This window comes from Pseudophryne corroboree, chromosome 11 (genome assembly GCF_028390025.1).
Source record: "Pseudophryne corroboree isolate aPseCor3 chromosome 11, aPseCor3.hap2, whole genome shotgun sequence".
Taxonomy (NCBI): domain Eukaryota; kingdom Metazoa; phylum Chordata; class Amphibia; order Anura; family Myobatrachidae; genus Pseudophryne; species Pseudophryne corroboree.
Window position 1 is genome coordinate 213039612 of NC_086454.1, and position 72089 is coordinate 213111700.

The 72089-nt window shown below is 39.0% G+C and overlaps 4 non-coding genes across 4 annotated transcripts; all 4 read right to left on the bottom strand.

The window, feature by feature from the left end:
- Positions 1–29103: 29103 nt before the first annotated feature.
- TRNAN-AUU (transfer RNA asparagine (anticodon AUU)) lies at positions 29104–29177 on the bottom strand. Its single transcript has one exon. It is a non-coding gene; the product is annotated as a tRNA-Asn (tRNA).
- Positions 29178–34943: 5766 nt separating this feature from the next.
- Positions 34944–35017, bottom strand: TRNAS-ACU (transfer RNA serine (anticodon ACU)). Its single transcript has one exon. It is a non-coding gene; the product is annotated as a tRNA-Ser (tRNA).
- A 5758-nt stretch (positions 35018–40775) lies between these two features.
- TRNAN-AUU (transfer RNA asparagine (anticodon AUU)) lies at positions 40776–40849 on the bottom strand. Its single transcript has one exon. It is a non-coding gene; the product is annotated as a tRNA-Asn (tRNA).
- Positions 40850–58456: 17607 nt separating this feature from the next.
- TRNAN-AUU (transfer RNA asparagine (anticodon AUU)) lies at positions 58457–58530 on the bottom strand. Its single transcript has one exon. It is a non-coding gene; the product is annotated as a tRNA-Asn (tRNA).
- Positions 58531–72089: the final 13559 nt, after the last annotated feature.

Here is a 72089-nt window from a genome sequence, read left to right on the forward strand (position 1 = left end):
TCTGACTTGCCTTTCCTATTGCTTTGTTACATTGCTCACCTGAAATAGTAATACTTAGATAGCTTTCCTCTTGCCATTATAATGCCCTTAATATTATAGTTAGCCTTTGCATTTTTGAGACGTGTATGATTTTGCATTTTTTGGCATTAAATGTTGCCATGTTCTTGACCATTCCTCTAGTCCAGGGGCAGAACTGCCAGAGACAACGGAGTCAGTTGCCGCCGGGCTCCAGCCCTGAAGGGGCTCCAGCCCTAAAGGGGCTTCCTCCATTGCCCCCCGGCTGTTACGTGCCCTTCCTACTAAATAGACAAAGGCGCTACCAGCAGGGTCTCGCAGTTTGTACATTCCATGCCGTAACACCCTTCTTTCCACCTTTTTCAAGACCCAGCCCAGCAGCCTCGCCGCTGCCACCACCGCTAGCTGCAGCACTGCCAGCGGTGGGGTGCCCCTGCTTCTTCTCACACCACAGATAGCTGGGCAGCACTGCAACTGCCTGCCTGATTGCTCCGCCCCCTTCCGGCTCCCAAGCACCTCTGCTGCCCAGTGATCCAGGAGCCTGCTGCTAGGAAGAAGTGGCCGAGCTTCAGCAAGCGAGTCTGGACACTGGCGGAGGAAGCCATGATAACCAGATAATGGGGAGTGGAGAGCCAGTTCCAAGGTAATACTTTATACAGCTGGTTGAGATCCTGGTCGGTGGATATGGATTCCAAGAAAACCCTGGAGGTGCTTCCTTTCAAGGGAGACACTCTCTTTGGAGAAGACCTCAATAAGATTGTAGCTGATCTGGCTACTGCTAAAACAGCTTGCCTACCTCGTATGACTCCTACCACGCAGAAGGCTAAAAGTACTTTCCCTTGGCCCTTTCATCCCTCAGGTAAAGCGTACCCAAGGTCAGGCATACCCAAAGCAAGCTCATGCTTCCAGACCTGCCAAGCCCAGACTGAAGCAAGCCTGGGCTGCCCATCAGCCTGCTTCCAAAACGGACAAGCCTGCCGCATGACGGTGCAGGCCTCCCTCTGGGGGATCCCATGGTGGGGGGCCCGACTTCTAGGTTTGGCATAGAAAGGTATAATTCTAAGCTAGAGAATTCTGTTTGGAGCTCACCTTGTACTTTGTGAAGAAATAATCAGCATTGTGGCTGAGCAGATACATGTAGTGTGTGGCTGCAAACTGCATGGATCTGCTGCGTTGTAATGCTGATACTTTTTTTTTGCAAAGTACCAATAGCTTCATATAATGTTCACAATTTTTATGCAGGATCAAATAGCTCAATAGGTAGGGTGTTTGATTAGAATTCAACAGGTTATAGGTTTGAATCCTGGGTATGGTAGTTTGAGATGTGTTATTTAATAAAGTATGTTGTTCTGACTGCTGGGATATCATACTAAATAAATGGAGTTGATCAATTTTTTTTTATTTTTTTTTTAAACTTGGGACAATTTCCAGATACTTTTCTTTATAACTGAGATTGCCCCCTGGAACTTCACATCAGTTGACAACTATGCATGAGTGGGCAGTGCTTGCTCTGGATCTGCCCACCCATTTATGTGCCGTCATAAAAGAAAGCACAACTGACAGTTATCCTGGGCGTACACTACACAATTATCTGTCAGGCTATCTATCCAGTCTGGATGGATGGAATGAAAATCTGATCTGGTAATGTATAGTAGCAAATGTCAATTAACCATTTGCTCCCAAACACTAGAAAAGTGGTCAAAAATGGTCATTACACAAATTGGTTAAACCCAAAATTTAACCAATTTGTTTAGGGGACCATGTTTGTCCATTTTCTAGTGTTTGAGAGTAAATCGTTGATGGTCATTTGCTCACATAGATAACCGGATTTCTATTCCAACCAGCCAGTGTTGGAGATATGGTCTGCCAGATTACATAATGCATACCAGAGCCATAACTAGACTTTTTGGTGCCCTGTGACAGAGAATTATATGCCCCCCCCCCTCCCCTCCCCATTTTTGCAATATGGACAAAAGGCGCATGCCTTGTGGGGAAGGGGCATAACAAGATTGGTCTCAGAGAAAGCACATGAGATATGAAGATATATCTAGTATACTTGACACTCAATGGTTTGTGGTATTGCCGGGGTGCCCTCCTTAAATGCATATACAGTCACACATGGCGTGTTTGTGCAAATGGCATATCAGCAGTCAGCACTAACTGGTGACATGCCATTTGTACAAGTAAGCCATGTGTGACTAATATATAAACATACTTTATTAAATAACACCTCAAACTATCATACCCAGGATTCAAATCTATAACCTGTTGAATTCTAATCAAACACCCTACCCATTGAGCTACTTGATCCTGCATCTATTCTAACCTCCAAAAACAGATTCAGTTGCATTTTCCAGCGTGTTTTGTTTGCGCCTTTGCAAATGTCTTACATCGACAAACTTATTTAGTACTATTTTGCAAATAGGGTTACATTGTCGCAACATTGTGTTCCCTAATTGCTTGATTTTTTAAATGCAACAATTGATAAAGACACCTGATAATTGCTCTGTGGAGTGTTATTTTGTGTCTACTTCTTATCTACATTTAATTACCTACCTCTAATCAAGGCATTTTTAAATGCTGGGGGCTGCCAGGACGTGAGGCCTACCTAGACTTTAGATCGGAATTTGAATGTACTTGTGAACTAACTTAATTTCCTACTTCTAAATTCATTCCTAAATTCACTACTTACATTAATCCTGTAGTTGAGCATTTTGAGCCTTCAATTGTGGGTATTGTTTTGTGTCCAGACCAGCAGCTGGTGGTGTGCATTTGCTGGAAAGGCATCGAAGACCTCCGATATGCTGCATCTCCTGATGTGTGTCTCCCTCAAGTGGCTGTCAGCAAATGCATGCTAGACACCCCATTCCAAGCTGATTGTGACATCACGGAACATGCATCATAGAACAGGCATGCCAGAATATGGGTCTTCAACCTGCGACCCTCCAGCTGCTGTGGAACTACATATACCAGCATGCCCTGCCTCAGTTTTAGCATACCTTAATAGCAAAACTGTGGCAGGGCATGCTGGGATGTGTAGTTTCACAGCAGCTGGAGGGCCACAGGATGAAGACCCATGTGCTAGAGCCAAGCCGCAGGTACATTGAATGCTAGCAAGCTGAATGTTTAAATCCTTTTTGTTCCGCAGCATTCCAATGCGGAAGATTCCATGGAACCAGAGATTATTCCATTGAGAAGGACATGCTGCCTGGATGACTGCACTGTGCAAATTAAATCACGGAGCCAGTTGGCTTGTGGGTGGCTCTGGTGACTGGGTGGTTGGGTGGGCGGTGTGTCAGAGGTGGAGCACATGCAAATGAATGTGTATCATCCTGCTAGTGAGAGTGAAAACTCATGCAGGAGTGTGCCTGCTTGTCAGTGGGTTATGCACCTTGCCAGGCGTCAAATCTACATGGAGCAGCTGGAGGGGACAAGAGCAGGTTTGCAAAATATAGATAGAAGAGCATATATGCTGGCGCATTCTCCATGATTGTGTCAGCTTATGTTTTGGTGCACTGCACTTTCCTCCACTAAGTTTTAGCCATTTTGGTTAAACGCAAGTGTAGTTGCTTCTCGCCCTTTTGGCTGTGATCTTGTATCGTGGTTGAAGAGTCTGCTGGAGGGATTGTTTTCTTCATTGACGAGAGACTGAAGATATTACAGGATGGAAGGCTTGGGAACACTATCTGTTTTTCAGTTGTGGAAGAGTTGAAAGACAGCTTTTACTTGCCAATATCTCTCTTTTGCAAAGAGCTACGCATTGGACAATTCAGGGCTATACTGTGTAGATGAAGCACTAACAGGAGGCTTTAAAATTTTCATTCTAGTTTCCTTCGTTTGGGAGAAAAATGCAAAGGTACAAGACAGCTTTTCCTTGCCAATATCTCTCTTTTGCAAAGAGCTGCACATTGGAAAATTCAGGGCTATGCCGTGTAGATGATGGCCTAACAGGAGGCTTTAAAATTTTCTTTCTAGTGTCCTTCGTTTGGGAGAAAAATGCAAAGGTACAAGACAGCTTTTCCTTGCCAATATCTCTCTTTTGCAAAGAGCTACGCATTGGAAAATTCAGGGCTAAGCCGTGTAGATGATGGCCTAACAGGAGGCTTTAAAATTTTCTTTCTAGTGTCCTTCGTTTGGGAGAAAAATGCAAAGGTACAAGACAGCTTTTCCTTGCCAATATCTCTCTTTTGCAAAGAGCTACGCATTGGAAAATTCAGGGCTATACCGTGTAGATGAAGCACTAACAGGAGGCTTTAAAATTTTCATTCTAGTGTCCTTCGTTTGGGAGAAAAATGCAAAGGTAGCTTGTGCCATCGCCACTCTGCTCCTTGTGCCGCCTTGGCGGTTTACATGAGCCACTGCGGTGACGTTGTCTGACTGGATCAGAACCGGTTGGTCGCAAAGTAAGGTCTCCGCTTGACGTAGGGCATTGTATTTGGCCCCTAGTTTCAGGATGTTGATGTGAAGACAAGTCTCTTGACTTGACCAAAGACCTTGGGAATTTCTTCCCTGTGTGACTGCTCCCCAACCTTGGAGGCTTGCATCTGTGGTCACCAGGATCCAGTCCTGAATGCCGAATCTGCGTCACTCGAGAAGGTGAGCACTCTGCAGCCACCACAGGAGTGATACCCTGACCCTGGGGGACAGGGTGATCAACCAATGCATCTGTAAATGTGACCCAGACCACTTGTCCAGTAGGTCCCATTGGAAAGTATTCGCATGGAACCTGCCGAATGGAGTGGCTTTGTATGATGCCACCATCTTTCCCAGGACTCGAGTGCAGTGATGCACTGACACAAGTTTTGGTTTCAATAGGTTCCTGACAAGAGTCATGAGTTCCTGGGCCTTTTCTATCAGGAGATAAACCCTCTTCTGGTCTGTGTCCAGAATCATGCCCAAGAAAGACAGACGAGTCGTAGGAACCAACTGCGACTTTGGGATATTGAAAATCCAGCCGTGTTGCTGTAACACTTTCAGTGAAAGTGATACGCTGTTCAGCAACTGCTCTCTTGATCTCGCTTTTATGAGATCGCTCAAGTACGGGATAATTGTGACACCTTGCTTGCGCAGGAAAACCATCATTTCCACCATTACCTTGGTGAAAATTCTCTGGGCAGTGGAGAGACCAAACAGCAACGTCTGAAATTGGCAATGACAGTCCTGTACCGCAAATCTGAGGTACGACTGATGAGATGGATAAATTTGGACATGAAGGTATGCATCCTGTACACAAATGCGGACAACAGGTGTCAAGCCGTGTGTTGCCTTTGTCAAGCTGTAATAAGTAGGGGTAAGGACGTTAACCACCTCAGAACATCCTCCCTTATACGTCACCTGCAGCGCATTAATCATAAGTCAGTGACAAGTTCAAAAACTTTGGATGACAGCGGAAGCAGTCCACTGACCACTAAATCCCTTCCTCTTGTAACCAAGCTCCTGCAAACCACACCACCAACTCCCTCAGTGTCAATTTCCTCCTTAGACAGGAGAGCCAATAGTCCTGCAGGCCATGTCACTGGCAAGTCTGACGAGTCCTCTCCTGCCTGGGATTCCTCCGATGCATCCTTGAGTGTAACGCCTACTGCTGCTGGCGCTGCTGTTGTTGCTGCTGGGAGTCGATCGTCATCCCAGAGGGGAAGTCGGAAGACCACTTGTACTACTTCCAGTAGGCAATTGACTGTCCAACAGTCCTTTGCGAGGAAAATGAAATATCACAGCAGTCATCCTGCTGCAAAGCGGATAACTCAGGTCTTGTCAGCCTGGGTGGTGAGAAACGTGGTTCCGGTATCCATCGTTAATTCAGAGGCAACTAGAGACTTGATTGAGGTACTGTGTCCCCGGTACCAAATGCCATCTAGGTTCCATTTCTCTAGGCAGGCGATACCGAAAATGTACACAGACCTCAGAAAAAGAGTCACCAGTGTCCTAAAAAATGCAGTTGTACCCAATGTCCACTAGTCCACATGTCCGTGGTTAAGTGGAGCAGGGCAGACTCAGGACTATATGACTGTGACAGCCCACTGGGTAGATGTATTGCCTCCCGCAGCAAGGACAGCAGCGGCGGCACCAGTAGCAGCATCTCGCAAATGCCAACTCGTTCCTAGGCAGGCTACGCTTTGTATCACCGCTTTCCATAAGAGGCACACAGCTGACAACCTCTTACGGAAACTGAGGAACATCATCGCAGAATGGCTTACCCCAATTTGACTCTCCTGGGGATTTGTGACATCGGACAACGCCACCAATATTGTGCGTGCATTACATCTGGGCAAATTCCAGCACGTCCCATGTTTTGCACATACATTGAATTTGGTGGTGCAGAATTATTTAAAAAACGACAGGGGCATGCAAGAGATGCTGTCGGTGGCCCGAAGAATTGCGGGCCACTTTCTGCATTCAGCCACCGCGTGCCGAAGACTGGAGCACCACCAAACATTCCTGAACCTGCCCTGCCATCCTCTGAAGCAAGAGGTGGTAACGAGGTGGAATTCAACCCTCTATATGCTTCAGAAGATGGAGGAGCAGCAAAAGGCCATTCAAGCCTATACATCTACCCACGATATAGGCAAAGGAGGGGGAATGCACCTGACTCAAGCGCAGTGGAGAATGATTTCAACGTTGTGCAAGGTTCTGCAATCCTTTGAACTTGCCACACGTGAAGTCAGTTCAGACACTGCCAGCCTGAGTCAGGTCATTCCCCTCATCAGGCTTTTGCAGAAGAAGCTGGAGACATTGAAGGAGGAGCTAAAACAGAGCGATTCCGCTAGGCATGTGGGACTTGTGGATGGAGCCCTTAATTCGCTTAACCAGGATTCAATCTGTTGAAATCAGAGCAATAAATTTGGGCCACCGTGCTCGATCCTAGATTTAAAACCTACATTGTATCTCTCTTTCCTGCAGACACAAGTCTGCAGAGGTTCAAAGACCTGCTGGTGAGAAAATTGTCAAGTCAAGCGGAACGTGACCCGTCAACAGCTCCTCCTTCACATTCTCCCGCAACTGGGGGTGCGAGGAAAAGGCTAAGAATTCCGAGCCCGCCCGCTGGCGGTGATGCAGGGCAGTCTGGAGTGAGTGCTGACATCTGGTCCGGACTGAAGGACCTGGCAACGATTACTGACATGTCGTCTACTGTCACTGCATATGATTCTGTCACCTTTGAAAGAATGGTGGAGGATTATATGAGTGACCGCATCCAGGTAGGCACGTATGTATACTGGCAGGAAAAAGAGGCAATTTGGAGGCCCTTGCACAAACTGGCTTTATTCTACCTAAGTTGCCCTCCCTCCAGTGTGTACTCCAAAAGAGTGTTTAGTGCAGCCTCTCACCTTGTCAGCAATCGGCGTACGAGGTTACTTCCAGAAAATGTGGAGAAGATGATGATCATCAAAATGAATTATAATCAATTCCTCCGTGGAGACATTCACCAGCAATTGCCTCCAGAAAGTACACAGGGATCTGAGATGGTGGATTCCAGTGGGGACGAATTAATAATCTGTGAGGAGGGCGATGTACACAGTGAAAGGGGTGAGGAATCGGAGGATGATGAGGTGGACATCTTGCCTCTGTAGAGCCAGTTTGTGCAAGGAGAGATTGATTGCTTCTTTTTTGGTGGGGGTCCAAACCAACCAGTCATTTCAGTCAGCCGTGTGGCAGACCCTGTTGCTGAAATGATGGGTTCGTCAATGTTTTTCTTTTCAATCTAAGCCCCTGCAGTTTTCTGTAAGAATCTGCTTCGCTATGATGATCAACAAGTCACAAGGGCAAACACTCAGGGCTGGAGGCGTAGATCTTAGGACCAGCTGCTACAAGCATGGCAAAGGTGTCACTATCATTGGTGACACCCAGAGAGGCAGCGAGGGAGATTGTAATGCAGTGCACGCAGATAAGCAGCGCAATGGTAAAATGGAGGCATGGTCTCATAGGTAGGGGTGTGGCCTGTTGGCCTGAATCTCCATTTTGTTGCTCCGGGTATCCCGGGGGTTGAGTGCTGCACCCGGGGACTAGTGTGTGAGTGGTGCTGGCTCCTGCACAGTGACAGAAACTGGGTGTTGCACGTAATGTCACAGTGAAACACCCATATTCTGTCACTGAAGAGGAGCCGGCACTTTGGTGTCACCCCCCTTGGCGGGTGACACTCGGGTGTGGGCCGCAACCCCGTTGTGATGCCACTGACCAATGGGAAGCTTTACGTGGCTTACCCATGTGTTAGTAGCCCCAAGCATCTTTTGTGTTAGTCCCTGAAGAAAAACTTCAAATATTTACAAATAAATTTTGTAATCAATGGGCCTAATTCAGTAAGGATTGCAAATTCTGCTAAGTAACAGAATTTGCAATCCTTTGGTTCGCATGCTGGGGCCACCCAGCATGCCGCCTCCCTTCTTGACCACGCTGAAATTGCAGTCGCAGTGCAGTTCAGCGTGATCATAAAAAATGGGTTAGCCTCCTGTTGGTGCAGACTGTATGTGTGCGCAGGAAGCCGCCACCATTTTTGTGATCGCAGCTGCTGCATGTGATGTCATGCAACCGCTCTGACCACGCCTCCTGTTTCTCCGTTGCCGACCCCATTTTGAAGCCCTGCCCACGCACCGCTCCATCTCCGACTTGGAAATGGAGTGTTGCTGACCCCCCCCCCCCCCAGCACCGATTGACAGTCAGAGGCGATTGCATTAACTGCGGGGTGCCGCAGAAAATGCAGGCGCATGCGTATGCTCTTAGCAATTTTTGCAGTTGGACTGCTTATTGCGATTGCAATCCAACCTGAATCAGGCTCTATTACCTATCACAATGCACTGCGGGTAGTACAAAATGGGGTTAATATAAGAGAAAACCCCCCAGAGCTGTGCTCCTTAACTGTCCCTGGTGGCTAGTGGAGCGGCTGCCCAGTAATCAGTGTCCACGCCAGTGCGCACATGGCCCGCCCCCTACAGCCACGCTGGATCACGGTATAGTGTGGGCACAGAAGTCCCTTACCTCCCTTTCATCAGCGGCCTCGTGATCCCGGAGGGCGGTGTGTGTGTGACTGACCTTAGGAAGAAACCGGAGCCTCCGCTGCAGTGACCCAGCAACCAGGGCGCGGGAGTATACTGCGCCGCTGGGAGTGATGGAGCTGCAGTAAAGATGTCTATTAGACCTAGCCTGCTGCAGCCCTTGTAGATTCTTATAAAAAAAAGTTCTTCTTTTCTTGTCAAAATTAATAGCTAAGAATAGGCTGCCTGAGGCAGCCCCCTCTTAAGTGGCCTGCTACTGAAGGCACCAACTACAAACTGAGCTCCCTTGTTCATGGAAGCGAGGTTATAGAGGAGGGGGCGCTGAGCATCTTGGGAACAGTCAAAAGCTTTGAGCCTGTTGGTGCCTCAGATCAAGATCCTACTCTACACCCCAATGTGAATCCTTGTGGAGTCCAGTGTATCCCACAGAAGAAATTAATGTGTCACACCCATTGGCAGCAACATTAGAATAGCTGCTGATGGGCACAATTGAGAAAGGAAGGGGGGAAAACATTTGAATCCAGCACATATATGTAATTTGAATATGTAATTTGTACCTTCCTACTTTAAAATGTAATGGATGAACCTCACCCTGTGAGAACTATCTTCATGATCAAGAGATCTCATACGCAAGAAAAGCATGTGCTGGGATAGGGCTGTGGAGGGCGGCTGCTCGGGCACACACCCGTCAAGTTAAGGAGATTCAACTGAGGAAGCACAAGGGAACTGCAGGGAGACCACATATTTTCAGATGAACATGAGAGGGCGGAAGGCTGCCTAATACTGAAGCACCCTCAAACATCAAACCATATGCAACAACTAGTACAAGCATTCCTGGGGAAAGGTCTGCAGCAGACGGATTTGCATACGGTGATGTCATCCAAGCAATGGGCATAGTTGGCTGCAACCCTCGTCTGCATATGAAAAGAGAAAATGGTCACGCAGGGCATGGCGGCCTTTGTGGGGTTGCGCTTGGATGACCCCTAGATCGCTTTATACACCCCCATCAGTGTGGGGCTCATGTTGGCCATGCCCAAGCCCCTGAAGCATTCAAGCTGATTTCTTGCAGCAGCTGGACCCAGTAACAGCTCCAGAGTTGCTCTACAAGACAAGTAAAAGGGTGTGAGCCCTGCAGCACCACCTGTAGTTTGCATACACACATATATAGGACAGCATCTCTTATATGCCCCAGGGGCAATAAAATAGTAGCCTTATCTAGGGTATCCGTCCATGCCGCTACAGCACTACACACCCAGGCCGACGCAATTGCCGGTCTGAGTAAGGTACCTGAATGTGTATAAATGGACTTCAGGGTAATCTCCTGTTTGCGGTCAGCAGACTCTTTGAGGGTAGCCGTATCCTGGGATGGGAGGGCTACCTTCTTGGATAAGCGTGTTAATGCTTTGTCCACCCAAGGGGAGGATTCCCATCGTAACCTATCCGTTGATGGGAAAGGGGAATCCTTTTGGAAATCTGCAGGAGATTCCCAAGCTTTTTCACATAACTCGTTCAGCTCGTGTGAGGGGGGAAAGGTTACCTCAGGCTTCTTTCCCTTGTACATATGTACCCTCTTGTCAGGGATAGGGGGCTCCTCTGTGATGTGCAAAACATCTTTTATTGCCATAATCATATATCAAATGTATTTTGCCAATTTTGGCTGTAACTTTGCATCATCGTAATCGACACTGGAGTCAGAATCCGTGTCGGTATCTGTGTCAACAATCTGGATAGTGGGCGCTTATGAGACCCTGACAGTCCCTGCGACATAGGATTAGGCATTGGTTGAGACCCTGACTGTCCCAAAGCTTCTGCCTTGTCTAATCTTTTGTGCAATGAGTTTACACTAGCATTTAAAACATTCCACATATCCATCCAATCAGGTGTCGGCGGAGACACCACGTTCATTTGCTCCCGCTCCTCTCTAATATAGCCTTCTTCCTCAGACATGTCGACACACGCGTACCGACACACCACACACACAGGGAATACTTTTACTGAAGACATTTCCCCCACAAGGCCCTTTGGAGAGACAGAGAGAGAGTATGCCAGCACATACCCCAGCGCTATATAACCCAGGAATAGCACAGTAACTTAATGTTTGAACAATCGGTGAGGGGGAACATCTTGAAACCCCAGTTTGTACCCTTGGGACACTATTTGTAAAACACACGAGTCCATGTCCGAATGAATCCAGAACTGACTGAAGAGTTTTAGACGTGCCCCCACTGGTGCGGGCTCCTGCAAGAGAGCCCCAGCGTCATGCAGTGGATTTGGCAGAAGCAGAGGATGATCTCTGCTCCTGCGATCTTGAAGAGGATGCAGACCTCTTCTCTCTTCTCCTTCCTCTACCTGCAAAGAAAGGGGAATCTTAACTTCTTGCATATCTATTGGGCCGAAATGACTGCATCAGATAATGATGCGTCTTCATCCGTTGGGAGGGAACATAGGGCAAGAAGGTTGACTTACCTGCGGGAGCTGCCGAGATCAAATTAACTAGGCAGTCACCAAACAAGGCTTCACCTTCATAGGGAAGAGACTCCCTTTCTTCTTGGAGTCAGCATCAGCATTCTCTTGGTGAATCCACAATGCCCTCCTATCCGACACTGCCATGAAATTGGCCCGTGAACTCAAGAGTCCTATATCCCTTGCAGTCTCACGTAAGTATGCTGCAGTGTCCTTGATATGATACAACGTAAGGAGTATCCCATCTCTCCAGGGTATCTATATCGGATGACAAGGTATTCGACCAATTCTTGAATACTACTACTCACCCATGCACATGTAATGGCAGGTCTAAGTAATGTACCCGTGGTTACATAACTAGAAATAATGTAGCTTCCTGCATACGATCCGCTGGATTTGTGACAGGGCCCCGTGCAGAACAGGGGGTGACTCCCACTTTATTCTGTCCGCGGCGGGAAATGAATAAACAACCAGAATCCTTTTGGGGATTTGAAACCATCTTGTCGAGCTGGCCCAGACTTTCTCAAACAGAGATGGAGGAACGTTACATCAGCTTTCATTATATATCTATATATACATACATATAGACCCCTTTGTCAGGAACAGCAGGGTCTTCAGTGATTTTAATATGTCCTTAATATCCACAATCATGTACTGAATGCTCCTTGCCAATATTGGATCTAATCAGGAAACATTATGGTCGACATAAGTATCAGTATCCGTGTCAGTATCAGTGTGTAGTAACTGGGCAAAATAACATTTTTGCGACCCAGCGGGGCCTGAGGGAAAAGAAACATAGCCATGAATATCACATCTATTCTCTACGTCTGTGTCTGGGACACAGATTTATCCAACCTTACTCTGATATTACTGAAACATTTACCCAGTCAGTTATTGGTGGTGCCAACAGGGCCACCATCATATGTCTGCATTCCTAATATAGTTTCCTCTTGGGAAAAACATTCAGCCACCGACATGTTGACACACATATACCAAGTACCCACAGACACACCGGCTTATGGGGGACAGACCGTCAGTAAATCTGTCAGAGGGACACAGAGGATTTTTCAGCTCACAATCCAGCGCCAAAAGTACACAGTCTGGGAAATAATAAACTCTATAGTGATAGACTTGTAATGCTCTAAAGATGTTCTGGTGAGGTGAGGAAGAAGCCCCGCCGCTGTAATGGCGCATATCTGTCCCGCTCAGAAATAATTAATTACGCTAGCGGGGTAAGGACAGTGCCCAGGCACTAATGTCCACTTTTTCCAGCCTTTTGTGAGGAATTTATGCTGCCCAGGGTGCCCCCCCCCCCGTGCCCTGCACCCTGCAGTGCCTGTGTTTGTGTGTGAGCATGGCGCGCAGCGTTCCGCTCGCTGCTCGGTACCTCAGAATGCCGTCACTGAAGAAGAAGTCTTCTGTTCTTCTGCTACTCACCTGTCTTCTGGCTCTGTAAGGGGGTGACGGCAGGCTGCGGGAGTGTGCATCTAGGCGTACCCAGCGATCAGCACCCTCAGGAGCTAATGGTGTCCTGTCAGCCTGAAGCAGAGCCATTGAACTCACTAGAAGTTGGTCATACTTCTCTCCCCTAAGTCCCACGAAGCAGGGAGACTGTTGCCAGCAGCCTCCCTGAAAATAAAAAAAACTAACAAGTCTTTTCAGAGAAACTCAGTAGAGCTCCCCTGTAGTGCATCCAGTATCACTGCGCACAATACTAAAACTGGAGTCTGGAGGAGGGGCATAGAGGGAGGAGACAGTTCACACCCTTTGAAAGTCTTAAAGTGCCCATGTCTCCTGCGGATCCCGTCTATACCCCATGGTTCTTAATGTGACCCCAGCATCCTCTAGGACGTATGAGAAAACAAATAACGCACACACAAGGAGGAGAGAACTAAGTAAGCTATAAGGAGAAGAGGGGAGGGAGGGGGGGTTGAAAGGTAAGGTAGTAAAGGCATATTGGATAAACTACAACCTTATACATATTCATTAATGTACCAGTAGTTAGAAGCAGAAGAGCTCTAACAGAAACCACAAAGCTTATCTAAAGCCACACCACACTGGATATGCCCAATCTCATTTGATTTTTGAAGCAAAGCAGTATTGGACTTTGTTAATACATGGATGGGAGACTGCTTGGTAGTATCAGATTCTTTAGGTGTTTTTAAACTACCAACACCATTTTCTTGGTACATTTAATTTTTACATGTATTCTTTTATGTACCAGAAGTTAGAAGTAGAAGAGCTGTAACAGAAACCACCAGCTCATCTACAGCCACAGCACACTGGATTTGCCCAATCTCTCCTGATCATGGAAGCTGAGCAGTGTTGGTCCTGGTTTTAGTACTTGGATGGGAGACCAAAAGGAAATACCAGGAGCTGTGTGTATTTTTACAATACTAACACCGTTCTCTTGATGCATTCCATTTTGAAACATTGGGGCAGATCTATTAAGCCTGGTGAACTGATAAAGTGCAAGGTGATAAAGTACCAGCCAGACAGCTCCTAACTGTCATTTTTCAAACCCAGCCTGTGACATGGCAATTAGGAGCTGATTGGCTGGTACTTTATCACCATGCAAATTATCATTTCACCAGGTTTAATAAATCGGCTGCTTACTCATTTATGTTAGAGATGAGCGGGTTCGGTTTCTTTGAATCCGAACCCGCACGAACTTCACTTTTTTTTCCACGGGTCCGAGCGACTCGGATCTTCCCGCCTTGCTCGGTTAACCCGAGCGCGCCCGAACGTCATCATGACGCTGTCGGATTCTCGCGAGGCTCGGATTCTATCGCGAGACTCGGATTCTATATAAGGAGCCGCGCGTCGCCGCCATTTTCACTCGTGCATTGAGATTGATAGGGAGAGGACGTGTCTGGCGTCCTCTCCATTAGAATAGAGATAGATAGATTAGATAGAGAGAGATTGTGCAGAGTCGCAGACAGAGTTAGTTTACCACAGTCAGTGACCAGTGCAGTTGCTAGTTAACTTTTATTTAATATAATATATCCGTTCACTTCTCTCTGCTATATCCGTTCTCTGCCTGAAAAAAAAAACGATACACAGCACAGTCAGTCACACAGTGTGACTCAGTCTGTGTGCACTCAGCTCAGCCCAGTGTGCTGCACAGTCATCAATGTATAAATTAAAAGCTTATAATTAATTGTGGGGGAGACTGGGGAGCACTGCAGGTTGTTAGCAGGAGCCAGGAGTACAATTATATTAATTAACAGTGCACACTTTTGCTGCAGGAGTGGTGACCAGTGCCTGACCACCAGTATAGTATTGTTGTATACTACTAATATCTCTTTAAATATCAACCAGTCTATATTAGCAGCAGACACAGTACAGTGCGGTAGTTCACGGCTGTGGCTACCTCTGTGTCGGCACACGGCAGGCAGTCCGTCCGACCAGAATTGTATTATTTATTATTATATACCTACCACCTAACCGTGGTTTTTTTTTCATTCTTTATACCGTCATAGTGTCATCCTAATTGTTACGAGTATACTACTATCTCTTTATCAACCAGTGTACAGTGCGGTAGTTCACGGCTGTGGCTACCTCTGTGTCGGCACACGGCAGGCAGTCCGTCCGACCAGAATTGTATTATTTATTATTATATACCTACCACCTAACCGTGGTTTTTTTTTCATTCTTTATACCGTCATAGTGTCATCCTAATTGTTACGAGTATACTACTATCTCTTTATCAACCAGTGTACAGTGCGGTAGTTCACGGCTGTGGCTACCTCTGTGTCGGCACACGGCAGGCAGTCCGTCCGACCAGAATTGTATTATTTATTATTATATACCTACCACCTAACCGTGGTTTTTTTTTCATTCTTTATACCGTCATAGTGTCATCCTAATTGTTACGAGTATACTACTATCTCTTTATCAACCAGTGTACAGTGCGGTAGTTCACGGCTGTGGCTACCTCTGTGTCGGCACACGGCAGGCAGTCCGTCCGACCAGAATTGTATTATTTATTATTATATACCTACCACCTAACCGTGGTTTTTTTTTCATTCTTTATACCGTCATAGTGTCATCCTAATTGTTACGAGTATACTACTATCTCTTTATCAACCAGTGTACAGTGCGGTAGTTCACGGCTGTGGCTACCTCTGTGTCGGCACACGGCAGGCAGTCCGTCCGACCAGAATTGTATTATTTATTATTATATACCTACCACCTAACCGTGGTTTTTTTTTCATTCTTTATACCGTCATAGTGTCATCCTAATTGTTACGAGTATACTACTATCTCTTTATCAACCAGTGTACAGTGCGGTAGTTCACGGCTGTGGCTACCTCTGTGTCGGCACACGGCAGGCAGTCCGTCCGACCAGAATTGTATTATTTATTATTATATACCTACCACCTAACCGTGGTTTTTTTTTCATTCTTTATACCGTCATAGTGTCATCCTAATTGTTACGAGTATACTACTATCTCTTTATCAACCAGTGTACAGTGCGGTAGTTCACGGCTGTGGCTACCTCTGTGTCGGCAGTCGGCAGGCAGTCCGTCCATCCATAATTGTATTATTATTATAATATATACCACCTAACCGTGGTTTTTTTTTCATTCTTTATACCGTCATAGTGTCATACTAGTTGTTACGAGTATACTACTATCTCTTTATCAACCAGTGTACAGTGCGGTAGTTCACGGCTGTGGCTACCTCTGTGTCGGCAGTCGGCAGGCAGTCCGTCCATCCATAATTGTATTATTATTATAATATATACCACCTAACTGTGGTTTTTTTTGCATTCTTTATACCGTCGTCATAGTGTCATACTAGTTGTTACGAGTATACTACTATCTCTTTATCAACCAGTGTACAGTGCGGTAGTTCACGGCTGTGGCTACCTCTGTGTCGGCAGTCGGCAGGCAGTCCGTCCATCCATAATTGTATTATTATTATAATATATACCACCTAACCGTGGTTTTTTTTTCATTCTTTATACCGTCGTCATAGTGTCATACTAGTTGTTACGAGTATACTACTATCTCTTTATCAACCAGTGTACAGTGCGGTAGTTCACGGCTGTGGCTACCTCTGTGTCGGCAGTCGGCAGGCAGTCCGTCCATCCATAATTGTATTATTATTATAATATATACCACCTAACCGTGGTTTTTTTTTCATTCTTTATACCGTCGTCATAGTGTCATACTAGTTGTTACGAGTATACTACTATCTCTTTATCAACCAGTGTACAGTGCGGTAGTTCACGGCTGTGGCTACCTCTGTGTCGGCAGTCGGCAGGCAGTCCGTCCATCCATAATTGTATTATTATTATAATATATACCACCTAACCGTGGTTTTTTTTTCATTCTTTATACCGTCGTCATAGTGTCATACTAGTTGTTACGAGTATACTACTATCTCTTTATCAACCAGTGTACAGTGCGGTAGTTCACGGCTGTGGCTACCTCTGTGTCGGCAGTCGGCAGGCAGTCCGTCCATCCATAATTGTATTATTATTATAATATATACCACCTAACCGTGGTTTTTTTTTCATTCTTTATACCGTCGTCATAGTGTCATACTAGTTGTTACGAGTATACTACTATCTCTTTATCAACCAGTGTACAGTGCGGTAGTTCACGGCTGTGGCTACCTCTGTGTCGGCAGTCGGCAGGCAGTCCGTCCATCCATAATTGTATTATTATTATAATATATACCACCTAACCGTGGTTTTTTTTTCATTCTTTATACCGTCGTCATAGTGTCATACTAGTTGTTACGAGTATACTACTATCTCTTTATCAACCAGTGTACAGTGCGGTAGTTCACGGCTGTGGCTACCTCTGTGTCGGCAGTCGGCAGGCAGTCCGTCCATCCATAATTGTATTATTATTATAATATATACCACCTAACCGTGGTTTTTTTATACCACCTAACCGTGGCAGTCCGTCCATAATTGTATACTAGTATCCAATCCATCCATCTCCATTGTTTACCTGAGGTGCCTTTTAGTTCTGCCTATAAAATATGGAGAACAAAAAAGTTGAGGTTCCAAAATTAGGGAAAGATCAAGATCCACTTCCACCTCGTGCTGAAGCTGCTGCCACTAGTCATGGCCGAGACGATGAAATGCCAGCAACGTCGTCTGCCAAGGCCGATGCCCAATGTCATAGTACAGAGCATGTCAAATCCAAAACACCAAATATCAGAAAAAAAAGGACTCCAAAACCTAAAATAAAATTGTCGGAGGAGAAGCGTAAACTTGCCAATATGCCATTTACCACACGGAGTGGCAAGGAACGGCTGAGGCCCTGGCCTATGTTCATGGCTAGTGGTTCAGCTTCACATGAGGATGGAAGCACTCAGCCTCTCGCTAGAAAACTGAAAAGACTCAAGCTGGCAAAAGCACCGCAAAGAACTGTGCGTTCTTTGAAATCCCAAATCCACAAGGAGAGTCCAATTGTGTCGTTTGCGATGCCTGACCTTCCCAACACTGGACGTGAAGAGCATGCGCCTTCCACTATTTGCATGCCCCCTGCAAGTGCTGGAAGGAGCACCCGCAGTCCAGTTCCTGATAGTCAGATTGAAGATGTCAGTGTTGAAGTACACCAGGATGAGGAGGATATGGGTGTTGCTGGCGCTGGGGAGGAAATTGACCAGGAGGATTCTGATGGTGAGGTGGTTTGTTTAAGTCAGGCACCCGGGGAGACACCTGTTGTCCGTGGGAGGAATATGGCCGTTGACATGCCAGGTGAAAATACCAAAAAAATCAGCTCTTCGGTGTGGAGGTATTTCACCAGAAATGCGGACAACAGGTGTCAAGCCGTGTGTTCCCTTTGTCAAGCTGTAATAAGTAGGGTTAAGGACGTTAACCACCTCGGAACATCCTCCCTTATACGTCACCTGCAGCGCATTCATAATAAGTCAGTGACAAGTTCAAAAACTTTGGGTGACAGCGGAAGCAGTCCACTGACCAGTAAATCCCTTCCTCTTGTAACCAAGCTCACGCAAACCACCCCACCAACTCCCTCAGTGTCAATTTCCTCCTTCCCCAGGAATGCCAATAGTCCTGCAGGCCATGTCACTGGCAAGTCTGACGAGTCCTTTCCTGCCTGGGATTCCTCCGATGCATCCTTGCGTGTAACGCCTACTGCTGCTGGCGCTGCTGTTGTTGCCGCTGGGAGTCGATGGTCATCCCAGAGGGGAAGTCGTAAGCCCACTTGTACTACTTCCAGTAAGCAATTGACTGTTCAACAGTCCTTTGCGAGGAAGATGAAATATCACAGCAGTCATCCTACTGCAAAGCGGATAACTGAGTCCTTGACAACTATGTTGGTGTTAGACGTGCGTCCGGTATCCGCCGTTAGTTCACAGGGAACTAGACAATTTATTGAGGCAGTGTGCCCCCGTTACCAAATACCATCTAGGTTCCACTTCTCTAGGCAGGCGATACCGAGAATGTACACGGACGTCAGAAAAAGACTCACCAGTGTCCTAAAAAATGCAGTTGTACCCAATGTCCACTTAACCACGGACATGTGGACAAGTGGAGCAGGGCAGGGTCAGGACTATATGACTGTGACAGCCCACTGGGTAGATGTATGGACTCCCGCCGCAAGAACAGCAGCGGCGGCACCAGTAGCAGCATCTCGCAAACGCCAACTCTTTCCTAGGCAGGCTACGCTTTGTATCACCGCTTTCCAGAATACGCACACAGCTGAAAACCTCTTACGGCAACTGAGGAAGATCATCGCGGAATGGCTTACCCCAATTGGACTCTCCTGTGGATTTGTGGCATCGGACAACGCCAGCAATATTGTGTGTGCATTAAATATGGGCAAATTCCAGCACGTCCCATGTTTTGCACATACCTTGAATTTGGTGGTGCAGAATTTTTTAAAAAACGACAGGGGCGTGCAAGAGATGCTGTCGGTGGCCAGAAAAATTGCGGGACACTTTCGGCGTACAGGCACCACGTACAGAAGACTGGAGCACCACCAAAAACTACTGAACCTGCCCTGCCATCATCTGAAGCAAGAAGTGGTAACGAGGTGGAATTCAACCCTCTATATGCTTCAGAGGTTGGAGGAGCAGCAAAAGGCCATTCAAGCCTATACAATTGAGCACGATATAGGAGATGGAATGCACCTGTCTCAAGTGCAGTGGAGAATGATTTCAACGTTGTGCAAGGTTCTGATGCCCTTTGAACTTGCCACACGTGAAGTCAGTTCAGACACTGCCAGCCTGAGTCAGGTCATTCCCCTCATCAGGCTTTTGCAGAAGAAGCTGGAGGCATTGAAGAAGGAGCTAACACGGAGCGATTCCGCTAGGCATGTGGGACTTGTGGATGCAGCCCTTAATTCGCTTAACAAGGATTCACGGGTGGTCAATCTGTTGAAATCAGAGCACTACATTTTGGCCACCGTGCTCGATCCTAGATTTAAAGCCTACCTTGGATCTCTCTTTCCGGCAGACACAGGTCTGCTGGGGTTGAAAGACCTGCTGGTGACAAAATTGTCAAGTCAAGCGGAACGCGACCTGTCAACATCTCCTCCTTCACATTCTCCCGCAACTGGGGGTGCGAGGAAAAGGCTCAGAATTCCGAGCCCACCCGCTGGCGGTGATGCAGGGCAGTCTGGAGCGACTGCTGATGCTGACATCTGGTCCGGACTGAAGGACCTGACAACGATTACGGACATGTCGTCTACTGTCACTGCATATGATTCTCTCAACATTGATAGAATGGTGGAGGATTATATGAGTGACCGCATCCAAGTAGGCACGTCACACAGTCCGTACTTATACTGGCAGGAAAAAGAGGCAATTTGGAGGCCCTTGCACAAACTGGCTTTATTCTACCTAAGTTGCCCTCCCACAAGTGTGTACTCCGAAAGAGTGTTTAGTGCCGCCGCTCACCTTGTCAGCAATCGGCGTACGAGGTTACATCCAGAAAATGTGGAGAAGATGATGTTCATTAAAATGAATTATAATCAATTCCTCCGCGGAGACATTGACCAGCAGCAATTGCCTCCACAAAGTACACAGGGAGCTGAGATGGTGGATTCCAGTGGGGACGAATTGATAATCTGTGAGGAGGGGGATGTACACGGTGATATATCGGAGGGTGAAGATGAGGTGGACATCTTGCCTCTGTAGAGCCAGTTTGTGCAAGGAGAGATTAATTGCTTCTTTTTTGGGGGGGGTCCAAACCAACCCGTCATATCAGTCACAGTCGTGTGGCAGACCCTGTCACTGAAATGATGGGTTGGTTAAAGTGTGCATGTCCTGTTTTGTTTATACAACATAAGGGTGGGTGGGAGGGCCCAAGGATAATTCCATCTTGCACCTCTTTTTTCTTTTCTTTTTCTTTGCATCATGTGCTGATTGGGGAGGGTTTTTTGGAAGGGACATCCTGCGTGACACTGCAGTGCCACTCCTAGATGGGCCCGGTGTTTGTGTCGGCCACTAGGGTCGCTAATCTTACTCACACAGCTACCTCATTGCGCCTCTTTTTTTCTTTGCGTCATGTGCTGTTTGGGGAGGGTTTTTTGGAAGGGACATCCTGCGTGACACTGCAGTGCCACTCCTAGATGTGCCCGGTGTTTGTGTCGGCCACTAGGGTCGCTAATCTTACTCACACAGTCAGCTACCTCATTGCGCCTCTTTTTTTCTTTGCGTCATGTGCTGTTTGGGGAGGGTTTTTTGGAAGGGCCATCCTGCGTGACACTGCAGTGCCACTCCTAGATGGGCCCGGTGTTTGTGTCGGCCACTAGGGTCGCTTATCTTACTCACACAGCGACCTCGGTGCAAATTTTAGGACTAAAAATAATATTGTGAGGTGTGATGTGTTCAGAATAGGCTGAAAATGAGTGTAAATTATGTTTTTTGAGGTTAATAATACTTTGGGATCAAAATTACCCCCAAATTCTATGATTTAAGCTGTTTTTTAGGGTTTTTTTAAAAAAACACCCGAATCCAAAACACACCCGAATCCGACAAAAAAAATTCGGTGAGGTTTTGCCAAAACGCGGTCGAACCCAAAACACGGCCGCGGAACCGAACCCAAAACCAAAACACAAAACCCGAAAAATTTCCGGCGCTCATCTCTAATTTATGTACGAGTAGTTAGAAGTAGAAGAACTCTAACAGAAACCACAAGCTCATCTACAGCCACACCACACTGTATGTGCCCAATATCACCTGATTTTAGGCCTGGTTTGTTCTTGGATGTGAGACCACCTGGGAATACCAGGTGCTGTAGGTAGTTTTATACTACCAACACCGTTCTCTTGATGCATTATATTTTGAAACTTATTCATTGATGTACCAGTAGTTAGAAGTAGAAGTTAGAAACAGCAAAAATCATCTACAGCCGCATCACACTGGATATGTCCAATCTCATCTGATGTTGGAAGCTAAGCAGTGTTGTGCCTGGTTAGTTTTTGGATTTCAGGTCCTGCCTTCTGGTTTGGCCACGGCACCTCGGAAATTCACCAAGGTCATGGCCGTGATGACGACCCTTCACCATCGGTGGACCAGGGAGGAATCTCTCCTCCCGATAAACATTCTGGAATTGCGGGCAGTGTTCAATTCATTGACACTGGCCCTGCCTCTAGTACAGAACAGGCCTGTTCAAGTACAATCGGACAACGACACCACGGTAGTGTACACAAATCATCAAGGCGGCACTCGAAATTGCATGGCAAAGCTGGAAGTATCAAAAATCCTCAGTTGGGTAGAACGTCATCTGCCAGCAATATCGGCAGTGTTCATTCCCGGAGTCCTCAACTGGGAAGCGGATTTCCTCAGTCGTCAGTACGTTCACGCTGGAGAGTGGAGAGGCCGCAGCAGAAATGTCTGCACTGGTGTCAGTAGGTGACTGAGGCAGGGATGACTGGGAGATAGTGGGTGACTGAAGCATGTATGACTGGGAGATAGTGGGTGACTGAGGCCGGGGTGACTGGGAGATAGTCAGTGACTAAGGCAGGGGTGATAGGGATATAGTGGATGACTGTGGCAGGGGTGACAGGGACAGTAGGAGACTGAGGCAGGGGTGACAGGGATAGTGGGTGACTGAGGCAGGGGTGATAGGGTGACAGTGGGTGACTGAGGCAGAGGTGACAGGGATAGTGGGTGACTGAGGTAGGGGTGATATGGAGATAGTGGTTGACTGAGGCAGGGGTGACAGAGATAGTGGGTGACTAAAGCAGGGGTGACTGGTATAGTGGGTGACTGAGGCAGGGGTCGCAGGTATAGTGGTTAACTGAGGCAGCGGTGACTGGGAGATAGTGGGTAACTGGGGCAGGGGTGACAGGGAAAGTGTGTGACTCAGGCAGGGGTGATAGGGAGATAGTGGGCAGCAGATCACTGCCTCGCTGACAGCAGCACATCCCTGCTTCACTGACAGCAGCACATCCCTGCCTCATTGACAGCAGCACATACCTGCCTCACTTATAGCAGCACATCCCTGCCTCACTGGCAGCAGCAGATCCCTGCCTCACTGGCAGCAGCAGATCACTGCTTCACTGACAGCAGCACATCCCTGCCTCACTGGCAGCAGCAGATCCCTGCCTTACTGACAGCTGTATATAGGGCCTAATTCAGACCTGATCTCTGCTGTGCATATTCACACAACAGGAGATCAGGTCTGAAGTGTGTGTGTGTGTGTGCTGGTGCCGCAGTGCACCGGCACATGCCAGAGATGCGATCAGCATCTCTGCCCAGTGAGCGCCTCTGCCAACACATACTTATCTTGCATATGAGATCTCTTGATCATGAAGATAGTTCTCACAGGGTGAGGTTCATCCATTACATTTTAAAGTAGGAAGGTACAAATTACATATTCAAATTACATATATGTGCTGGATTCAAATGTTTTCCCCCCTTCCTTTCTCAATTGTGCCCATCAGCAGCTATTCTAATGTTGCTGCCAATGGGTGTGACACATTCATTTCTTCTGTGGGATACACTGGACTCCACAAGGATTCACATTGGGGTGTAGAGTAGGATCTTGATCTGAGGCACCAACAGGCTCAAAGCTTTTGACTGTTCCCAAGATGCTCAGCGCCCCCTCCTCTATAACCTCGCTTCCATGAACAAGGGAGCTCAGTTTGTAGTTGGTGCCTTCAGTAGCAGGCCACTTAAGAGGGGGCTGCCTCAGGCAGCCTATTCTTAGCTATTAATTTTGACAAGAAAAGAAGAACTTTTTTTTATAAGAATCTACAAGGGCTGCAGCAGGCTAGGTCTAATAGACATCTTTACTGCAGCTCCATCACTCCCAGCGGCGCAGTATACTCCCGCGCCCTGGTTGCTGGGTCACTGCAGCGGAGGCTCCGGTTTCTTCCTAAGGTCAGTCACACACACACCGCCCTCCGGGATCACGAGGCCGCTGATGAAAGGGAGGTAAGGGACTTCTGTGCCCACACTATACCGTGATCCAGCGTGGCTGTAGGGGGCGGGCCATGTGCGCACTGGCGTGGACACTGATTACTGGGCAGCCGCTCCACTAGCCACCAGGGACAGTTAAGGAGCACAGCTCTGGGGGGTTTTCTCTTATATTAACCCCATTTTGTACTACCCGCAGTGCATTGTGATAGGTAATAGAGCCTGATTCAGGTTGGATTGCAATCGCAATAAGCAGTCCAACTGCAAAAATTGCTAAGAGCATACGCATGCGCCTGCATTTTCTGCGGCACCCCGCAGTTAATGCAATCGCCTCTGACTGTCAATCGGTGCTGGGGGGGGGGGTCAGCAACACTCCATTTCCAAGTCGGAGATGGAGCGGTGCGTGGGCAGGGCTTCAAAATGGGGTCGGCAACGGAGAAACAGGAGGCGTGGTCAGAGCGGTTGCATGACATCACATGCAGCAGCTGCGATCACAAAAATGGTGGCGGCTTCCTGCGCACACATACAGTCTGCACCAACAGGAGGCTAACCCATTTTTTATGATCACGCTGAACTGCACTGCGACTGCAATTTCAGCGTGGTCAAGAAGGGAGGCGGCATGCTGGGTGGCCCCAGCATGCGAACCAAAGGATTGCAAATTCTGTTACTTAGCAGAATTTGCAATCCTTACTGAATTAGGCCCATTGATTACAAAATTTATTTGTAAATATTTGAAGTTTTTCTTCAGGGACTAACACAAAAGATGCTTGGGGCTACTAACACATGGGTAAGCCACGTAAAGCTTCCCATTGGTCAGTGGCATCACAACGGGGTTGCGGCCCACACCCGAGTGTCACCCGCCAAGGGGGGTGACACCAAAGTGCCGGCTCCTCTTCAGTGACAGAATATGGGTGTTTCACTGTGACATTACGTGCAACACCCAGTTTCTGTCACTGTGCAGGAGCCAGCACCACTCACACACTAGTCCCCGGGTACAAGTACAATAACTTTTACCATTTTAATTTGTTTTAATAGTATATTGACAGTATTGTTTTCTTTCAAAAATCCACTTCATTTTCTTTACCCTATTATTAAAATGGTAATTGACAAAAACAAACTACATTGTCACCAGAAGAGCAATACAAAATGTACAAGTGATATATTAAAATCATCTTTCCAGCTTGAATTTCAATGTTGCATTGGGTCAACAATTTTGTGAGAAACATCTTCACCCTTAAATAAAGATTTTCTTAATTCCTTACCTGTGTGCTAATTAGATATCACCTTGTTTTCACATTAAACAGACTTCCACATGACCACATGAGAAAGCAGCAAGGATGCAGTGGCGTTAATGTTTCCTGGTGTCAACTTGTATTATTTCAGTACACATTGAAATGAGGATGCATCTTGCTGCCTTTCCAATGAAGCAAGTTTAATTTAGTAATAGGTGAAAAACCATCCTTACAAAGGTGTTAATCAGAGACTTGGCTTTGTGGACACTTTTCAGAGAACAAATTTGTTAGCATAAAAATAAAGCCAGAAAATGAAGAGCTGTTTAATCACTCAATTGGATTTTTTTGCCAGCATATTTCTTTTTCTCTGCAACCCACTGCTAAATTGTGCTTCCTAGCTGTTTTTTTATAAAATCACTGAATCAAATCTAACTCTGATTACATCAAAGAAGGCCATGTACCCTACACCATAACAGGGGGTATGAAATTTGACTTGTCTACTTAAAGATCACCAAAATCTGATAACAAGGTCAATTACGTCCCTGGGTGGGATTGAACCACCAACCTTTTGGTTAATAGCCGTACACACTAACTGATTGCGCCACAGAGACACTTTGCAAAAGTACATACTGACAAATGCTAATAAGCATTCATCTAAAACGTTTCCTAGAAAAACTTTAAAAAATCAATAATCTGGAGAGTTTTTGTAAGATGTTTCTTCTATCAACCAACGAAGAAACACATTGGTACTTTCCCATGATGAGTGAGTGCTTCAGGATCTCTTGCACTTACATGTGCAGCAGAGTACAGCAATGGAAGCATGCTGGGCCCATAACCCAGAGGTAGGCAGATTGAAACTATCCTCTGCTATATGCATTTTTTTGTTTGTTAATTAAAGTAATCCAAAACTGGGATTGATATTTTGGCTCTTTTATTTTTACTTAAAGTACAATAACTTTTACCATTTTAATTTGTTTTAATAGTATATTGACAGTATTGTTTTCTTTCAAAAATCCACTTAATTTTCTTTACCCTATTATTAAAATGGTAATTGACAAAAACAAACTACATTGTCACCAGAAGAGCAATACAAAATGTACAAGTGATATATTAAAATCATCTTTCCAGCTTGAATTTCAATGATGCATTGGGGCAACGATTTTGTGAGAAACATCTTCACCCTTAAATAAAGATTTTCTTAATTCCTTACCTGTGTGCTAATTAGATATCACCTTGTTTTCACATTAAACAGACTTCCACATGAGAAAGCAGCAAGGATGCAGTGGCGTTAATGTTTCCTGGTGTCAACCTGTATTATTTCAGTAGACATTGAAATGAGGATGCATCTTGCTGCCTTTCCAATGAAGCAAGTTTAATTTAGTAATAGGTGAAAAACCATCCTTACAAAGGTGTTAATCAGAGACTTGGCTTTGTGGACACTTTTCAGAGAACAAATTTGTTAGCATAAAAATAAAGCCAGAAAATAAAGAGCTGTTTAATCACTCTATTGGATTTTTCTGGCAGCATATTTTTTTTTTTCTGCAACCCACTGCTAAATTGTGCTTCCTAGCTGTTTTTATAAAATCACTGAATCAAATCTAACTCTGATTACATCAGAGAAGGCCAGGTACCCTACACCATAACAGGGGGTTTGAAATTTTGACTTGTCTACTTAAAGATCACCAAAATCTGATAACAAGGTCAATTAGGTCCCTCGGTGGGATTGAACCACCAACCTTTTGGTTAATAGCCGTACATACTAACTGATTGCGCCACAGAGACACTTTGCAAAAGTCCATACTGACAAAGGCTAATAAGCATTCATCTAAAACGTTTCCTAGAAAAACTTTAAAAAGTCAATAATCTGGAGAGTTTTTGTAAGATGTTTCTTCCATCAACCAACGAAGAAACACATTGGTACTTTCCCATGATGAGTGAGTGCTTCAGGATCTCTTGAACTTACATGTGCAGCAGAGTACTGCAATGGAAGCATGCTGGGCCCATAACCCAGAGGTAGGCAGATTGAAACTATCCTCTGCTATATGCATTTTTTTTTTTGTTAATTAAAGTAATCCAAAACTGGGATTGATATTTTGTCTCTTTTATTTTTACTTAAAGTACAATAACTTTTACCATTTTAATTTGTTTTAATAGTATATTGACAGTATTGTTTTCTTTCAAAAATCCACTTCATTTTCTTTACCCTATTATTAAAATGGTAATTGACAAAAACAAACTACATTGTCACCAGAAGAGCAATACAAAATGTACAAGTGATATATTAAAATCATCTTTCCAGCTTGAATTTCAATGATGCATTGGGTCAACAATTTTGTGAGAAACATCTTCACCCTTAAATAAAGATTTTCTTAATTCCTTACCTGTGTGCTAATTATATATCACCTTGTTTTCACATTAAACAGACTTCCACATGAGAAAGCAGCAAGGATGCAGTGGCGTTAATGTTTCCTGGTGTCAACTTGTATTATTTCAGTAGACATTGAAATGAGGATGCATCTTGCTGCCTTTCCAATGAAGCAAGTTTAATTTAGTAATAGGTGAAAAACCATCCTTACAAAGGTGTTAATCAGAGACTTGGCTTTGTGGACACTTTTCAGAGAACAAATTTGTTAGCATAAAAATAAAGCCAGAAAATAAAGAGCTGTTTAATCACTCAATTGGATTTTTCTGCCAGCATATTTTTTTTCTCTGCAACCCACTGCTAAATTGTGCTTCCTAGCTGTTTTTATAAAATCACTGAATCAAATCTAACTCTGATTACATCAGAGAAGGCCAGGTACCCTACACCATAACAGGGGGTTTGAAATTTTGACTTGTCTACTTAAAGATCACCAAAATCTGATAACAAGGTCAATTAGGTCCCTGGGTGGGATTGAACCACCAACCTTTTGGTTAATAGCCGTACATACTAACTGATTGCGCCACAGAGACACTTTGCAAAAAGTACATACTGACAAATGCTAATAAGCATTCATCTAAAACGTTTCCTAGAAAAACTTAAAAAAGTCAATAATCTGGAGAGTTTTTGTAAGATGTTTCTTCTATCAACCAACGAAGGAACACATTGGTACTTTCCCATGATGAGTGAGTGCTTCAGGATCTCTTGCACTTACATGTGCAGCAGAGTACAGCAATGGAAGCATGCTGGGCCCATAACCCAGAGGTAGGCAGATTAAAACTATCCTCTGCTATATGCATTTTTTTTTTGTTAATTAAAGTAATCCAAAACTGGGATTGATATTTTGGCTCTTTTATTTTTACTTAAAGTACAATAACTTTTACCATTTTAATTTGTTTTAATAGTATATTGACAGTATTGTTTTCTTTCAAAAATCCACTTCATTTTCTTTACCCTATTATTAAAATGGTAATTGACAAAAACAAACTACATTGTCACCAGAAGAGCAATACAAAATGTACAAGTGATATATTAAAATCATCTTTCCAGCTTGAATTTCAATGATGCATTGGGGCAACGATTTTGTGAGAAACATCTTCACCCTTAAATAAAGATTTTCTTAATTCCTTACCTGTGTGCTAATTAGATATCACCTTGTTTTCACATTAAACAGACTTCCACATGAGAAAGCAGCAAGGATGCAGTGGCGTTAATGTTTCCTGGTGTCAACCTGTATTATTTCAGTAGACATTGAAATGAGGATGCATCTTGCTGCCTTTCCAATGAAGCAAGTTTAATTTAGTAATAGGTGAAAAACCATCCTTACAAAGGTGTTAATCAGAGACTTGGCTTTGTGGACACTTTTCAGAGAACAAATTTGTTAGCATAAAAATAAAGCCAGAAAATGAAGAGCTGTTTAATCACTCAATTGGATTTTTCTGCCAGCATATTTTTTTTCTCTGCAACCCACTGCTAAATTGTGCTTCCTAGCTGTTTTTTATAATATCACTGAATCAAATCTAACTCTGATTACATCAGAGAAGGCCATGTACCCTACACCATAAGAGGAGGTTTGAAATTTTGACTTGTCTACTTAAATATCACCAAAATCTGATCACAAGGTTAATTACGTCCCTGGGTGGGATTGAACCACCAACCTTTTGGTTAATAGCCAAACACACTAACCGATTGCGCCACAGAGACACTTTGCAAAAGTCCATACTGACAAAGGCTAATAAGCATTCATCTAAAACGTTTCCTAGAAAAACTTTAAAAAGTCAATAATCTGGAGAGTTTTTGTAAGATGTTTCTTCCATCAACCAACGAAGAAACACATTGGTACTTTCCCATGATGAGTGAGTGCTTCAGGATCTCTTGCACTTACATGTGCAGCAGAGTACTGCAATGGAAGCATGCTGGGCCCATAACCCAGAGGTAGGCAGATTGAAACTATCCTCTGCTATATGCATTTTTTTTGTTAATTAAAGTAATCCAAAACTGGGATTGATATTTTGTCTCTTTTATTTTTACTTAAAGTACAATAACTTTTACCATTTTAATTTGTTTTAATAGTATATTGACAGTATTGTTTTCTTTCAAAAATCCACTTCATTTTCTTTACCCTATTATTAAAATGGTAATTGACAAAAACAAACTACATTGTCACCAGAAGAGCAATACAAAATGTACAAGTGATATATTAAAATCATCTTTCCAGCTTGAATTTCAATGATGCATTGGGTCAACAATTTTGTGAGAAACATCTTCACCCTTAAATAAAGATTTTCTTAATTCCTTACCTGTGTGCTAATTAGATATCACCTTGTTTTCACATTAAACAGACTTCCACATGAGAAAGCAGCAAGGATGCAGTGGCGTTAATGTTTCCTGGTGTCAACCTGTATTATTTCAGTAGACATTGAAATGAGGATACATCTTGCTGCCTTTCCAATGAAGCAAGTTTAATTTAGTAATAGGTGAAAAACCATCCCTACAAAGGTGTTAATCAGAGACTTGGCTTTGTGGACACTTTTCAGAGAACAAATTTGTTAGCATAAAAATAAAGCCAGAAAATGAAGAGCTGTTTAATCACGCAATTTGATTTTTTTGCCAGCATATTTCTTTTTCTCTGCAACCCACTGCTAAATTGTGCTTCCTAGATGTTTTTATAAAATCACTGAATCAAATCTAACTCTGATTACATCAGAGAAGGCCAGGTACCCTACACCATAACAGGGGGTATGAAATTTGACTTGTCTACTTAAAGATCACCAAAATCTGATAACAAGGTCAATTACGTCCCTGGGTGGGATTGAACCACCAACCTTTTGGTTAATAGTCGTACACACTAACTGATTGCGCCACAGAGACACTTTGCAAAAGTACATACTGACAAATGCTAATAAGCATTCATCTAAAACGTTTCCTAGAAAAACATAAAAAAATCAATAATCTGGAGAGTTTTTGTAAGATGTTTCTTCTATCAACCAACGAAGAAACACATTGGTACTTTCCCATGATGAGTGAGTGCTTCAGGATCTCTTGCACTTACATGTGCAGCAGAGTACAGCAATGGAAGCATGCTGGGCCCATAACCCAGAGGTAGGCAGATTGAAACTATCCTCTGCTATATGCATTTTTTTGTTTGTTAATTAAAGTAATCCAAAACTGGGATTGATATTTTGGCTCTTTTATTTTTACTTAAAGTACAATAACTTTTACCATTTTAATTTGTTTTAATAGTATATTGACAGTATTGTTTTCTTTCAAAAATCCACTTCATTTTCTTTACCCTATTATTAAAATGGTAATTGACAAAAACAAACTACATTGTCACCAGAAGAGCAAAACAAAATGTACAAGTGATATATTAAAATCATCTTTCCAGCTTGAATTTCAATGTTGCATTGGGTCATCAATTTTGTGAGAAACATCTTCACCCTTAAATAAAGATTTTCTTAATTCCTTACCTGTGTGCTAATTAGATATCACCTTGTTTTCACATTAAACAGACTTCCACATGAGAAAGCAGCAAGGATGCAGTGGCGTTAATGTTTCCTGGTGTCAACCTGTATTATTTCAGTAGACATTGAAATGAGGATACATCTTGCTGCCTTTCCAATGAAGCAAGTTTAATTTAGTAATAGGTGAAAAACCATCCCTACAAAGGTGTTAATCAGAGACTTGGCTTTGTGGACACTTTTCAGAGAACAAATTTGTTAGCATTAAAATAAAGCCAGAAAATGAAGAGCTGTTTAATCACGCAATTTGGTTTTTTTGCCAGCATATTTCTTTTTCTCTGCAACCCACTGCTAAATTGTGCTTCCTAGATGTTTTTATAAAATCACTGAATCAAATCTAACTCTGATTACATCAGAGAAGGCCAGGTACCCTACACCATAACAGGGGGTATGAAATTTGACTTGTCTACTTAAAGATCACCAAAATCTGATAACAAGGTCAATTACGTCCCTGGGTGGGATTGAACCACCAACCTTTTGGTCAATAGCCGTACACACTAACTGATTGCGCCACAGAGACACTTTGCAAAAAGTACATACTGACAAATGCTAATAAGCATTCATCTAAAACGTTTCCTAGAAAAACTTAAAAAAGTCAATAATCTGGAGAGTTTTTGTAAGATGTTTCTTCTATCAACCAACGAAGAAACACATTGGTACTTTCCCATGATGAGTGAGTGCTTCAGGATCTCTTGCACTTACATGTGCAGCAGAGTACAGCAATGGAAGCATGCTGGGCCCATAACCCAGAGGTAGGCAGATTGAAACTATCCTCTGCTATATGCATTTTTTTGTTTGTTAATTAAAGTAATCCAAAACTGGGATTGATATTTTGGCTCTTTTATTTTTACTTAAAGTACAATAACTTTTACCATTTTAATTTGTTTTAATAGTATATTGACAGTATTGTTTTCTTTCAAAAATCCACTTCATTTTCTTTACCCTATTATTAAAATGGTAATTGACAAAAACAAACTACATTGTCACCAGAAGAGCAAAACAAAATGTACAAGTGATATATTAAAATCATCTTTCCAGCTTGAATTTCAATGATGCATTGGGGCAACGATTTTGTGAGAAACATCTTCACCCTTAAATAAAGATTTTCTTAATTCCTTACCTGTGTGCTAATTAGATATCACCTTGTTTTCACATTTAACAGACTTCCACATGAGAAAGCAGCAAGGATGCAGTGGCGTTAATGTTTCCTGGTGTCAACCTGTATTATTTCAGTAGACATTGAAATGAGGATGCATCTTGCTGCCTTTCCAATGAAGCAAGTTTAATTTAGTAATAGGTGAAAAACCATCCTTACAAAGGTGTTAATCAGAGACTTGGCTTTGTGGACACTTTTCAGAGAACAAATTTGTTAGCATAAAAATAAAGCCAGAAAATAAAGAGCTGTTTAATCACGCAATTGGATTTTTCTGCCAGCATATTTTTTTTCTCTGCAACCCACTGCTAAATTGTGCTTCCTAGCTGTTTTTATAAAATCACTGAATCAAATCTAACTCTGATTACATCAGAGAAGGCCAGGTACCCTACACCATAACAGGGGGTTTGAAATTTTGACTTGTCTACTTAAAGATCACCAAAATCTAATAACAAGGTAAATTAGGTCCCTGGGTGGGATTGAACCACCAACCTTTTGGTTAATAGCCGTACATACTAACTGATTGCGCCACAGAGACACTTTGCAAAAGTCCATACTGACAAAGGCTAATAAGCATTCATCTAAAACGTTTCCTAGAAAAACTTTAAAAAGTCAATAATCTGGAGAGTTTTTGTAAGATGTTTCTTCCATCAACCAACGAAGAAACACATTGGTACTTTCCCATGATGAGTGAGTGCTTCAGGATCTCTTGCACTTACATGTGCAGCAGAGTACTGCAATGGAAGCATGCTGGGCCCATAACCCAGAGGTAGGCAGATTGAAACTATCCTCTGCTATATGCATTTTTTTTGTTAATTAAAGTAATCCAAAACTGGGATTGATATTGTGTCTCTTTTATTTTTACTTAAAGTACAATAACTTTTACCATTTTAATTTGTTTTAATAGTATATTGACAGTATTGTTTTCTTTCAAAAATCCACTTCATTTTCTTTACCCTATTATTAAAATGGTAATTGACAAAAACAAACTACATTGTCACCAGAAGAGCAATACAAAATGTACAAGTGATATATTAAAATCATCTTTCCAGCTTGAATTTCAATGATGCATTGGGTCAACAATTTTGTGAGAAACATCTTCACCCTTAAATAAAGATTTTCTTAATTCCTTACCTGTGTGCTAATTAGATATCACCTTGTTTTCACATTAAACAGACTTCCACATGAGAAAGCAGCAAGGATGCAGTGGCGTTAATGTTTCCTGGTGTCAACCTGTATTATTTCAGTAGACATTGAAATGAGGATACATCTTGCTGCCTTTCCAATGAAGCAAGTTTAATTTAGTAATAGGTGAAAAACCATCCCTACAAAGGTGTTAATCAGAGACTTGGCTTTGTGGACACTTTTCAGAGAACAAATTTGTTAGCATAAAAATAAAGCCAGAAAATGAAGAGCTGTTTAATCACGCAATTTGATTTTTTTGCCAGCATATTTCTTTTTCTCTGCAACCCACTGCTAAATTGTGCTTCCTAGATGTTTTTATAAAATCACTGAATCAAATCTAACTCTGATTACATCAGAGAAGGCCAGGTACCCTACACCATAACAGGGGGTATGAAATTTGACTTGTCTACTTAAAGATCACCAAAATCTGATAACAAGGTCAATTAGGTCCCTGGGTGGGATTGAACCACCAACCTTTTGGTTAATAGCCGTACACGCTAACTGATTGCACCACAGAGACACTTTGCAAAAGTCCATACTGACAAAGGCTAATAAGCATTCATCTAAAACGTTTCCTAGAAAAACTTTAAAAAGTCAATAATCTGGAGAGTTTTTGTAAGATGTTTCTTCCATCAACCAACGAAGAAACACATTGGTACTTTCCCATGATGAGTGAGTGCTTCAGGATCTCTTGAACTTACATGTGCAGCAGAGTACTGCAATGGAAGCATGCTGGGCTCATAACCGAGAGGTAGGCAGATTGAAACTATCCTCTGCTATATGCATTTTTTTTTGTTAAAGTAATCCAAAACTGGGATTGATATTTTGTCTCTTTTATTTTTACTTAAAGTACAATAACGTTTACCATTTTAATTTGTTTTAATAGTATATTGACAGTATTGTTTTCTTTCAAAAATCCACTTCATTTTCTTTACCCTATTATTAAAATGGTAATTGACAAAAACAAACTACATTGTCACCAGAAGAGCAATACAAAATGTACAAGTGATATATTAAAATCATCTTTCCAGCTTGAATTTCAATGTTGCATTGGGTCAACAATTTTGTGAGAAACATCTTCACCCTTAAATAAAGATTTTCTTAATTCCTTACCTGTGTGCTAATTAGATATCACCTTGTTTTCACATTAAACAGACTTCCACATGAGAAAGCAGCAAGGATGCAGTGGCGTTAATGTTTCCTGGTGTCAACTTGTATTATTTCAGTAGACATTGAAATGAGGATGCATCTTGCTGCCTTTCCAATGAATCAAGTTTAATTTAGTAATAGGTGAAAAACCATCCTTACAAAGGTGTTAATCAGAGACTTGGCTTTGTGGACACTTTTCAGAGAACAAATTTGTTAGCATAAAAATAAAGCCAGAAAATGAAGAGCTGTTTAATCACTCGATTGGATTTTTCTGCCAGCATATTTTATTTCTCTGCAACCCACTGCTAAATTGTGCTTCCTAGCTGTTTTTTATAAAATCACTGAATCAAATCTAACTCTGATTACATCAGAGAAGGCCATGTACCCTACACCATAAGAGGAGGTTTGAAATTTTGACTTGTCTCCTTAAATATCACCAAAATCTGATCACAAGGTTAATTACATCCCTGGGTGGGATTGAACCACCAACCTTTTGGTTAGTAGCCAAACACACTAACCGATTGCGCCACAGAGACACTTTGCAAAAGTCCATACTGACAAAGGCTAATAAGCATTCATCTAAAACGTTTCCTAGAAAAACTTTAAAAAGTCAATAATCTGGAGAGTTTTTGTAAGATGTTTCTTCCATCAACCAACGAAGAAACACATTGGTACTTTCCCATGATGAGTGAGTGCTTCAGGATCTCTTGCACTTACATGTGCAGCAGAGTACTGCAATGGAAGCATGCTGGGCCCATAACCCAGAGGTAGGCAGATTGAAACTATCCTCTGCTATATGCATTTTTTTTGTTAATTAAAGTAATCCAAAACTGGGATTGATATTGTGTCTCTTTTATTTTTACTTAAAGTACAATAACTTTTACCATTTTAATTTGTTTTAATAGTATATTGACAGTATTGTTTTCTTTCAAAAATCCACTTCATTTTCTTTACCCTATTATTAAAATGGTAATTGACAAAAACAAACTACATTGTCACCAGAAGAGCAATACAAAATGTACAAGTGATATATTAAAATCATCTTTCCAGCTTGAATTTCAATGATGCATTGGGTCAACAATTTTGTGAGAAACATCTTCACCCTTAAATAAAGATTTTCTTAATTCCTTACCTGTGTGCTAATTAGATATCACCTTGTTTTCACATTAAACAGACTTCCACATGAGAAAGCAGCAAGGATGCAGTGGCGTTAATGTTTCCTGGTGTCAACCTGTATTATTTCAGTAGACATTGAAATGAGGATACATCTTGCTGCCTTTCCAATGAAGCAAGTTTAATTTAGTAATAGGTGAAAAACCATCCCTACAAAGGTGTTAATCAGAGACTTGGCTTTGTGGACACTTTTCAGAGAACAAATTTGTTAGCATAAAAATAAAGCCAGAAAATGAAGAGCTGTTTAATCACGCAATTTGATTTTTTTGCCAGCATATTTCTTTTTCTCTGCAACCCACTGCTAAATTGTGCTTCCTAGATGTTTTTATAAAATCACTGAATCAAATCTAACTCTGATTACATCAGAGAAGGCCAGGTACCCTACACCATAACAGGGGGTATGAAATTTGACTTGTCTACTTAAAGATCACCAAAATCTGATAACAAGGTCTATTACGTCCCTGGGTGGGATTGAACCACCAACCTTTTGGTTAATAGCCGTACACGCTAACTGATTGCGCCACAGAGACACTTTGCAAAAGTACATACTGACAAATGCTAATAAGCATTCATCTAAAACGTTTCCTAGAAAAACTTAAAAAAATCAATAATCTGGAGAGTTTTTGTAAGATGTTTCTTCTATCAACCAACGAAGAAACACATTGGTACTTTCCCATGATGAGTGAGTGCTTCAGGATCTCTTGCACTTACATGTGCAGAAGAGTACAGCAATGGAAGCATGCTGGGCCCATAACCCAGAGGTAGGCAGATTGAAACTATCCTCTGCTATATGCATTTTTTTGTTTGTTAATTAAAGTAATCCAAAACTGGGATTGATATTTTGGCTCTTTTATTTTTACTTAAAGTACAATAACTTTTACCATTTTAATTTGTTTTAATAGTATATTGACAGTATTGTTTTCTTTCAAAAATCCACTTAATTTTCTTTACCCTATTATTAAAATGGTAATTGACAAAAACAAACTACATTGTCACCAGAAGAGCAATACAAAATGTACAAGTGATATATTAAAATCATCTTTCCAGCTTGAATTTCAATGATGCATTGGGGCAACGATTTTGTGAGAAACATCTTCACCCTTAAATAAAGATTTTCTTAATTCCTTACCTGTGTGCTAATTAGATATCACCTTGTTTTCACATTAAACAGACTTCCACATGAGAAAGCAGCAAGGATGCAGTGGCGTTAATGTTTCCTGGTGTCAACCTGTATTATTTCAGTAGACATTGAAATGAGGATGCATCTTGCTGCCTTTCCAATGAAGCAAGTTTAATTTAGTAATAGGTGAAAAACCATCCTTACAAAGGTGTTAATCAGAGACTTGGCTTTGTGGACACTTTTCAGAGAACAAATTTGTTAGCATAAAAATAAAGCCAGAAAATAAAGAGCTGTTTAATCACTCAATTGGATTTTTCTGCCAGCATATTTTTTTTTTCTGCAACCCACTGCTAAATTGTGCTTCCTAGCTGTTTTTATAAAATCACTGAATCAAATCTAACTCTGATTACATCAGAGAAGGCCAGGTACCCTACACCATAACAGGGGGTATGAAATTTGACTTGTCTACTTAAAGATCACCAAAATCTGATAACAAGGTCAATTAGGTCCCTGGGTGGGATTGAACCACCAACCTTTTGGTTAATAGCCGTACACGCTAACTGATTGCACCACAGAGACACTTTGCAAAAGTCCATACTGACAAAGGCTAATAAGCATTCATCTAAAACGTTTCCTAGAAAAACTTTAAAAAGTCAATAATCTGGAGAGTTTTTGTAAGATGTTTCTTCCATCAACCAACGAAGAAACACATTGGTACTTTCCCATGATGAGTGAGTGCTTCAGGATCTCTTGAACTTACATGTGCAGCAGAGTACTGCAATGGAAGCATGCTGGGCTCATAACCGAGAGGTAGGCAGATTGAAACTATCCTCTGCTATATGCATTTTTTTTTGTTAAAGTAATCCAAAACTGGGATTGATATTTTGTCTCTTTTATTTTTACTTAAAGTACAATAACGTTTACCATTTTAATTTGTTTTAATAGTATATTGACAGTATTGTTTTCTTTCAAAAATCCACTTCATTTTCTTTACCCTATTATTAAAATGGTAATTGACAAAAACAAACTACATTGTCACCAGAAGAGCAATACAAAATGTACAAGTGATATATTAAAATCATCTTTCCAGCTTGAATTTCAATGTTGCATTGGGTCAACAATTTTGTGAGAAACATCTTCACCCTTAAATAAAGATTTTCTTAATTCCTTACCTGTGTGCTAATTAGATATCACCTTGTTTTCACATTAAACAGACTTCCACATGAGAAAGCAGCAAGGATGCAGTGGCGTTAATGTTTCCTGGTGTCAACTTGTATTATTTCAGTAGACATTGAAATGAGGATGCATCTTGCTGCCTTTCCAATGAAGCAAGTTTAATTTAGTAATAGGTGAAAAACCATCCTTACAAAGGTGTTAATCAGAGACTTGGCTTTGTGGACACTTTTCAGAGAACAAATTTGTTAGCATAAAAATAAAGCCAGAAAATAAAGAGCTGTTTAATCACGCAATTGGATTTTTCTGCCAGCATATTTTTTTTCTCTGCAACCCACTGCTAAATTGTGCTTCCTAGCTGTTTTTATAAAATCACTGAATCAAATCTAACTCTGATTACATCAGAGAAGGCCAGGTACCCTACACCATAACAGGGGGTTTGAAATTTTGACTTGTCTACTTAAAGATCACCAAAATCTAATAACAAGGTAAATTAGGTCCCTGGGTGGGATTGAACCACCAACCTTTTGGTTAATAGCCGTACATACTAACTGATTGCGCCACAGAGACACTTTGCAAAAGTCCATACTGACAAAGGCTAATAAGCATTCATCTAAAACGTTTCCTAGAAAAACTTTAAAAAGTCAATAATCTGGAGAGTTTTTGTAAGATGTTTCTTCCATCAACCAACGAAGAAACACATTGGTACTTTCCCATGATGAGTGAGTGCTTCAGGATCTCTTGCACTTACATGTGCAGCAGAGTACTGCAATGGAAGCATGCTGGGCCCATAACCCAGAGGTAGGCAGATTGAAACTATCCTCTGCTATATGCATTTTTTTTGTTAATTAAAGTAATCCAAAACTGGGATTGATATTGTGTCTCTTTTATTTTTACTTAAAGTACAATAACTTTTACCATTTTAATTTGTTTTAATAGTATATTGACAGTATTGTTTTCTTTCAAAAATCCACTTCATTTTCTTTACCCTATTATTAAAATGGTAATTGACAAAAACAAACTACATTGTCACCAGAAGAGCAATACAAAATGTACAAGTGATATATTAAAATCATCTTTCCAGCTTGAATTTCAATGATGCATTGGGTCAACAATTTTGTGAGAAACATCTTCACCCTTAAATAAAGATTTTCTTAATTCCTTACCTGTGTGCTAATTAGATATCACCTTGTTTTCACATTAAACAGACTTCCACATGAGAAAGCAGCAAGGATGCAGTGGCGTTAATGTTTCCTGGTGTCAACCTGTATTATTTCAGTAGACATTGAAATGAGGATACATCTTGCTGCCTTTCCAATGAAGCAAGTTTAATTTAGTAATAGGTGAAAAACCATCCCTACAAAGGTGTTAATCAGAGACTTGGCTTTGTGGACACTTTTCAGAGAACAAATTTGTTAGCATAAAAATAAAGCCAGAAAATGAAGAGCTGTTTAATCACGCAATTTGATTTTTTTGCCAGCATATTTCTTTTTCTCTGCAACCCACTGCTAAATTGTGCTTCCTAGATGTTTTTATAAAATCACTGAATCAAATCTAACTCTGATTACATCAGAGAAGGCCAGGTACCCTACACCATAACAGGGGGTATGAAATTTGACTTGTCTACTTAAAGATCACCAAAATCTGATAACAAGGTCAATTAGGTCCCTGGGTGGGATTGAACCACCAACCTTTTGGTTAATAGCCGTACACGCTAACTGATTGCACCACAGAGACACTTTGCAAAAGTCCATACTGACAAAGGCTAATAAGCATTCATCTAAAACGTTTCCTAGAAAAACTTTAAAAAGTCAATAATCTGGAGAGTTTTTGTAAGATGTTTCTTCCATCAACCAACGAAGAAACACATTGGTACTTTCCCATGATGAGTGAGTGCTTCAGGATCTCTTGAACTTACATGTGCAGCAGAGTACTGCAATGGAAGCATGCTGGGCTCATAACCGAGAGGTAGGCAGATTGAAACTATCCTCTGCTATATGCATTTTTTTTTGTTAAAGTAATCCAAAACTGGGATTGATATTTTGTCTCTTTTATTTTTACTTAAAGTACAATAACGTTTACCATTTTAATTTGTTTTAATAGTATATTGACAGTATTGTTTTCTTTCAAAAATCCACTTCATTTTCTTTACCCTATTATTAAAATGGTAATTGACAAAAACAAACTACATTGTCACCAGAAGAGCAATACAAAATGTACAAGTGATATATTAAAATCATCTTTCCAGCTTGAATTTCAATGTTGCATTGGGTCAACAATTTTGTGAGAAACATCTTCACCCTTAAATAAAGATTTTCTTAATTCCTTACCTGTGTGCTAATTAGATATCACCTTGTTTTCACATTAAACAGACTTCCACATGAGAAAGCAGCAAGGATGCAGTGGCGTTAATGTTTCCTGGTGTCAACTTGTATTATTTCAGTAGACATTGAAATGAGGATGCATCTTGCTGCCTTTCCAATGAATCAAGTTTAATTTAGTAATAGGTGAAAAACCATCCTTACAAAGGTGTTAATCAGAGACTTGGCTTTGTGGACACTTTTCAGAGAACAAATTTGTTAGCATAAAAATAAAGCCAGAAAATGAAGAGCTGTTTAATCACTCGATTGGATTTTTCTGCCAGCATATTTTATTTCTCTGCAACCCACTGCTAAATTGTGCTTCCTAGCTGTTTTTTATAAAATCACTGAATCAAATCTAACTCTGATTACATCAGAGAAGGCCATGTACCCTACACCATAAGAGGAGGTTTGAAATTTTGACTTGTCTCCTTAAATATCACCAAAATCTGATCACAAGGTTAATTACATCCCTGGGTGGGATTGAACCACCAACCTTTTGGTTAATAGCCAAACACACTAACCGATTGCGCCACAGAGACACTTTGCAAAAGTCCATACTGACAAAGGCTAATAAGCATTCATCTAAAACGTTTCCTAGAAAAACTTTAAAAAGTCAATAATCTGGAGAGTTTTTGTAAGATGTTTCTTCCATCAACCAACGAAGAAACACATTGGTACTTTCCCATGATGAGTGAGTGCTTCAGGATCTCTTGCACTTACATGTGCAGCAGAGTACTGCAATGGAAGCATGCTGGGCCCATAACCCAGAGGTAGGCAGATTGAAACTATCCTCTGCTATATGCATTTTTTTTGTTAATTAAAGTAATCCAAAACTGGGATTGATATTGTGTCTCTTTTATTTTTACTTAAAGTACAATAACTTTTACCATTTTAATTTGTTTTAATAGTATATTGACAGTATTGTTTTCTTTCAAAAATCCACTTCATTTTCTTTACCCTATTATTAAAATGGTAATTGACAAAAACAAACTACATTGTCACCAGAAGAGCAATACAAAATGTACAAGTGATATATTAAAATCATCTTTCCAGCTTGAATTTCAATGATGCATTGGGTCAACAATTTTGTGAGAAACATCTTCACCCTTAAATAAAGATTTTCTTAATTCCTTACCTGTGTGCTAATTAGATATCACCTTGTTTTCACATTAAACAGACTTCCACATGAGAAAGCAGCAAGGATGCAGTGGCGTTAATGTTTCCTGGTGTCAACCTGTATTATTTCAGTAGACATTGAAATGAGGATACATCTTGCTGCCTTTCCAATGAAGCAAGTTTAATTTAGTAATAGGTGAAAAACCATCCCTACAAAGGTGTTAATCAGAGACTTGGCTTTGTGGACACTTTTCAGAGAACAAATTTGTTAGCATAAAAATAAAGCCAGAAAATGAAGAGCTGTTTAATCACGCAATTTGATTTTTTTGCCAGCATATTTCTTTTTCTCTGCAACCCACTGCTAAATTGTGCTTCCTAGATGTTTTTATAAAATCACTGAATCAAATCTAACTCTGATTACATCAGAGAAGGCCAGGTACCCTACACCATAACAGGGGGTATGAAATTTGACTTGTCTACTTAAAGATCACCAAAATCTGATAACAAGGTCTATTACGTCCCTGGGTGGGATTGAACCACCAACCTTTTGGTTAATAGCCGTACACGCTAACTGATTGCGCCACAGAGACACTTTGCAAAAGTACATACTGACAAATGCTAATAAGCATTCATCTAAAACGTTTCCTAGAAAAACTTAAAAAAATCAATAATCTGGAGAGTTTTTGTAAGATGTTTCTTCTATCAACCAACGAAGAAACACATTGGTACTTTCCCATGATGAGTGAGTGCTTCAGGATCTCTTGCACTTACATGTGCAGAAGAGTACAGCAATGGAAGCATGCTGGGCCCATAACCCAGAGGTAGGCAGATTGAAACTATCCTCTGCTATATGCATTTTTTTGTTTGTTAATTAAAGTAATCCAAAACTGGGATTGATATTTTGGCTCTTTTATTTTTACTTAAAGTACAATAACTTTTACCATTTTAATTTGTTTTAATAGTATATTGACAGTATTGTTTTCTTTCAAAAATCCACTTAATTTTCTTTACCCTATTATTAAAATGGTAATTGACAAAAACAAACTACATTGTCACCAGAAGAGCAATACAAAATGTACAAGTGATATATTAAAATCATCTTTCCAGCTTGAATTTCAATGATGCATTGGGGCAACGATTTTGTGAGAAACATCTTCACCCTTAAATAAAGATTTTCTTAATTCCTTACCTGTGTGCTAATTAGATATCACCTTGTTTTCACATTAAACAGACTTCCACATGAGAAAGCAGCAAGGATGCAGTGGCGTTAATGTTTCCTGGTGTCAACCTGTATTATTTCAGTAGACATTGAAATGAGGATGCATCTTGCTGCCTTTCCAATGAAGCAAGTTTAATTTAGTAATAGGTGAAAAACCATCCTTACAAAGGTGTTAATCAGAGACTTGGCTTTGTGGACACTTTTCAGAGAACAAATTTGTTAGCATAAAAATAAAGCCAGAAAATAAAGAGCTGTTTAATCACTCAATTGGATTTTTCTGCCAGCATATTTTTTTTTTCTGCAACCCACTGCTAAATTGTGCTTCCTAGCTGTTTTTATAAAATCACTGAATCAAATCTAACTCTGATTACATCAGAGAAGGCCAGGTACCCTACACCATAACAGGGGGTATGAAATTTGACTTGTCTACTTAAAGATCACCAAAATCTGATAACAAGGTCAATTAGGTCCCTGGGTGGGATTGAACCACCAACCTTTTGGTTAATAGCCGTACACGCTAACTGATTGCACCACAGAGACACTTTGCAAAAGTCCATACTGACAAAGGCTAATAAGCATTCATCTAAAACGTTTCCTAGAAAAACTTTAAAAAGTCAATAATCTGGAGAGTTTTTGTAAGATGTTTCTTCCATCAACCAACGAAGAAACACATTGGTACTTTCCCATGATGAGTGAGTGCTTCAGGATCTCTTGAACTTACATGTGCAGCAGAGTACTGCAATGGAAGCATGCTGGGCTCATAACCGAGAGGTAGGCAGATTGAAACTATCCTCTGCTATATGCATGTTTTTTTGTTAAAGTAATCCAAAACTGGGATTGATATTTTGTCTCTTTTATTTTTACTTAAAGTACAATAACGTTTACCATTTTAATTTGTTTTAATAGTATATTGACAGTATTGTTTTCTTTCAAAAATCCACTTCATTTTCTTTACCCTATTATTAAAATGGTAATTGACAAAAACAAACTACATTGTCACCAGAAGAGCAATACAAAATGTACAAGTGATATATTAAAATCATCTTTCCAGCTTGAATTTCAATGTTGCATTGGGTCAACAATTTTGTGAGAAACATCTTCACCCTTAAATAAAGATTTTCTTAATTCCTTACCTGTGTGCTAATTAGATATCACCTTGTTTTCACATTAAACAGACTTCCACATGAGAAAGCAGCAAGGATGCAGTGGCGTTAATGTTTCCTGGTGTCAACTTGTATTATTTCAGTAGACATTGAAATGAGGATGCATCTTGCTGCCTTTCCAATGAATCAAGTTTAATTTAGTAATAGGTGAAAAACCATCCTTACAAAGGTGTTAATCAGAGACTTGGCTTTGTGGACACTTTTCAGAGAACAAATTTGTTAGCATAAAAATAAAGCCAGAAAATGAAGAGCTGTTTAATCACTCGATTGGATTTTTCTGCCAGCATATTTTATTTCTCTGCAACCCACTGCTAAATTGTGCTTCCTAGCTGTTTTTTATAAAATCACTGAATCAAATCTAACTCTGATTACATCAGAGAAGGCCATGTACCCTACACCATAAGAGGAGGTTTGAAATTTTGACTTGTCTCCTTAAATATCACCAAAATCTGATCACAAGGTTAATTACATCCCTGGGTGGGATTGAACCACCAACCTTTTGGTTAATAGCCAAAGACACTAACCGATTGCGCCACAGAGACACTTTGCAAAAGTCCATACTGACAAAGGCTAATAAGCATTCATCTAAAACGTTTCCTAGAAAAACTTTAAAAAGTCAATAATCTGGAGAGTTTTTGTAAGATGTTTCTTCCATCAACCAACGAAGAAACACATTGGTACTTTCCCATGATGAGTGAGTGCTTCAGGATCTCTTGCACTTACATGTGCAGCAGAGTACTGCAATGGAAGCATGCTGGGCCCATAACCCAGAGGTAGGCAGATTGAAACTATCCTCTGCTATATGCATTTTTTTTGTTAATTAAAGTAATCCAAAACTGGGATTGATATTGTGTCTCTTTTATTTTTACTTAAAGTACAATAACTTTTACCATTTTAATTTGTTTTAATAGTATATTGACAGTATTGTTTTCTTTCAAAAATCCACTTCATTTTCTTTACCCTATTATTAAAATGGTAATTGACAAAAACAAACTACATTGTCACCAGAAGAGCAATACAAAATGTACAAGTGATATATTAAAATCATCTTTCCAGCTTGAATTTCAATGATGCATTGGGTCAACAATTTTGTGAGAAACATCTTCACCCTTAAATAAAGATTTTCTTAATTCCTTACCTGTGTGCTAATTAGATATCACCTTGTTTTCACATTAAACAGACTTCCACATGAGAAAGCAGCAAGGATGCAGTGGCGTTAATGTTTCCTGGTGTCAACCTGTATAATTTCAGTAGACATTGAAATGAGGATACATCTTGCTGCCTTTCCAATGAAGCAAGTTTAATTTAGTAATAGGTGAAAAACCATCCCTACAAAGGTGTTAATCAGAGACTTGGCTTTGTGGACACTTTTCAGAGAACAAATTTGTTAGCATAAAAATAAAGCCAGAAAATGAAGAGCTGTTTAATCACGCAATTTGATTTTTTTTGCCAGCATATTTCTTTTTCTCTGCAACCCACTGCTAAATTGTGCTTCCTAGATGTTTTTATAAAATCACTGAATCAAATCTAACTCTGATTACATCAGAGAAGGCCAGGTACCCTACACCATAACAGGGGGTATGAAATTTGACTTGTCTACTTAAAGATCACCAAAATCTGATAACAAGGTCAATTACGTCCCTGGGTGGGATTGAACCACCAACCTTTTGGTTAATAGCCGTACACGCTAACTGATTGCGCCACAGAGACACTTTGCAAAAGTACATACTGACAAATGCTAATAAGCATTCATCTAAAACGTTTCCTAGAAAAACTTAAAAAAATCAATAATCTGGAGAGTTTTTGTAAGATGTTTCTTCTATCAACCAACGAAGAAACACATTGGTACTTTCCCATGATGAGTGAGTGCTTCAGGATCTCTTGCACTTACATGTGCAGAAGAGTACAGCAATGGAAGCATGCTGGGCCCATAACCCAGAGGTAGGCAGATTGAAACTATCCTCTGCTATATGCATTTTTTTGTTTGTTAATTAAAGTAATCCAAAACTGGGATTGATATTTTGGCTCTTTTATTTTTCCTTAAAGTACAATAACTTTTACCATTTTAATTTGTTTTAATAGTATATTGACAGTATTGCTTTCTTTTAAAAATCCACTTAATTTTCTTTACCCTATTATTAAAATGGTAATTGACAAAAACAAACTACATTGTCACCAGAAGAGCAATACAAAATGTACAAGTGATATATTAAAATCATCTTTCCAGCTTGAATTTCAATGATGCATTGGGGCAACGATTTTGTGAGAAACATCTTCACCCTTAAATAAAGATTTTCTTAATTCCTTACCTGTGTGCTAATTAGATATCACCTTGTTTTCACATTAAACAGACTTCCACATGAGAAAGCAGCAAGGATGCAGTGGCGTTAATGTTTCCTGGTGTCAACCTGTATTATTTCAGTAGACATTGAAATGAGGATGCATCTTGCTGCCTTTCCAATGAAGCAAGTTTAATTTAGTAATAGGTGAAAAACCATCCTTTCAAAGGTGTTAATCAGAGACTTGGCTTTGTGGACACTTTTCAGAGAACAAATTTGTTAGCATAAAATAAAGCCAGAAAATAAAGAGCTGTTTAATCACTCAATTGGATTTTTCTGCCAGCATATTTTTTTTTTCTGCAACCCACTGCTAAATTGTGCTTCCTAGCTGTTTTTATAAAATCACTGAATCAAATCTAACTCTGATTACATCAGAGAAGGCCAGGTACCCTACACCATAACAGGGGGTTTGAAATTTTGACTTGTCTACTTAAAGATCACCAAAATCTGATAACAAGGTCAATTAGGTCCCTGGGTGGGATTGAACCACCAACCTTTTGGTTAATAGCCATACATACTAACTGATTGCGCCACAGAGACACTTTGCAAAAGTCCATACTGACAAAGGCTAATAAGCATTCATCTAAAACGTTTCCTAGAAAAACTTTAAAAAGTCAATAATCTGGAGAGTTTTTGTAAGATGTTTCTTCCATCAACCAATGAAGAAACACATTGGTACTTTCCCATGATGAGTGAGTGCTTCAGGATCTCTTGAACTTACATGTGCAGCAGAGTACTGCAATGGAAGCATGCTGGGCCCATAACCCAGAGGTAGGCAGATTGAAACTATCCTCTGCTATATGCATTTTTTTTTTGTTAATTAAAGTAATCCAAAACTGGGATTGATATTTTGTCTCTTTTATTTTTACTTAAAGTACAATAACTTTTACCATTTTAATTTGTTTTAATAGTATATTGACAGTATTGTTTTCTTTCAAAAATCCACTTCATTTTCTTTACCCTATTATTAAAATGGTAATTGACAAAAACAAACTACATTGTCACCAGAAGAGCAATACAAAATGTACAAGTGATATATTAAAATCATCTTTCCAGCTTGAATTTCAATGATGCATTGGGTCAACAATTTTGTGAGAAACATCTTCACCCTTAAATAAAGATTTTCTTAATTCCTTACCTGTGTGCTAATTATATATCACTTTGTTTTCACATTAAACAGACTTCCACATGAGAAAGCAGCAAGGATGCAGTGGCGTTAATGTTTCCTGGTGTCAACTTGTATTATTTCAGTAGACATTGAAATGAGGATGCATCTTGCTGCCTTTCCAATGAAGCAAGTTTAATTTAGTAATAGGTGAAAAAACATCCTTACAAAGGTGTTAATCAGAGACTTGGCTTTGTGGACACTTTTCAGAGAACAAATTTGTTAGCATAAAAATAAAGCCAGAAAATGAAGAGCTGTTTAATCACTCAATTGGATTTTTCTGCCAGCATATTTTTTTTCTCTGCAACCCACTGCTAAATTGTGCTTCCTAGCTGTTTTTATAAAATCACTGAATCAAATCTAACTCTGATTACATCAGAGAAGGCCAGGTACCCTACACCATAACAGGGGGTTTGAAATTTTGACTTGTCTACTTAAAGATCACCAAAATCTGATAACAAGGTCAATTAGGTCCCTGGGTGGGATTGAACCACCAACCTTTTGGTTAATAGCCGTACATACTAACTGATTGCGCCACAGAGACACTTTGCAAAAGTCCATACTGACAAAGGCTAATAAGCATTCATCTAAAACGTTTCCTAGAAAAACTTTAAAAAGTCAATAATCTGGAGAGTTTTTGTAAGATGTTTCTTCCATCAACCAATGAAGAAACACATTGGTACTTTCCCATGATGAGTGAGTGCTTCAGGATCTCTTGAACTTACATGTGCAGCAGAGTACTGCAATGGAAGCATGCTGGGCCCATAACCCAGAGGTAGGCAGATTGAAACTATCCTCTGCTATATGCATTTTTTTTTTGTTAATTAAAGTAATCCAAAACTGGGATTGATATTTTGTCTCTTTTATTTTTACTTAAAGTACAATAACTTTTACCATTTTAATTTGTTTTAATAGTATATTGACAGTATTGTTTTCTTTCAAAAATCCACTTCATTTTCTTTACCCTATTATTAAAATGGTAATTGACAAAAACAAACTACATTGTCACCAGAAGAGCAATACAAAATGTACAAGTGATATATTAAAATCATCTTTCCAGCTTGAATTTCAATGATGCATTGGGTCAACAATTTTGTGAGAAACATCTTCACCCTTAAATAAAGATTTTCTTAATTCCTTACCTGTGTGCTAATTATATATCACCTTGTTTTCACATTAAACAGACTTCCACATGAGAAAGCAGCAAGGATGCAGTGGCGTTAATGTTTCCTGGTGTCAACTTGTATTATTTCAGTAGACATTGAAATGAGGATGCATCTTGCTGCCTTTCCAATGAAGCAAGTTTAATTTAGTAATAGGTGAAAAACCATCCTTACAAAGGTGTTAATCAGAGACTTGGCTTTGTGGACACTTTTCAGAGAACAAATTTGTTAGCATAAAAATAAAGCCAGAAAATAAAGAGCTGTTTAATCACTCAATTGGATTTTTCTGCCAGCATATTTTTTTTCTCTGCAACCCACTGCTAAATTGTGCTTCCTAGCTGTTTTTATAAAATCACTGAATCAAATCTAACTACATCAGAGAAGGCCAGGTACCCTACACCATAACAGGGGGTTTGAAATTTTGACTTGTCTACCTAAAGATAGTGATGAGCGGATTCGGTTTTACTCGGTTTTACTCGGTTCTCAAAACGTCATCTTATTGGCTCACGGATGTCACGTGTTTTGGATAGCCAATAAGATGCCGTTTTGAGAACCGAGTAAAACCGAGTAAAACCGAACCTCGCTCATCACTACCTAAAGATCACCAAAACCTGATAACAAGGTCAATTAGGTCCCTGGGTGGGATTGAACCACCAACCTTTTGGTTAATAGCCGTACATACTAACTGATTGCGCCACAGAGACACTTTGCAAAAGTCTATACTGACAAAGGCTAATAAGCATTCATCTAAAACGTTTCCTAGAAAAACTTTAAAAAGTTAATAATCTGGAGAGTTTTTGTAAGATGTTTCTTCCATCAACCAACGAAGAAACACATTGGTACTTTCCCATGATGAGTGAGTGCTTCAGGATCTCTTGAACTTACATGTGCAGCAGAGTACTGCAATGGAAGCATGCTGGGCCCATAACCCAGAGGTAGGCAGATTGAAACTATCCTCTGCTATATGCATTTTTTTGTTGTTAATTAAAGTAATCCAAAACTGGGATTGATATTTTGTCTCTTTTATTTTTACTTAAAGTACAATAACTTTTACCATTTTAATTTGTTTTAATAGTATATTGACAGTATTGTTTTCTTTCAAAAATCCACTTCATTTTCTTTACCCTATTATTAAAATGGTAATTGACAAAAACAAACTACATTGTCACCAGAAGAGCAATACAAAATGTACAAGTGATATATTAAAATCATCTTTCCAGCTTGAATTTCAATGATGCATTGGGGCAACGATTTTGTGAGAAACATCTTCACCCTTAAATAAAGATTTTCTTAATTCCTTACCTGTGTGCTAATTAGATATCACCTTGTTTTCACATTAAACAGACTTCCACATGAGAAAGCAGCAAGGATGCAGTGGCGTTAATGTTTCCTGGTGTCAACCTGTATTATTTCAGTAGACATTGAAATGAGGATGCATCTTGCTGCCTTTCCAATGAAGCAAGTTTAATTTAGTAATAGGTGAAAAACCATCCTTACAAAGGTGTTAATCAGAGACTTGGCTTTGTGGACACTTTTCAGAGAACAAATTTGTTAGCATAAAAATAAAGCCAGAAAATAAAGAGCTGTTTAATCACTCAATTGGATTTTTCTGCCAGCATATTTTTTTTCTCTGCAACCCACTGCTAAATTGTGCTTCCTAGCTGTTTTTATAAAATCACTGAATCAAATCTAACTCTGATTACATCAGAGAAGGCCAGGTACCCTACACCATAACAGGGGGTTTGAAATTTTGACTTGTCTACTTAAAGATCACCAAAATCTGATAACAAGGTCAATTAGGTCCCTGGGTGGGATTGAACCACCAACCTTTTGGTTAATAGCCGTACATACTAACTGATTGCGCCACAGAGACACTTTGCAAAAGTCTATACTGACAAAGGCTAATAAGCATTCATCTAAAACGTTTCCTAAAAAAACTTTAAAAAGTTAATAATCTGGAGAGTTTTTGTAAGATGTTTCTTCCATCAACCAACGAAGAAACACATTGGTACTTTCCCATGATGAGTGAGTGCTTCAGGATCTCTTGAACTTACATGTGCAGCAGAGTACTGCAATGGAATCATGCTGGGCCCATAACCCAGAGGTAGGCAGATTGAAACTATCCTCTGCTATATGCATTTTTTTGTTGTTAATTAAAGTAATCCAAAACTGGGATTGATATTTTGTCTCTTTTATTTTTACTTAAAGTACAATAACTTTTACCATTTTAATTTGTTTTAATAGTATATTGACAGTATTGTTTTCTTTCAAAAATCCACTTCATTTTCTTTACCCTATTATTAAAATGGTAATTGACAAAAACAAACTACATTGTCACCAGAAGAGCAAAACAAAATGTACAAGTGATATATTAAAATCATCTTTCCAGCTTGAATTTCAATGATGCATTGGGGCAACGATTTTGTGAGAAACATCTTCACCCTTAAATAAAGATTTTCTTAATTCCTTACCTGTGTGCTAATTAGATATCACCTTGTTTTCACATTAAACAGACTTCCACATGAGAAAGCAGCAAGGATGCAGTGGCGTTAATGTTTCCTGGTGTCAACCTGTATTATTTCAGTAGACATTGAAATGAGGAAGCATCTTGCTGCCTTTCCAATGAAGCAAGTTTAATTTAGTAATAGGTGAAAAACCATCCTTACAAAGGTGTTAATCAGAGACTTGGCTTTGTGGACACTTTTCAGAGAACAAATTTGTTAGCATAAAAATAAAGCCAGAAAATAAAGAGCTGTTTAATCACTCAATTGGATTTTTCTGCCAGCATATTTTTTTTCTCTGCAACCCACTGCTAAATTGTGCTTCCTAGCTGTTTTTATAAAATCACTGAATCAAATCTAACTCTGATTACATCAGAGAAGGCCAGGTACCCTACACCATAACAGGGGGTTTGAAATTTTGACTTGTCTACTTAAAGATCACCAAAATCTGATAACAAGGTCAATTAGGTCCCTGGGTGGGATTGAACCACCAACCCTTTGGTTAATAGCCGTACATACTAACTGATTGCGCCACAGAGACACTTTGCAAAAGTCCATACTGACAAAGGCTAATAAGCATTTAACTAAAACGTTTCCTAGAAAAACTTTAAAAAGTCAATAATCTGGAGAGTTTTTGTAAGATGTTTCTTCCATCAACCAACGAAGAAACACATTGGTACTTTCCCATGATGAGTGAGTGCTTCAGGATCTCTTGAACTTACATGTGCAGCAGAGTACTGCAATGGAAGCATGCTGGGCCCATAACCCAGAGGTAGGCAGATTGAAACTATCCTCTGCTATATGCATTTTTTTTTTGTTAATTAAAGTAATCCAAAACTGGGATTGATATTTTGTCTCTTTTATTTTTACTTAAAGTACAATAACTTTTACCATTTTAATTTGTTTTAATAGTATATTGACAGTATTGTTTTCTTTCAAAAATCCACTTCATTTTCTTTACCCTATTATTAAAATGGTAATTGACAAAAACAAACTACATTGTCACCAGAAGAGCAATACAACATGTACAAGTGATATATTAAAATCATATTTCCAGCTTGAATTTCAATGATGCATTGGGGCAACGATTTTGTGAGAAACATCTTCACCCTTAAATAAAGATTTTCTTAATTCCTTACCTGTGTGCTAATTAGATATCACCTTGTTTTCATATTAAACAGACTTCCACATGAGAAAGCAGCAAGGATGCAGTGGCGTTAATGTTTCCTGGTGTCAACTTGTATTATTTCAGTAGACATTGAAATGAGGATGCATCTTGCTGCCTTTCCAATGAAGCAAGTTTAATTTAGTAATAGGTGAAAAACCATCCTTACAAAGGTGTTAATCAGAGACTTGGCTTTGTGGACACTTTTCAGAGAACAAATTTGTTAGCATACAAATAAAGCCAGAAAATGAAGAGCTGTTTAATCACTCAATTGGATTTTTCTGCCAGCATATTTTTTTTCTCTGCAACCCACTGCTAAATTGTGCTTCCTAGCTGTTTGTATAAAATCACTGAATCAAATCTAACTCTGATTACATCAGAGAAGGCCAGGTACCCTACACCATAACAGGGGGTTTGAAATTTTGACTTGTCTACTTAAAGATCACCAAAATTTGATAACAAGGTCAATTAGGTCCCTGGGTGGGATTGAACCACCAACCGTATGGTTAATAGCCGTACATACTAACTGATTGCGCCACAGAGACACTTTGCAAAAGTCCATACTGACAAAGGCTAATAAGCATTCATCTAAAACGTTTCCTAGAAAAACTTTAAAAAGTCAATAATCTGGAGAGTTTTTGTAAGATGTTTCTTCCATCAACCAACGAAGAAACACATTGGTACTTTCCCATGATGAGTGAGTGCTTCAGGATCTCTTGCACTTACATGTGCAGCAGAGTACTGCAATGGAAGCATGCTGGGCCCATAACCCAGAGGTAGGCAGATTGAAACTATCCTCTGCTATATGCATTTTTTTTTTGTTAATTAAAGTAATCCAAAACTGGGATTGATATTTTGTCTCTTTTATTTTTACTTAAAGTACAATAACTTTTACCATTTTAATTTGTTTTAATAGTATATTGACAGTATTGTTTTCTTTCAAAAATCCACTTCATTTTCTTTACCCTATTATTAAAATGGTAATTGACAAAAACAAACTACATTGTCACCAGAAGAGCAATACAACATGTACAAGTGATATATTAAAATCATATTTCCAGCTTGAATTTCAATGATGCATTGGGGCAACGATTTTGTGAGAAACATCTTCACCCTTAAATAAAGATTTTCTTAATTCCTTACCTGTGTGCTAATTAGATATCACCTTGTTTTCATATTAAACAGACTTCCACATGAGAAAGCAGCAAGGATGCAGTGGCGTTAATGTTTCCTGGTGTCAACTTGTATTATTTCAGTAGACATTGAAATGAGGATGCATCTTGCTGCCTTTCCAATGAAGCAAGTTTAATTTAGTAATAGGTGAAAAACCATCCTTACAAAGGTGTTAATCAGAGACTTGGCTTTGTGGACACTTTTCAGAGAACAAATTTGTTAGCATAAAAATAAAGCCAGAAAATGAAGAGCTGTTTAATCACTCAATTGGATTTTTCTGCCAGCATATTTTTATTCTCTGCAACCCACTGCTAAATTGTGCTTCCTAGCTGTTTGTATAAAATCACTGAATCAAATCTAACTCTGATTACATCAGAGAAGGCCAGGTACCCTACACCATAACAGGGGGTTTGAAATTTTGACTTGTCTACTTAAAGATCACCAAAATCTGATAACAAGGTCAATTAGGTCCCTGGGTGGGATTGAACCACCAACCGTATGGTTAATAGCCGTACATACTAACTGATTGCGCCACAGAGACACTTTGCAAAAGTCCATACTGACAAAGGCTAATAAGCATTCATCTAAAACGTTTCCTAGAAAAACTTTAAAAAGTCAATAATCTGGAGAGTTTTTGTAAGATGTTTCTTCCATCAACCAACGAAGAAACACATTGGTACTTTCCCATGATGAGTGAGTGCTTCAGGATCTCTTGCACTTACATGTGCAGCAGAGTACTGCAATGGAAGCATGCTGGGCCCATAACCCAGAGGTAGGCAGATTGAAACTATCCTCTGCTATATGCATTTTTTTTTGTTAATTAAAGTAATCCAAAACTGGGATTGATATTTTGTCTCTTTTATTTTTACTTAAAGTACAATAACTTTTACCATTTTAATTTGTTTTAATAGTATATTGACAGTATTGTTTTCTTTCAAAAATCCACTTCATTTTCTTTACCCTATTATTAAAATGGTAATTGACAAAAACAAACTACATTGTCACCAGAAGAGCAATACAAAATGTACAAGTGATATATTAAAATCATCTTTCCAGCTTGAATTTCAATGATGCATTGGGTCAACAATTTTGTGAGAAACATCTTCACCCTTAAATAAAGATTTTCTTAATTCCTTACCTGTGTGCTAATTAGATATCACCTTGTTTTCACATTAAACAGACTTCCACATGAGAAAGCAGCAAGGATGCAGTGGCGTTAATGTTTCCTGGTGTCAACCTGTATTATTTCAGTAGACATTGAAATGAGGATACATCTTGCTGCCTTTCCAATGAAGCAAGTTTAATTTAGTAATAGGTGAAAAACCATCCCTACAAAGGTGTTAATCAGAGACTTGGCTTTGTGGACACTTTTCAGAGAACAAATTTGTTAGCATAAAAATAAAGCCAGAAAATGAAGAGCTGTTTAATCACGCAATTTGATTTTTTTGCCAGCATATTTCTTTTTCTCTGCAACCCAATGCTAAATTGTGCTTCCTAGATGTTTTTATAAAATCACTGAATCAAATCTAACTCTGATTACATCAGAGAAGGCCAGGTACCCTACACCATAACAGGGGGTATGAAATTTGACTTGTCTACTTAAAGATCACCAAAATCTGATAACAAGGTCAATTAGGTCCCTGGGTGGGATTGAACCACCAACCTTTTGGTTAATAGCCGTACATACTAACTGATTGCACCACAGAGACACTTTGCAAAAGTCCATACTGACAAAGGCTAATAAGCATTCATCTAAAACGTTTCCTAGAAAAACTTTAAAAAGTCAATAATCTGGAGAGTTTTTGTAAGATGTTTCTTCCATCAACCAACGAAGAAACACATTGGTACTTTCCCATGATGAGTGAGTGCTTCAGGATCTCTTGAACTTACATGTGCAGCAGAGTACTGCAATGGAAGCATGCTTGGCTCATAACCGAGAGGTAGGCAGATTGAAACTATCCTCTGCTATATGCATTTTTTTTTTGTTAATTAAAGTAATCCAAAACTGGGATTGATATTTTGTCTCTTTTATTTTTACTTAAAGTACAATAACTTTTACCATTTTAATTTGTTTTAATAGTATATTGACAGTATTGTTTTCTTTCAAAAATCCACTTCATTTTCTTTACCCTATTATTAAAATGGTAATTGACAAAAACAAACTACATTGTCACCAGAAGAGCAATACAAAATGTACAAGTGATATATTAAAATCATCTTTCCAGCTTGAATTTCAATGTTGCATTGGGTCAACAATTTTGTGAGAAACATCTTCACCCTTAAATAAAGATTTTCTTAATTCCTTACCTGTGTGCTAATTAGATATCACCTTGTTTTCACATTAAACAGACTTCCACATGAGAAAGCAGCAAGGATGCAGTGGCGTTAATGTTTCCTGGTGTCAACCTGTATTATTTCAGTAGACATTGAAATGAGGATACATCTTGCTGCCTTTCCAATGAAGCAAGTTTAATTTAGTAATAGGTGAAAAACCATCCCTACAAAGGTGTTAATCAGAGACTTGGCTTTGTGGACACTTTTCAGAGAACAAATTTGTTAGCATAAAAATAAAGCCAGAAAATGAAGAGCTGTTTAATCACGCAATTTGATTTTTTTGCCAGCATATTTCTTTTTCTCTGCAACCCAATGCTAAATTGTGCTTCCTAGATGTTTTTATAAAATCACTGAAACAAATCTAACTCTGATTACATCAGAGAAGGCCAGGTACCCTACACCATAACAGGGGGTATGAAATTTGACTTGTCTACTTAAAGATCACCAAAATCTGATAACAAGGTCAATTACGTCCCTGGGTGGGATTGAACCACCAACCTTTTGGTTAATAGCCGTACATACTAACTGATTGCGCCACAGAGACACTTTGCAAAAGTACATACTGACAAATGCTAATAAGCATTCATCTAAAACGTTTCCTAGAAAAACTTAAAAAAGTCAATAATCTGGAGAGTTTTTGTAAGATGTTTCTTCTATCAACCAACGAAGAAACACATTGGTACTTTCCCATGATGAGTGAGTGCTTCAGGATCTCTTGCACTTACATGTGCAGCAGAGTACAGCAATGGAAGCATGCTGGGCCCATAACCCAGAGGTAGGCAGATTGAAACTATCCTCTGCTATATGCATTTTTTTGTTTGTTAATTAAAGTAATCCAAAACTGGGATTGATATTTTGGCTCTTTTATTTTTACTTAAAGTACAATAACTTTTACCATTTTAATTTGTTTTAATAGTATATTGACAGTATTGTTTTCTTTCAAAAATCCACTTCATTTTCTTTACCCTATTATTAAAATGGTAATTGACAAAAACAAACTACATTGTCACCAGAAGAGCAATACAAAATGTACAAGTGATATATTAAAATCATCTTTCCAGCTTGAATTTCAATGATGCATTGGGGCAACGATTTTGTGAGAAACATCTTCACCCTTAAATAAAGATTTTCTTAATTCCTTACCTGTGTGCTAATTAGATATCACCTTGTTTTCACATTAAACAGACTTCCACATGAGAAGCAGCAAGGATGCAGTGGCGTTAATGTTTCCTGGTGTCAACCTGTATTATTTCAGTAGACATTGAAATGAGGATGCATCTTGCTGCCTTTCCAATGAAGCAAGTTTAATTTAGTAATAGGTGAAAAACCATCCTTACAAAGGTGTTAATCAGAGACTTGGCTTTGTGGACACTTTTCAGAGAACAAATTTGTTAGCATAAAAATAAAGCCAGAAAATAAAGAGCTGTTTAATCACTCAATTGGATTTTTCTGCCAGCATATTTTTTTTCTCTGCAACCCACTGCTAAATTGTGCTTCCTAGCTGTTTTTATAAAATCACTGAATCAAATCTAACTCTGATTACATCAGAGAAGGCCAGGTACCCTACACCATAACAGGGGGTTTGAAATTTTGACTTGTCTACTTAAAGATCACCAACATCTGATAACAAGGTCAATTAGGTCCCTGGGTGCGATTGAACCACCAACCTTTTGGTTAATAGCCGTACATACTAACTGATTGCGCCACAGAGACATTTTGCAAAAGTCCATACTGACAAAGGCTAATAAGCATTCATCTAAAACGTTTCCTAGAAAAACTTTAAAAAGTCAATAATCTGGAGAGTTTTTGTAAGATGTTTCTTCCATTAACCAACGAAGAAACACATTGGTACTTTCCCATGATGAGTGAGTGCTTCAGGATCTCTTGAACTTACATGTGCAGCAGAGTACTGCAATGGAAGCATGCTGGGCCCATAACCCAGAGGTAGGCAGATTGAAACTATCCTCTGCTATATGCATTTTTTTTGTTAATTAAAGTAATCCAAAACTGGGATTGATATTTTGTCTCTTTTATTTTTACTTAAAGTACAATAACTTTTACCATTTTAATTTGTTTTAATAGTATATTGACAGTATTGTTTTCTTTCAAAAATCCACTTCATTTTCTTTACCCTATTATTAAAATGGTAATTGACAAAAACAAACTACATTGTCACCAGAAGAGCAATACAAAATGTACAAGTGATATATTAAAATCATCTTTCCAGCTTGAATTTCAATGATGCATTGGGTCAACAATTTTGTGAGAAACATCTTCTCCCTTAAATAAAGATTTTCTTAATTCCTTACCTGTGTGCTAATTAGATATCACCTTGTTTTCACATTAAACAGACTTCCACATGAGAAAGCAGCAAGGATGCAGTGGCGTTAATGTTTCCTGGTGTCAACTTGTATTATTTCAGTACACATTGAAATGAGGATGCATCTTGCTGCCTTTCCAATGAAGCAAGTTTAATTTAGTAATAGGTGAAAAACCATCCTTACAAAGGTGTTAATCAGAGACTTGGCTTTGTGGACACTTTTCAGAGAACAAATTTGTTAGCATAAAAATAAAGCCAGAAAATGAAGAGCTGTTTAATCACTCAATTGGATTTTTTTGCCAGCATATTTCTTTTTCTCTGCAACCCACTGCTAAATTGTGCTTCCTAGCTGTTTTTTATAAAATCACTGAATCAAATCTAACTCTGATTACATCAAAGAAGGCCATGTACCCTACACCATAAGAGGAGGTTTGAAATTTTTACTTGTCTACTTAAATATCACCAAAATCTGATCACAAGGTTAATTACGTCCCTGGGTGGGATTGAACCACCAACCTTTTGGTTAATAGCCAAACACACTAACCGATTGCGCCACAGAGACACTTTGCAAAAGTCCATACTGACAAAGGCTAATAAGCATTCATCTAAAACGTTTCCTAGAAAAACTTTAAAAAGTCAATAATCTGGAGAGTTTTTGTAAGATGTTTCTTCCATCAACCAACGAAGAAACACATTGGTACTTTCCCATGATGAGTGAGTGCTTCAGGATCTCTTGCACTTACATGTGCAGCAGAGTACTGCAATGGAAGCATGCTGGGCCCATAACCCAGAGGTAGGCAGATTGAAACTATCCTCTGCTATATGCATTTTTTTTGTTAATTAAAGTAATCCAAAACTGGGATTGATATTTTGTCTCTTTTATTTTTACTTAAAGTACAATAACTTTTACCATTTTAATTTGTTTTAATAGTATATTGACAGTATTGTTTTCTTTCAAAAATCCACTTCATTTTCTTTACCCTATTATTAAAATGGTAATTGACAAAAACAAACTACATTGTCACCAGAAGAGCAATACAAAATGTACAAGTGATATATTAAAATCATCTTTCCAGCTTGAATTTCAATGATGCATTGGGTCAACAATTTTGTGAGAAACATCTTCACCCTTAAATAAAGATTTTCTTAATTCCTTACCTGTGTGCTAATTAGATATCACCTTGTTTTCACATTAAACAGACTTCCACATGAGAAAGCAGCAAGGATGCAGTGGCGTTAATGTTTCCTGGTGTCAACCTGTATTATTTCAGTAGACATTGAAATGAGGATACATCTTGCTGCCTTTCCAATGAAGCAAGTTTAATTTAGTAATAGGTGAAAAACCATCCCTACAAAGGTGTTAATCAGAGACTTGGCTTTGTGGACACTTTTCAGAGAACAAATTTGTTAGCATAAAAATAAAGCCAGAAAATGAAGAGCTGTTTAATCACGCAATTTGATTTTTTTGCCAGCATATTTCTTTTTCTCTGCAACCCAATGCTAAATTGTGCTTCCTAGATGTTTTTATAAAATCACTGAATCAAATCTAACTCTGATTACATCAGAGAAGGCCAGGTACCCTACACCATAACAGGGGGTATGAAATTTGACTTGTCTACTTAAAGATCACCAAAATCTGATAACAAGGTCAATTACATCCCTGAGTGGGATTGAACCACCAACCTTTTGGTTAATAGCCGTACACACTAACTGATTGCGCCACAGAGACACTTTGCAAAAGTACATACTGACAAATGCTAATAAGCATTCATCTAAAACGTTTCCTAGAAAAACTTAAAAAAGTCAATAATCTGGAGAGTTTTTGTAAGATGTTTCTTCTATCAACCAACGAAGAAACACATTGGTACTTTCCCATGATGAGTGAGTGCTTCAGGATCTCTTGCACTTACATGTGCAGCAGAGTACAGCAATGGAAGCATGCTGGGCCCATAACCCAGAGGTAGGCAGATTGAAACTATCCTCTGCTATATGCATTTTTTTGTTTGTTAATTAAAGTAATCCAAAACTGGGATTGATATTTTGGCTCTTTTATTTTTACTTAAAGTACAATAACTTTTACCATTTTAATTTGTTTTAATAGTATATTGACAGTATTGTTTTCTTTCAAAAATCCACTTCATTTTCTTTACCCTATTATTAAAATGGTAATTGACAAAAACAAACTACATTGTCACCAGAAGAGCAATACAAAATGTACAAGTGATATATTAAAATCATCTTTCCAGCTTGAATTTCAATGATGCATTGGGGCAACGATTTTGTGAGAAACATCTTCACCCTTAAATAAAGATTTTCTTAATTCCTTACCTGTGTGCTAATTAGATATCACCTTGTTTTCACATTAAACAGACTTCCACATGAGAAAGCAGCAAGGATGCAGTGGCGTTAATGTTTCCTGGTGTCAACCTGTATTATTTCAGTAGACATTGAAATGAGGATGCATCTTGCTGCCTTTCCAATGAAGCAAGTTTAATTTAGTAATAGGTGAAAAACCATCCTTACAAAGGTGTTAATCAGAGACTTGGCTTTGTGGACACTTTTCAGAGAACAAATTTGTTAGCATAAAAATAAAGCCAGAAAATAAAGAGCTGTTTAATCACTCAATTGGATTTTTCTGCCAGCATATTTTTTTTCTCTGCAACCCACTGCTAAATAGTGCTTCCTAGCTGTTTTTATAAAATCACTGAATCAAATCTAACTCTGATTACATCAGAGAAGGCCAGGTACCCTACACCATAACAGGGGGTTTGAAATTTTGACTTGTCTACTTAAAGATCACCAAAATCTGATAACAAGGTCAATTAGGTCCCTGGGTGCGATTGAACCACCAACCTTTTGGTTAATAGCCGTACATACTAACTGATTGCGCCACAGAGACACTTTGCAAAACTCCATACTGACAAAGGCTAATAAGCATTCATCTAAAATGTTTCCTAGAAAAACTTTAAAAAGTCAATAATCTGGAGAGTTTTTGTAAGATGTTTCTTCCATTAACCAACGAAGAAACACATTGGTACTTTCCCATGATGAGTGAGTGCTTCAGGATCTCTTGAACTTACATGTGCAGCAGAGTACTGCAATGGAAGCATGCTGGGCCCATAACCCAGAGGTAGGCAGATTGAAACTATCCTCTGCTATATGCATTTTTTTTGTTAATTAAAGTAATCCAAAACTGGGATTGATATTTTGTCTCTTTTATTTTTACTTAAAGTACAATAACTTTTACCATTTTAATTTGTTTTAATAGTATATTGACAGTATTGTTTTCTTTCAAAAATCCACTTCATTTTCTTTACCCTATTATTAAAATGGTAATTGACAAAAACAAACTACATTGTCACCAGAAGAGCAATACAAAATGTACAAGTGATATATTAAAATCATATTTCCAGCTTGAATTTCAATGATGCATTGGGGCAACGATTTTGTGAGAAACATCTTCACCCTTAAATAAAGATTTTCTTAATTCCTTACCTGTGTGCTAATTAGATATCACCTTGTTTTCATATTAAATAGACTTCCACATGAGAAAGCAGCAAGGATGCAGTGGCGTTAATGTTTCCTGGTGTCAACTTGTATTATTTTAGTAGACATTGAAATGAGGATGCATCTTGCTGCCTTTCCAATGAAGCAAGTTTAATTTAGTAATAGGTGAAAAACCATCCTTACTAAGGTGTTAATCAGAGACTTGGCTTTGTGGACACTTTTCAGAGAACAAATTTGTTAGCATAAAAATAAAGCCAGAAAATGAAGAGCTGTTTAATCACTCAATTGGATTTTTCTGCCAGCATATTTTTTTTTTCTGCAACCCACTGCTAAATTGTGCTTCCTAGCTGTTTTTATAAAATCACTGAATCAAATCTAACTCTGATTACATCAGAGAAGGCCAGGTACCCTACACCATAACAGGGGGTTTGAAATTTTGACTTGTCTACTTAAAGATCACCAAAATCTGATAACAAGGTCAATTAGGTCCCTGGGTGGGATTGAACCACCAACCTAATGGTTAATAGCCGTACATACTAACCGATTGCGCCACAGAGACACTTTGCAAAAGTCCATACTGACAAAGGCTAATAAGCATTCATCTAAAACGTTTCCTAGAAAAACTTTAACAAGTCAATAATCTGGAGAGTTTTTGTAAGATGTTTCTTCCATCAACCAACGAAGAAACACATTGGTACTTTCCCATGATGAGTGAGTGCTTCAGGATCTCTTGCACTTACATGTGCAGCAGAGTACTGCAATGGAAACATGCTGGGCCCATAACCCAGAGGTAGGCAGATTGAAACTATCCTCTGCTATATGCATTTTTTTTTTGTTAATTAAAGTAATCCAAAACTGGGATTGATATTTTGTCTCTTTTATTTTTACTTAAAGTACAATAACTTTTACCATTTTAATTTGTTTTAATAGTATATTGACAGTATTGTTTTCTTTCAAAAATCCACTTCATTTTCTTTACCCTATTATTAAAATGGTAATTGACAAAAACAAACTACATTGTCACCAGAAGAGCAATACAAAATGTACAAGTGATATATTAAAATCATATTTCCAGCTTGAATTTCAATGATGCATTGGGGCAACGATTTTGTGAGAAACATCTTCACCCTTAAATAAAGATTTTCTTAATTCCTTACCTGTGTGCTAATTAGATATCACCTTGTTTTCACATTAAACAGACTTCCACATGAGAAAGCAGCAAGGATGCAGTGGCGTTAATGTTTCCTGGTGTCAACCTGTATTATTTCAGTAGACATTGAAATGAGGATGCATCTTGCTGCCTTTCCAATGAAGCAAGTTTAATTTAGTAATAGGTGAAAAACCATCCTTACAAAGGTGTTAATCAGAGATTTGGCTTTGTGGACACTTTTCAGAGAACAAATTTGTTAGCATAAAAAAAAAGCCAGAAAATAAAGAGCTGTTTAATCACTCAATTGGATTTTTCTGCCAGCATATTTTTTTTCTCTGCAACCCACTGCTAAATTGTGCTTCCTAGCTGTTTTTATAAAATCACTGAATCAAATCTAACTCTGATTACATCAGAGAAGGCCAGGTACCCTACACCATAACAGGGGGTTTGAAATTTTGACTTGTCTACTTAAAGATCACCAAAATCTGATAACAAGGTCAATTAGGTCCCTGGGTGGGATTGAACCACCAACCTTTTGGTTAATAGCCGTACATACTAACTGATTGCGCCACAGAGACACTTTGCAAAAGTCCATACTGACAAAGGCTAATAAGCATTCATCTAAAACGTTTCCTAGAAAAACTTTAAAAAGTCAATAATCTGGAGAGTTTTTGTAAGATGTTTCTTCCATCAACCAACGAAGAAACACATTGGTACTTTCCCATGATGAGTGAGTGCTTCAGGATCTCTTGAACTTACATGTGCAGCAGAGTACTGAAATGGAAGCATGCTGGGCCCATAACCCAGAGGTAGGCAGATTGAAACTATCCTCTGCTATATGCATTTTTTTTTGTTAATTAAAGTAATCCAAAACTGGGATTGATATTTTGTCTCTTTTATTTTTACTTAAAGTACAATAACTTTTACCATTTTAATTTGTTTTAATAGTATATTGACAGTATTGTTTTCTTTCAAAAATCCACTTCATTTTCTTTACCCTATTATTAAAATGGTAATTGACAAAAACAAACTACATTGTCACCAGAAGAGCAATACAAAATGTACAAGTGATATATTAAAATCATCTTTCCAGCTTGAATTTCAATGATGCATTGGGTCAACGATTTTGTGAGAAACATCTTCACCCTTAAATAAAGATTTTCTTAATTCCTTACCTGTGTGCTAATTAGATATCACCTTGTTTTCACATTAAACAGACTTCCACATGAGAAAGCAGCAAGGATGCAGTGGCGTTAATGTTTCCTGGTGTCAACCTGTATTATTTCAGTAGACATTGAAATGAGGATGCATCTTGCTGCCTTTCCAATGAAGCAAGTTTAATTTAGTAATAGGTGAAAAACCATCCCTACAAAGGTGTTAATCAGAGACTTGGCTTTGTGGACACTTTTCAGAGAACAAATTTGTTAGCATAAAAATAAAGCCAGAAAATGAAGAGCTGTTTAATCACGCAATTTGATTTTTTTGCCAGCATATTTCTTTTTCTCTGCAACCCACTGCTAAATTGTGCTTCCTAGATGTTTTTATAAAATCACTGAATCAAATCTAACTCTGATTACATCAGAGAAGGCCAGGTACCCTACACCATAACAGGGGGTATGAAATTTGACTTGTCTACTTAAAGATCACCAAAATCTGATAACAAGGTCAATTAGGTCCCTGGGTGGGATTGAACCACCAACCTTTTGGTTAATAGCCGTACATACTAACTGATTGCACCACAGAGACACTTTGCAAAAGTTCATACTGACAAAGGCTAATAAGCGTTCATCTAAAACGTTTCCTAGAAAAACTTAAAAAAGTCAATAATCTGGAGAGTTTTTGTAAAATGTTTCTTCTATCAACCAACGAAGAAACACATTGGTACTTTCCCATGATGAGTGAGTGCTTCAGGATCTCTTGCACTTACATGTGCAGCAGAGTACAGCAATGGAAGCATGCTGGGCCCATAACCCAGAGGTAGGCAGATTGAAACTATCCTCTGCTATATGCATTTTTTTGTTTGTTAATTAAAGTAATCCAAAACTGGGATTGATATTTTGGCTCTTTTATTTTTACTTAAAGTACAATAACTTTTACCATTTTAATTTGTTTTAATAGTATATTGACAGTATTGTTTTCTTTCAAAAATCCACTTCATTTTCTTTACCCTATTATTAAAATGGTAATTGACAAAAACAAACTACATTGTCACCAGAAGAGCAATACAAAATGTACAAGTGATATATTAAAATCATCTTTCCAGCTTGAATTTCAATGATGCATTGGGGCAACGATTTTGTGAGAAACATCTTCACCCTTAAATAAAGATTTTCTTAATTCCTTACCTGTGTGCTAATTAGATATCACCTTGTTTTCACATTAAACAGACTTCCACATGAGAAAGCAGCAAGGATGCAGTGGCGTTAATGTTTCCTGGTGTCAACCTGTATTATTTCAGTAGACATTGAAATGAGGATGCATCTTGCTGCCTTTCCAATGAAGCAAGTTTAATTTAGTAATAGGTGAAAAACCATCCTTACAAAGGTGTTAATCAGAGACTTGGCTTTGTGGACACTTTTCAGAGAACAAATTTGTTAGCATAAAAATAAAGCCAGAAAATAAAGAGCTGTTTAATCACTCAATTGGATTTTTCTGCCAGCATATTTTTTTTCTCTGCAACCCACTGCTAAATTGTGCTTCCTAGCTGTTTTTATAAAATCACTGAATCAAATCTAACTCTGATTACATCAGAGAAGGCCAGGTACCCTACACAATAAGAGGGGGTTTGAAATTTTGACTTGTCTACTTAAATATCACCAAAATCTGATCACAAGGTCAATTACGTCCCTGGGTGGGATTGAACTACCAACCTTTTGGTTAATAGCCGAACACACTAACCGATTGCGCCACAGAGACACTTTGCAAAAAGTACATACTGACAAAGGCTAATAAGCATACATCTAGAACGTTTCCTAGAAAAACATTAAAAAATCAATAATCTGGAGAGTTTTTGTAAGATGTTTCTTCCATCAACCAATGAATAAACACATTGGTACTTTCCCATGATGAGTGAGTGCTTCAGGATCTCTTGCACTTACATGTGCAGCAGAGTACTGCAATGGAAGCATGCTGGACCCATAACCCAGAGGTAGGCAGATTGAAACTATCCTTTGCTATATGCATTTTTTTTTGTTAATTTAAGTAATCAAAACTGGGATTGATATTTTTGCTCTTTTATTTTTACTTAAAGTACAATAACTTTTACCATTTTAATTTGTTTTAATAGTATATTGACAGTATAGTTTTCTTTCAAAAATCCACTTAATTTTCTTTACCCTATTATTAAAATGGTAATTGACAAAAAAAACTACATTGTCACCAGAAGTGCAATACAAAATGTACAAGTGATATATTAAAATCATCTTTCCAGCTTGAATTTCAATGATGCATTGGGGCAACAATTTTGTGAGAAACATCTTCACCCTTAAATAAAGATTTTCGTAATTTCTTACCTGTGTGCTAATTAGATATCACCTTGTTTTCACATTAAACAGACTTCCACATGAGAAAGCAGCAAGGATGCAGTGGCGTTAATGTTTCCTGGTGTCAACCTGTATTATTTCAGTAGACATTGAAATGAGGATGCATCTTGCTGCCTTTCCAATGAAGCAAGTTTAATTTAGTAATAGGTGAAAAACCATCCCTACAAAGGTGTTAATCAGAGACTTGGCTTTGTGGACACTTTTCAGAGAACAAATTTGTTAGCATAAAAATAAAGCCAGAAAATGAAGAGCTGTTTAATCACGCAATTTGATTTTTTTGCCAGCATATTTCTTTTTCTCTGCAACCCACTGCTAAATTGTGCTTCCTAGATGTTTTTATAAAATCACTGAATCAAATCTAACTCTGATTACATCAGAGAAGGCCAGGTACCCTACACCATAACAGGGGGTATGAAATTTGACTTGTCTACTTAAAGATCACCAAAATCTGATAACAAGGTCAATTAGGTCCCTGGGTGGGATTGAACCACCAACCTTTTGGTTAATAGCCATACATACTAACTGATTGCGCCACAGAGACACTTTGCAAAAGTTCATACTGACAAAGGCTAATAAGCATTCATCTAAAACGTTTCCTAGAAAAACTTTAAAAAGTCAATAATCTGGAGAGTTTTTGTAAGATGTTTCTTCCATCAACCAACGAAGAAACACATTGGTACTTTCCCATGATGAGTGAGTGCTTCAGGATCTCTTGCACTTACATGTGCAGCAGAGTACTGCAATGGAAGCATGCTGGGCCCATAACCCAGAGGTAGGCAGATTGAAACTATCCTCTGCTATATGCATTTTTTTTTGTTAATTAAAGTAATCCAAAACTGGGATTGATATTTTGTCTCTTTTATTTTTACTTAAAGTACAATAACTTTTACCATTTTAATTTGTTTTAATAGTATATTGACAGTATTGTTTTCTTTCAAAAATCCACTTCATTTTCTTTACCCTATTATTAAAATGGTAATTGACAAAAACAAACTACATTGTCACCAGAAGAGCAATACAAAATGTACAAGTGATATATTAAAATCATATTTCCAGCTTGAATTTCAATGATGCATTGGGGCAACGATTTTGTGAGAAACATCTTCACCCTTAAATAAAGATTTTCTTAATTCCTTACCTGTGTGCTAATTAGATATCACCTTGTTTTCATATTAAATAGACTTCCACATGAGAAAGCAGCAAGGATGCAGTGGCGTTAATGTTTCCTGGTGTCAACTTGTATTATTTTAGTAGACATTGAAATGAGGATGCATCTTGCTGCCTTTCCAATGAAGCAAGTTTAATTTAGTAATAGGTGAAAAACCATCCTTACAAAGGTGTTAATCAGAGACTTGGCTTTGTGGACACTTTTCAGAGAACAAATTTCTTAGCATAAAAATAAAGCCAGAAAATGAAGAGCTGTTTAATCACTCAATTGGATTTTTCTGCCAGCATATTTTTTTTCTCTGCAACCCACTGCTAAATTGTGCTTCCTAGCTGTTTTTATAAAATCACTGAATCAAATCTAACTCTGATTACATCAGAGAAGGCCAGGTACCCTACACCATAACAGGGGGTTTGAAATTTTGACTTGTCTACTTAAAGATCACCAAAATCTGATAACAAGGTCAATTAGGTCCCTGGGTGGGATTGAACCACCAACCTTATGGTTAATAGTCGTACATACTAACCGATTGCGCCACAGAGACACTTTGCAAAAGTCCATACTGACAAAGGCTAATAAGCATTCATCTAAAACGTTTCCTAGAAAAACTTTAAAAAGTCAATAATCTGGAGAGTTTTTGTAAGATGTTTCTTCCATCAACCAACGAAGAAACACATTGGTACTTTCCCATGATGAGTGAGTGCTTCAGGATCTCTTGCACTTACATGTGCAGCAGAGTACTGCAATGGAAGCATGCTGGGCCCATAACCCAGAGGTAGGCAGATTGAAACTATCCTCTGCTATATGCATTTTTTTTTGTTAATTAAAGTAATCCAAAACTGGGATTGATATTTTGTCTCTTTTATTTTTACTTAAAGTACAATAACTTTTACCATTTTAATTTGTTTTAATAGTATATTGACAGTATTGTTTTCTTTCAAAAATCCACTTCATTTTCTTTACCCTATTATTAAAATGGTAATTGACAAAAACAAACTACATTGTCACCAGAAGAGCAATACAAAATGTACAAGTGATATATTAAAATCATATTTCCAGCTTGAATTTCAATGATGCATTGGGGCAACGATTTTGTGAGAAACATCTTCACCCTTAAATAAAGATTTTCTTAATTCCTTACCTGTGTGCTAATTAGATATCACCTTGTTTTCACATTAAACAGACTTCCACATGAGAAAGCAGCAAGGATGCAGTGGCGTTAATGTTTCCTGGTGTCAACCTGTATTATTTCAGTAGACATTGAAATGAGGATGCATCTTGCTGCCTTTCCAATGAAGCAAGTTTAATTTAGTAATAGGTGAAAAACCATCCTTACAAAGGTGTTAATCAGAGATTTGGCTTTGTGGACACTTTTCAGAGAACAAATTTGTTAGCATAAAAAAAAAGCCAGAAAATAAAGAGCTGTTTAATCACTCAATTGGATTTTTCTGCCAGCATATTTTTTTTCTCTGCAACCCACTGCTAAATTGTGCTTCATAGCTGTTTTTATAAAATCACTGAATCAAATCTAACTCTGATTACATCAGAGAAGGCCAGGTACCCTACACCATAACAGGGGGTTTGAAATTTTGACTTGTCTACTTAAAGATCACCAAAATCTGATAACAAGGTCAATTAGGTCCCTGGGTGGGATTGAACCACCAACCTTTTGGTTAATAGCCGTACATACTAACTGATTGCGCCACAGAGACACTTTGCAAAAGTCCATACTGACAAAGGCTAATAAGCATTCATCTAAAACGTTTCCTAGAAAAACTTTAAAAAGTCAATAATCTGGAGAGTTTTTGTAAGATGTTTCTTCCATCAACCAACGAAGAAACACATTGGTACTTTCCCATGATGAGTGAGTGCTTCAGGATCTCTTGAACTTACATGTGCAGCAGAGTACTGAAATGGAAGCATGCTGGGCCCATAACCCAGAGGTAGGCAGATTGAAACTATCCTCTGCTATATGCATTTTTTTTTGTTAATTAAAGTAATCCAAAACTGGGATTGATATTTTGTCTCTTTTATTTTTACTTAAAGTACAATAACTTTTACCATTTTAATTTGTTTTAATAGTATATTGACAGTATTGTTTTCTTTCAAAAATCCACTTCATTTTCTTTACCCTATTATTAAAATGGTAATTGACAAAAACAAACTACATTGTCACCAGAAGAGCAATACAAAATGTACAAGTGATATATTAAAATCATCTTTCCAGCTTGAATTTCAATGATGCATTGGGGCAACGATTTTGTGAGAAACATCTTCACCCTTAAATAAAGATTTTCTTAATTCCTTACCTGTGTGCTAATTAGATATCACCTTGTTTTCATATTAAACAGACTTCCACATGAGAAAGCAGCAAGGATGCAGTGGCGTTAATGTTTCCTGGTGTCAACTTGTATTATTTCAGTAGACATTGAAATGAGGATGCATCTTGCTGCCTTTCCAATGAAGCAAGTTTAATTTAGTAATAGGTGAAAAACCATCCTTACAAAGGTGTTAATCAGAGACTTGGCTTTGTGGACACTTTTCAGAGAACAAATTTGTTAGCATAAAAATAAAGCCAGAAAATGAAGAGCTGTTTAATCACTCAATTGGATTTTTCTGCCAGCATATTTTTTTTCTCTGCAACCCACTGCTAAATTGTGCTTCCTAGATGTTTTTATAAAATCACTGAATCAAATCTAACTCTGATTACATCAGAGAAGGCCAGGTACCCTACACCATAACAGGGGGTATGAAATTTGACTTGTCTACTTAAAGATCACCAAAATCTGATAACAAGGTCAATTAGGTCCCTGGGTGGGATTGAACCACCAACCTTTTGGTTAATAGCCGTACATACTAACTGATTGCGCCACAGAGACACTTTGCAAAAGTTCATACTGACAAAGGCTAATAAGCGTTCATCTAAAACGTTTCCTAGAAAAACTTAAAAAAGTCAATAATCTGGAGAGTTTTTGTAAAATGTTTCTTCTATCAACCAACGAAGAAACACATTGGTACTTTCCCATGATGAGTGAGTGCTTCAGGATCTCTTGCACTTACATGTGCAGCAGAGTACAGCAATGGAAGCATGCTGGGCCCATAACCCAGAGGTAGGCAGATTGAAACTATCCTCTGCTATATGCATTTTTTTGTTTGTTAATTAAAGTAATCCAAAACTGGGATTGATATTTTGGCTCTTTTATTTTTACTTAAAGTACAATAACTTTTACCATTTTAATTTGTTTTAATAGTATATTGACAGTATTGTTTTCTTTCAAAAATCCACTTCATTTTCTTTACCCTATTATTAAAATGGTAATTGACAAAAACAAACTACATTGTCACCAGAAGAGCAATACAAAATGTACAAGTGATATATTAAAATCATCTTTCCAGCTTGAATTTCAATGATGCATTGGGGCAACGATTTTGTGAGAAACATCTTCACCCTTAAATAAAGATTTTCTTAATTCCTTACCTGTGTGCTAATTAGATATCACCTTGTTTTCACATTAAACAGACTTCCACATGAGAAAGCAGCAAGGATGCAGTGGCGTTAATGTTTCCTGGTGTCAACCTGTATTATTTCAGTAGACATTGAAATGAGGATGCATCTTGCTGCCTTTCCAATGAAGCAAGTTTAATTTAGTAATAGGTGAAAAACCATCCTTACAAAGGTGTTAATCAGAGACTTGGCTTTGTGGACACTTTTCAGAGAACAAATTTGTTAGCATAAAAATAAAGCCAGAAAATAAAGAGCTGTTTAATCACTCAATTGGATTTTTCTGCCAGCATATTTTTTTTCTCTGCAACCCACTGCTAAATTGTGCTTCCTAGCTGTTTTTATAAAATCACTGAATCAAATCTAACTCTGATTACATCAGAGAAGGCCAGGTACCCTACACCATAACAGGGGGTTTGAAATTTTGACTTGTCTACTTAAAGATCACCAAAATCTGATAACAAGGTCAATTAGGTCTCTGGGTGGGATTGAACCACCAACCTTTTGGTTAATAGCCATACATACTAACTGATTGCGCCACAGAGACACTTTGCAAAAGTCCATACTGACAAAGGATAATAAGCATTCATCTAAAACGTTTCCTAGAAAAACTTTAAAAAGTCAATAATCTGGAGAGTTTTTGTAAGATGTTTCTTCCATCAACCAATGAAGAAACACATTGGTACTTTCCCATGATGAGTGAGTGCTTCAGGATCTCTTGAACTTACATGTGCAGCAGAGTACTGCAATGGAAGCATGCTGGGCCCATAACCCAGAGGTAGGCAGATTGAAACTATCCTCTGCTATATGCATTTTTTTTTTGTTAATTAAAGTAATCCAAAACTGGGATTGATATTTTGTCTCTTTTATTTTTACTTAAAGTACAATAACTTTTACCATTTTAATTTGTTTTAATAGTATATTGACAGTATTGTTTTCTTTCAAAAATCCACTTCATTTTCTTTACCCTATTATTAAAATGGTAATTGACAAAAACAAACTACATTGTCACCAGAAGAGCAATACAAAATGTACAAGTGATATATTAAAATCATCTTTCCAGCTTGAATTTCAATGATGCATTGGGTCAACAATTTTGTGAGAAACATCTTCACCCTTAAATAAAGATTTTCTTAATTCCTTACCTGTGTGCTAATTATATATCACTTTGTTTTCACATTAAACAGACTTCCACATGAGAAAGCAGCAAGGATGCAGTGGCGTTAATGTTTCCTGGTGTCAACTTGTATTATTT